Source organism: Protopterus annectens, chromosome 13.part0 (genome assembly GCF_019279795.1).
Source record: "Protopterus annectens isolate FY-2018-M chromosome 13.part0, PAN1.0, whole genome shotgun sequence".
Lineage (NCBI taxonomy): Eukaryota > Metazoa > Chordata > Ceratodontiformes > Protopteridae > Protopterus > Protopterus annectens.
Window position 1 is genome coordinate 912,404,800 of NC_056747.1, and position 72,089 is coordinate 912,476,888.

The window sequence follows — 72,089 nt, forward strand, 5'->3', positions numbered from 1 at the left end:
GACCAAGAGCAACGTTATTAGGAGTGGCCCACAGTACCAAAAATAAATATGCAAGTACTCTCAGAACTTAAATATGTCACATAAATATCAGCCACAATGAAAGGTTTAAATATATTTAAGAATAAATAATAAAAGAATAAGACAATACTCTATATAATGACAGTAACATTAGAGTTCAAAATCACAGAAAGTATTTAATTTAACATTGCAGGACAGTCTCAAATAAATAAAGAAAAACATGTAAATTACGCTTTGCTATATTCCTGACTGTATCTAAGAGAATTATTATACCCTAGTACACTTACTTAATTAGAGCAGCAAGGCAGATGTGTGAGTGGATCTTGATGTTTTCAGGTCAAATACAGAATACAGAATGCTCAGTCTCTCTCAGAGACTTCTTAAATTAATATTTCAAATATTACTGCTGGGATAGCTTGCAGAATGACATAATTTCTTGCCATCTGACTATCCCAGATAAACCCCCCCACTGCTGAAAGCTAGCAGTATTTAAAATGTACCTATGAAAATACATACACAAGGGCTTCTCCTCAGATCTTTGCAGATCCTGGAAGTCATAAAACAATAAAACACTTCTAAGAGAATACAAAAAACTTCTCAGCACAGACATTGTGTCTGTTGCTGCAATAAAACTGAAAGATAACATCTTTTTTATGGTCTAGTCATAAAGTAATATAATTTCAGCAATTTTTCTGAAGTTTTGCAAGTTAACCTTCTGTATTCCAGTTTCCTTGTTAAAATAAATACATTTAAACAGTTACAACAGTGCAGATATATTTCTATTCTATTTCAGTATGGCATGATGTGGTTACATTTTAAGCACTTTGTAAAAACATTTTCAACACACACTTTTCTACAAGCAGTTTGATATACACCTGAAGTGCAGTTCGAATACATTTGTAAAACAAGTATCTTACATGAAGCATGTTGACATTCACAAATGACACATACCCATTTACAAAATTCAAGACAGCTGTGCTGGTAGTATCTCTTTTTGTCACCCTTCTATATAAATCATGTTGATATTCACAAAGGACATATAATTGTTTACATAATTCCCAATAGCAGTGCTGGCAGTACCTCCTTTCATGACACTTCCATGGTGTGAAACATCTCTACCAGCACAAAGGTCAATAGCTTACAGCACCAGTTAAAAAAAACAAAAATACTGCATCCTCCCAAAGTATGAAACATCTGTACCAGCAGGAAACATCAGTGGCATACAGTACCAGTTAAACCCCCAGGAATAACGCACACTCTCAAAGTATGAAACATCTGTACCAGCAGCAAAGGTTAATAGCTTACAGCACCAGTTAAAAAACCCAGGAATACTGTATTCTCCCAATGCATGAAACATCTGTATTAGCAGCAAAGGTCAGTGGCATACAGCACCAGTTAAAACCAAAGGAATCCTGCATCATCCAAAAGTATGAAACATCTGTACCTGCAGCAAAGGTCAGTGGCATGCAGCACCAGTTAAAAACCCAGGAAGACTGTATCCTCCCAATGTATGAAACATTGTACCTTTTGCTACTGGTACAGATGTTTCATACTTTTGGAGGCTGCAAGATTCCTTGGGGTTTTAACTGGTGTTGTATGCCATTGACGTTTGCTGCTGATACAAAGGGTACAGGACATTTTGATCCCACCAATTTGCCCCCGGATGATTCGGCCCTGACCTATTCGACCCAGGATGGTTGGATGCAAATAAAACAGGACAAAAAATGTAAAAAGAAGTTTATAACACAATTTAAACAATAAACAGAAATATACTACATAAAAACAATAAACAAAATCTACGGACTGCAAAAACAATACTCATAACATCTGAATTATCAGGGTTGCTATAGTTCGTAGTTTCTGTTCAACGTTCTCCTGCAGTAAAGACAGATCCACTACATAAAGGGGCAATGAATGGAAAGTACGGACTATAAATATAATAATCATGACATCCGGATTACAAGGGTTCAAATAGTTCGTAGTTTCCATTCAACGTTCTCCTGCAGTAAACACAGATATATTACATAAAGAAACAATGAACAGAAACTACGGACTATAAAATAATAATCATAGCATCAGGATTAATTAAGTTGAACAAACTACTAGAGATTAACAGCTGAAAGTCATCCCGTTTTACAGACCACAAGATAGGCCTTTTAGATTCACCACTACCAGATAAAACAATGGTTTAGGGAAGATGTAGTCTAGTGTCACTATTAGAAAAAAAGTTTTAATATGACTGACAGGACGGATACATCTCGCAGACTACATTGGTTGTAAGGTACAAGCATAAACACTGAAAAATTATAAAAAAGAAATGAAGACAGCATAAAATTAAAAAGTCATCTCATTAATCTGAGAACATAAAAATTCAGATATAATAAAAGTAATAAGACAAAAAATAAAACATTAAAGCATAAAAGTAATGAGTTTAAGAAAAATATTTATAGCATAAAATGTAAAGAAAGAGAGAAACCTTTACATCATTTATTAAGCAAAAAGCTTAAACAAGCAATGACTCAGAGATAAATACATATAAAATCCATCAGAAATAGTAACAGACATACCATGTAACTCCATGAAGCAAAGAAATCATCAAAAATGATAAATTGTGTAATTCCACGAGCGAGAAAAAATAAACGAGAAAAAGAATCACATGTATAAAACCAATTAGAAACAAACGAAGATATTATTCTGCTCCCACCTAGTGGATGGCAGTAAGAAAACATCAGTAAAAAAAAAGGAAATGGAAAAAAGAAGTAAAGCTCGAGCAGAGGTTCAGTTGAAGATGTCAGAAATTACCTCAAAAAGAAATTGAAAAAATAAGTTATAATGGATATCTATACTGCTTTGCGAAATACAACCATGACCAGTCAATAAAATTTTAGAGATGTGGCAAAAGAACATCCTATAACTGTAAATCTAGATGTCATACAAGTGTCTCTACAAATGAGGTAATCAGTATGTTACATGAACACAGTCATGAAAGTGACATGTCAGAAATAGAGGTTGAGAAGATAAAAACAACCATTAAACAAAGGGCTGAAGATCCAATGGAAATTCCAGCAATGATCATAAACACGGCAATAGAAGGGACTTCAGAAGCAGTGAAAAGTAAACTGCCAAATGCTGACACAATGAAAAAAATAATAAAAAGAAAAGTGAAAAAAATAATAAACTTCCAGCACACCCAATAGATTTATGCTCCTTAATGATTCCAGAGAAATATAAAATATATGGAAACAATGAAAACTTTCTTCTCTATGACTCAGGAGAAGGAGATCAAAAAGGAATTTTAATATTTGGAATAGAAACAACAATAACATGGAGCCATCTAATAATAAACTATTCGTAGATGGAACATTCAAAATAGCACTGAAACTATTTTCACAAGTATACGTAATAATGAGTGAATTAACCAGATTCATCATACCAATAGCTTACTGCCTATTAACAGACAAGCCAAAAGAAACCTATGAAAGAATGTTTCAAGGACTAAAGGACATTTGGCCAAACCTCTTACCAAATTCAATATCAACAGACTACGAAATAGCTGTATTAAATGTTATAAAAACAGCATATCCAACAACAGAAATCCACAGATGCCTTTTCCACCTGGTAAAAAACATGAAAAAGATGATATCACAATGAGGACTTCTAGGGCAGTACAATACAGACAGTGAATTTGCACGACAAGCAAAAATGATTCCAGCACTCACCTTCATACCACTGGATGAATTAGAGAATGCCATAGAAGATTTAGCAGACAGCATACCAGTAGCACTGCAACCAGTTCTAAACTGATTTGAAGATGACTATATTGGACAACCAAATCACAGAGGAATAAGAAAAAAATCCAATATTTCCACCTAAAATATGGTCGGTGTATAACAGAACCTTAAATGGAGAATGTCGAACAAACAACTATGTAGAAGCTATTCATAGAAAAATGCAAACAGAATTCAAAGTAGCTCATCCAACAATTTAGCAATTTGTAGATGGCATTCGAAAAATCCAATGTGGAAGAGATCAAGATTACGAGGTATTTATCAGCAGAGCAGAACCACCAAAAAAAGGAAAAAATATCAAACAAATGATCAGAGACTTTTAACATTAGCAAGAGATTGTGCTAATAGAACAAATTTAGAATACCTAGGGGGAGTAGCACACAATTTCTTAATGGGTTAAAAGAAAGATGTAGAAAGCATATTAACATGAGTAAAACATTGATTTCATTTCATTTTAAACAATTTATTAATAATAGATAATAGATTGATTAACATAACAACATAGTATAAACTTAAAAAAAGTGTTTAATTTAAGAGAAACAATATGTTAAAACATAATACTAATTATAATATGTTAAAACATAACACTAGTTATTAAATGTTAAAAGTTTATGTGTTATATTCATACTAAGCAATGTAATGATTAAATAAAATAAAAATAAAATAAAAATATATTTACATTTAAAAAGTAACAGTGCATTTACTGAAAAATTGATTAAATAATAACATAATAAAAAATAATTTATTACAATAAACTTGGGGTCAAATAGTGTAGGGTCAAACTGTCCACTAAAAAATCCCATAGACAATAATTATAAATTTCAACATGAAAATGTATATAAATGCATTGGGGTTGAACCATCCAGGGGCAAACAGTCAGAGGTCGAACCATCCAGGGTCGAAATGTCCTGCTTCTGCAACAAAGGTCAATGGCATATAGCATCAGTTAAAACCCCAGAAATCCTGCATCCTTCCTAAGTATTTAGCATCTCTACTAGCAGCAAAAGTGAAAGGCATACAGCACCAGTTAAAAACCCAGGAATATTGCACACTCACAAAGTGTGAAGCATCTGTACCAGCAGCAAAGGTCAATGGCTTACAGTATATGTTAAAAAACCCAGGAATCCTGCATCCTCATAAAGTATGAAACATCTGTACCAGCAGCAAAGGTTGATGGCATACAGCACCAGTTAAAACCCCAGGAATCCTGCATCTTCCCAAAGTACGAAACATCTGTACCAGCAGCAAATGCTGATGGCATACAGCACCAGTTAAACCCCCAAGAATCCTGCATCCTCCCTGTGACATAGAGAAATACTGCCAGCCCAGCTATCTGGAATTTTGTAAATAATCATATGTCATTTGTGAATATCAACATAATCCATATGCTTGTCTTACAAATGTATTAGAACTATAGGTTATGTGTATATTAAACTACAGGTGCAGAAATGTGAGTTGAAGAGGGTTTGTACAGTAATGAGCTTCAAGGACGTGTCCACAGTGTACCCTACTGGAAAAGAACAGAAATGTATATAAATTATATACCATGCAAATGTATATATTTTAACAGTAGAAACTAGAACATAGAGGTTTAACTTGCAAAACTTCAAGAAAATAAGTTGATATTAAATTGTTTTCTGATTGGCCTATTAAAGTTATCTTTCAGTTTCAGTCAACAGTATATCTACACTATGGGAATGTCTGTGTTGTTTTGTAAGTGTTTTATTCTTTTATGACTTTCAGGATCTGCAAACATCTATGAGATATGTATTTTTCACATAGAGATGTCAAAATGCTACACTGGGGGTTTAGCTTGGGAACTGAAGTCAGGCGACAAAAAGTGATGTCATCCAAGCTAACCCAGCAGTAATATTTGATATTAATTAAAGAACTCTCTGAGAGAGAGAGAGTGTGCATTTTGTATTTTGTCTTTGACCTAGCAAGAACATCCACTCATCACCACCTTCTGCACTTTCCTTGCTATAAGTAAGTTTTTAGAACATAGTAACTCTTTTAGATTCAGATAGGAATATAGTAAAGCATAGCTTAGATGTTTTATTTATTTATTTGAGACTGTCCTGCAATGCTGTTTTAAATATTTCCTGTGATTTTGAACTCTGATGTAACTGATTACTTACTATTTTGTTCATTTGCTATTTATTATTAAATATATTTAAACCCATCTTTGTGGCTGATATCTGTGAGACATATTTAAGCTCTTAGAGTACTTGCATATCTATTTGGTGACACTATACAGGCCACTCCTAAATAGCCTTGCTCTTGGTCAGACTACCATGTGGATTATTAGTAACATTACACAGTAGGATTGGACACCCTTTGTTAAGGGCCTTAGAATAGCTGATAAAGAGTTGGCTGGTGGCAGCTGGAACTACCTTATAGTCTGGGCAGAAGGCAGAAGGGGACATAGCTAGTAAACCTGTACTAGCCTTTCCAAGGTGTGTGTGTGTGTGTGTGTGTGTGTGTGTGTGTGTGTGTGTGTGTGTGTGTGTGCGTGTGTGTGTTTGCATGTAAATCAAATCTCAAAGTGTGCGTATGTCAGCTACTACTTGGACAGAGACATGAATCACTGGTTAGACAGAGAGGGTGCTGGAGGTTTTGGCTTTGAAACTCAGCTGATATCTCAACCCTATGGTTGTGCCAGTGGGGAATCCTATTGGGGATCTGCAGAAAACGGGAGAAACCAGCCTTAGACTGACTGTGATTTCTGTGTGCTCTTAAGGGAAATTGTACTTTACTGTGTGTGTACTTGTCATCTTCCCAGTGTGTACGTTACCCACTTTTCCCAGTGGTGAAGATTGAGGCTCCTTGATTACTGGGCCATTGCAGAGGCATCTCACTCCCAAAGTATGAAACATCTGTAGCAGTAGCAAAGGTCAATGACATATAGCACCTGTTAAAATCCCAGGAATTCTGCATCCTCCCAAAGTATGAAACATCTGTACCAGCAGCAAAGGTCAATGGCTTAGAGCATCAGTTAAAAACCCATGAATAATGCTGATATATTCACAGTTTTTTCTTCAACTACTGATAGACAGAAAAAATTGTGCTGAAACATATTTTGGCAAACCCTCACAATCCCTGACCTTATACATACCTACTGCAAGGTCTCACAACAATGGAGAAAAGGGAAAACTCCAACATTATTAAAAAGTGTTTTGGCAAAATGTTTGATCTGTCAGCAATTGAAGAAATGGCTGTCAGTAGACTTAAGAACTTCCAAAAACAGCAGGCAGATAATGCTTTTTCCATGGTACATATCGGTAATATGTTGGTGGCAAGTAAAGTGAGGTGCAGCTCACAGAATATGGCATTTGCAAGTAACAGTCTTTGATAGCTGTCAGGCAGAACACGAACCATGGAAAATCAGCTCCTCTACATCAAGCAGTAAAATGCAAGAACCAGTGCCTGGCAAACAGAGCATTGCACAGAGTGCACTGCTCGGATGGAGGCAATTGAACAGTTGGTTAGGAGAGCGCAGGGTGCACAGTGGTGATACAGTACAGGTGAAATACACACCTATAGTGATAGTCACAGCAACAGTTAGGAGGAGGGGTAGTGTGCCAGAGCTTCCTGACAGTTTAGAATACTATAAACATTCTTTTTGTCAGCTCATGTCACAAAAGAGAGTGTTCTGTGTCATATCATGGCATAGAGGAGTGTTCTCTGTGTCATCTCATGGCACAATCTTTTGTGCCATGAGCTGACACAAGATGTCATGGCACTGCACCCATAATTGTCTCTTCAGAGAAGGGGCCAGACCATGGAGGATGGCCTCCCAAACTCCATCAATGAGGCACTGCCCCTATGTATTGGCCTGTAGCTGTTGTGTGACCTGCAGGTGGAACTTAGTTCCTTGAGTCATCTCTCCACAGTATTTGCTCATTGAGCAGGGTGGCCACAAACTGCTGCTCCACAGATGAAAATTTGGGATGAACAGAATAAGCAACTGATGGTAGCGCTGGAAACAGATCCTGAACCTGTGGGGCCTACCCATGGATGCAAAAGGTCATTGAATTGAAATGAATCAACAAGGGCATTGCATCATGAAAACTGTACTGTTGCTCTCCAAAGGTGGTAAGTATATCCCTCACTGTAACAAATGCATGTACCATCACCTCTAGCTAGAATACTTAATATGCAGTATACTTTAGATGGAGGCCCAGCTTTTTCACCCTGCACCTGAATATATGTCCCAAGTGGCATAGACACACACATACACAAGTGCTGGGAAATGTTGTTTTGACTGCATTATATGCTACTTTTTTGAAGTCCAGCAAGGTGATAGGGCTGACAAGGCTATTGCTAACCCACCTCCAGCTACAACAAGATGTTCAGTAAATGTGATATCATGCATTACCTATGCCTTACCTGAATACATTTAACTTGTTGATAATGATGGCATGTGGTATGTATCAAATGCCTTGACAAGGTCTTTTTATGTTGTACACTGTTGGTGGTCAAATCTTGTAAGATACTTTATAGTGTAATTGTTCAGATTTGTTATGACCTGTTGTTCCATGGTCTTAGAGATTGGGCTTGTCAGGCTGATGAATCTGTAATTCCTAGGGTCCATGGTGGGATCACTCTTGTGGAGTGGCTTCACAAATGCTGTGCACTAAACCTTGGGGGCAAAGCCATTGTCACTGAAAACTGTAGTTTGATTAGCAGACCCCCAACCCAGATGGATGTTTGGGGAGAATAAAGTGTAATGGTCGATGATCATCTATTTCATCCTGGGGCCAGTGAATTGTGGGGGCTACCACTGCATGGCTGTCTCCAGCTGGGGGGTGTGGATGATAGAAACCTGCAGGGATGTAAAATGTATAACAGTGCAAATGCTGTGAAATACATGCTTACATACAACATAATGAATGAGTCACACAACACTGCAAGAGTGACATTGGAGATACGGTAAGTTAACCCCATTACTTATACCCATAAATGGTGGCTTTCATCTCTGAAGCCTTGGACTTGTACAAGATAGTGTCACTTAACACATTAATGCAGGGCATTAGACAAAAGCAGCAATAATCAACTGAATGTGAGAAAAAGTTCTGACCCAGAATACGAGGGTGAAAGAAAATACAATTTGGGGTGCCTAAAGCACACATTTTGTGATGGGCTGTGCATGCAAATGGAATGCGTTTTTTAATACTAATCGGTCAGAAATGGAACAGATAAAAATGGTATCCGATGCTAATGAAGCAGAGATTGCTTTGAACTGCCTTCTCCCTGCAAATCATTAGTAATGCATGCAGCACAAGCACACACACACACACACACACACACACACACACACACACACACACACACACACACACACACACACACACACACACACACACACACACACACACACACACACACACACACACACACACACACACACGCATACACACACACACGCACTGGCTGGTTAGTCTAGAGTGTCAACCCCTGTTAAACAAAAGTTATTCTCTTCCTTAAGCTGCAAAAGAAGCTTAGTAAATATTATTAGAAATATATAAATAAAATCAAAACTGTTAAATATCCATGTATATTTTATTTTACTTTCTGAAATAAAATACAGTAATAAGCACAGTTAGCACTTTTGTTTCCCTAATCATGCAGAATTCATACTTTGGAGAACTCTGCATGATTAAGTAGACAAAAATGCTTATTGTGGTCATTTTTTTCATTTTTTTTTTTGAAAAATAAAATAAAGAAATTTTTAGCATTTTTTATTTTTATGTATTTCATCCACCTGCTGCTCTTCCTGGTTAGGCATCATTAATTTTGCTATTAAAAATATCTGTGCTCACCACTGCACAGGTGTCTCCATCTGTCTCTCTTGTATCCACATTTTTCATACTGTAGCCAGTCCTCCCGGGTGATATGACTAATCTCTGGACACAAACCTGTGGCTAGTCTGCTAGTGAGAAGCATCTTAAATTAAGGAGGCTGTCTTTTCTCCTTGTAAAATCCAGTTTCCTCTCATCTTCACTTCTTCCCTTTTATAACCACCCCTGCTGACAATTTAACCTAGTCAATCATTGTTATATAAATAAAGACAATGGTTTGCCCAATTCCTAGTAGTAGTACATCCAGCCAGTGACTCTGGCAGCTATTCAATGTGCCAATTTCAGGCACCTTAACCAATTTAAGATACTATTTTTCAACTGGAAATTTATTTTTCTACACAGTTAATTATATATGATAGCTACTTATCTATATACATATTGAAATCTAGGTTAGAATGCATTGCATTTACTTCAAAAGGGGATGAAAAGCTCACTGCAAAATTTCCTTTCATGCAATATGGAATATTGTGCTGCCTTTATTCAGAAAGTAGCAGCATAACAATATTAATCATAACAGTTTGTACAGGACTTGTTTGCCTACTACAAAACTCTCCCTCTCTAACTTCAAGGATAACATTATGCCACTTATTGGAACAAAACCTTTGTAGTTAATGATTGGGACATACATGTTCACAGTTAGTACAGGGCACTACAGCCTTCACATGTTAATGAGCTACTTCCTGTGTCCAAGGTGCAGGGTTTGATTCTTTTCACCTCTTTTTTCAACCAGATGGTGCTTCTGGTTAAGGGGCAGCTGTGTTTATTATGCTTATCTCATCAACAAATAGGTTAATTAAAAGCACTTTGGAGACTTTATCAAGACTGCATTATGACCCGTTTGGTATGTAAATTACTTCAGTATCTAATGTACTTCAGAACATTTCTTGCTCTTGTTAGTTGCCAGAATCATGATTAAAATCATAACTGTGCATAACATAATTCAAGGAGTGAACTTCACAGCCTCCACACTACAAAGTTTCTTCTTGGTTTATTTAAAATCAGCATTATCCTTCACTTGCTAATCATTGGGTTCCTTCTGTTATTTATTTATGTATTTGTTTGCTTACTTGTTTACTTAATTACTCACTTATTTATTTGCATTTGTTTCATATAAACGCCTGACTAGGTCATAATGACCCTTTTTCATTGAAGGCCCATGAAATTACGACCCAACACACCAAATAAACTGAGAACAAAATGACATTTTAGAATAATACAGTCTGTGTAAAAAAAAGTAGAAGTGGACAGACAAAATATGAAGGCATGAAGGAATGCCTAGCAATACAATATATGTACTACAGTGCAGGATAGTGGCAAAGTTGTTGTCCATGGCACCAACATGACGGGATAAGTGTTTAATTGCCTATGTGGATATAGAGCAAAATACAAGTTAGTATTAGTAAAATAGGTATTATAAACTATATGAGGATAAACAGATGGTGTGAGAAGTTGTATACACAGATGAACAGATATCCAGGACCTGGGTGTACACGGGTATGGTAGATTACTGTACATTTTCACATTTTCCACAATTATATTGATAACATTCCAGTTATTCTTTCAGATGCCTGATGTTCTACTACCTACAGAGTATAATTGTCTTACTAATTTACTTTATCAATTATACCATCAGGTTTTTAATTCTATGTACTTCATTTTTAAGTTTGTTTTTTTTTTGCATTTTATGCAGAAAACAAGCATTGTTTATGGGCTAATATGTTTATACTTACAATTTTACCTCCTAGTCTATCTTTCTCACATCTAACTACAGCATGTCTGCTTTAAGCTTGCGTTTATTAGTTTATTAGTTATTATGCATTCCATCCTTCAATGTTCACTTCATTTGTCATTGTAAAGGCACTAATTTCTGTTTACATAGCATCCTAGATTACCCTTATTTGGACAACTTTTATTCTTTATACTTCCAATGTTTATTAGAGTTATGCCTAAGTCTGATGAGGTGATTTGGTTACAGATTATAGTACTAGTACATTTACTGTTTCACAGTTTAGAACCAGCCTTTATTAAGGATGGACTTTTAATTTAGTGTGTTAAATTTTTAACTTGAACAGTTTGAAAACAACTAACATTATGGTGTTACATTTATTTAAATGATAGCACTACATAGTTTGGCAATGCAGCACTATAATCTTTCTAATTTGTTTTTAAGTTTGTTTGTTTAATGGCTTGTATCACAATGGGCTTTTAAAATTTTGCTCTGTTGAGCTTGACAAGGCCCCAGTTTCCTTTCTTGTTCCTGTTCTGTTCATTGCATTGCCCATTACAATATCTCATGACATGATAGAGGTGATAAAGTTTAGGACCATCATGCACAGCCCTGTCTGATTTTTATATTCAGCCCTGAATCACCATTCATCTAAAGCTACGAATTGTCTTTAGAATATACGTTTCCATCTTTAAACGAGAACATATAATCAAGCCTTACTGCAGACTTTGTGCTCTACAATTTGCTGCTGTTTGGACCTCTAGCTTATTATGTCCTACTTCCAGTGCAAGTCAACAGCTGACATAGACAATGTTTTACTTGTAAATGTTAAGCAATGATCTCAATTATTCTGTTTTAATGTAGAAGGCATTATCTATCAATATTAACTAACAATGAAGTATTCCACTGAGGTATGAAGCTTATGTTAAGTGCTTTACCAAGAATATGAAGGACATTGACTTACAGTGTCCCTGTATGGTAGTTTGTCTCAGCATGCTGCTTCTTGATGTTGCTTGCATTAAAGGCTACATGTATGTAAGGAATTTTAGTTGTCACCATTTCATGACTATAATTAATATTTGCAGTTGTAATTATACAAAAGGATATTCAGAGCACCCATCTAGGTATTAAATTCCACTTCAAAGACCCATTATTACTTAAACATAAAGGCTGAACTAATAATAAACATAATCTTTATTATTTTGCATGTGTAAATATAAACAGTGTGTTTCAATAGGATGTCCACTGTTTTTCCACAAATAAACACAAAATACCATGATTCACAAAATACTTAATTTTAATAAAATAATATTAAAAACAAACAAAACTTATAGCAGATATGCAGTCTGTGGATATATCATTCATATTTAAAAATAAATACAAAAACATACTTGTAGCATACATATTTGATGTGATTAGACAGATGGCTGTTTCCTATCATCAGTATTTAACATTTACAGCTTGACCATGACCTAATGGGTCCACACATGTGCAAAGTCCTGGCGAGGGACCAGAAGCAATAAGTATTCAGCTACTCTTAAAAAATCACCAGTATATTGAATCAGGTGTTTAAATCTTTCTATGCAGTTTTTGTTCATGTATGCAGTATTGCATTTAGAATCAGCAGAATGTTCAAGTTTTCAATAGTAACACATCATAAAAAAACACTGTTCTAGACACTAAAAGATTAGTAACTTGTCCAGCAAGTTACCCATAGTTTTAACCACACTGCTTTAGTTTCTAAGTATTCCCACATGACTCAAAGTTCTGTAGTCTTACCATGTTTGAATACTGCACTGGTTTCTAAATACTCCCACATGACTCAGAGTTCTGTAGTCTTACCATGTTTGAATACTGCATTGGTTTCAAAGTACTCCCACATGACTCAGAGTTCTGTAGTCTTACCATGTTTAAACACTGCATTTGTTTCTAAGTACTCCCACATGACTCAGAGTTCTGTAGTCTTACCATGTTTGAATACTGCATTGGTTTCTATGTACTCCCACGTGACTCAAAGTTCTGTAATCTTACCATGTTTGAATACTGCATTGGTTTCTAAGTACTCCCACATGACTCCGAGTTCTGTAGTCTTACCATGTTTGAATACTGCATTGGTTTCTAAGTACTCCTACATGACTCAAAAGTTCTGTAATCTTACCATGTTTGAATACTGCATTGGATTCTAATAACTCCCACATCACTCAGAGTTCTGTAGTCTTACCATGTTTGAATACTGCATTGGTTTTTAAGTACTCCCACGTGACTCAAAGTTATGTATTCTTACCATGTTTGAATACTGGATTGGTTTCTAAGTACTCCCACGTGACTCAGAGTTCTGTAGTCTTACCATGTTTAAATACTGCATTTCTTTGTAAGTACTCCCACATGACTCAGAGTTCTGTAATCTTACTATGTTTGAATACTGCATTGGTTTCTAAGTACTCCCACATGACTCAGAGTTCTGTAGTCTTACCATGTTTGAATACTGCATTGGTTTCTAAGTACTCCCACGTGACTCAAAGTTCTGTAATCTTACCATGTTTAAATACTGCATTGGTTTCTAAGTACTCCTACATGACTCAGAGTTCTGTAGTCTTACCATGTTTGAATACTGCATTGGTTTCTAAGTACTCCCATGTGACTCAGAGTTCTGTAATCTTACCATGTTTAAATACTGCATTGGTTTCTAAGTACTCCCAACTGACTCAGAGTTCTGTAGTCTTACCATGTTTGAATACTGCATTGGTTTCTAAGTACTCCCATGTGACTCAGAGTTCTGTAATCTTACCATGTTTAAATACTGCATTGGTTTCTAAGTACTCCCACATGACTAAGAGTTCTGTAGTCTTACCATGTTTGAATACTGCATTGGTTTCTAAGTACTCCCACGTGACTCAAAGTTCTGTAATCTTACCATGTTTAAATACTGCATTGGTTTCTAAGTACTCCCACATGACTCAGAGTTCTGTAGTCTTACCATGTTTAAATACTGCATTTGTTTGTAAGTACTCCCACATGACTCAGAGTTCTGTAATCTTACTATGTTTGAATACTGCATTGGTTTCTAAGTACTCCCACATGACTCAGAGTTCTGTAGTCTTACCATGTTTGAATACTGCATTGGTTTCTAAGTACTCCCACATGACTCAGAGTTCTGTAGTCTTACCATGTTTGAATACTGCATTGGTTTCTAAGTACTCCCACGTGACTCAAAGTTCTGTAATCTTACCATGTTTAAATACTGCATTGGTTTCTAAGTACTCCCACATGACTCAGAGTTCTGTAGTCTTACCATGTTTGAATACTGCATTGGTTTCTAAGTACTCCCATGTGACTCAGAGTTCTGTAATCTTACCATGTTTAAATACTGCATTGGTTTCTAAGTATTCCCATGTGACTCAGAGTTCTGTAATCTTACCATGCTTAAGTCTTATATTTGCTAAGAGAGAGGCAACACAGTACACTGTTTCATTTACTGTCCTACAAGATCTTCTTGTCGTGCGCCCTTATGATATGAGACAGAGAGTACGGTATGATCACTACAGCTGTAAGAGGTACGGCAGCACTCTTGCAGAAGGACAAGAAGTAAAACAGCAGTTCGATCTTAGCTGGTGGTTTGAAGAAGTCGAATAAATGTAGAACTATTATGGAAAACACAATGCAACTGAGTTTGAAGCTGAGCCTTTGTCCTTGTTTTCCTTTACAATTATCAGCATAAAGTTGAGAATTAAGGGCTAACCCCAGACCAAAAAAGGTACCCAGGTTCCTTAACAAGCCAGCAAAGGGTGTTGTATCAATATGAATCCACTCAGCATTGGCACACCACCTCTTAGCTTTCTCCACAGACCAGAGAAGGTCCACTCCAAAGGCTTTCAGGAGAAGATAAAATCCAAGAGCGAAGACAAACAGGAAGGCAGTGGTATTGAGGTAGTGCTTCAGGTTTACCTTATAGATCAACTGGATGTGATTGAATGCTTCAGCTACTGCTATACCTGTAAATAAAAAAAATAATAAAATGCAATGATTAGAAGTCATAGATGAATAAACAAAATGCATGTGCACTTTACTTCTCCTGGTTATTGATTCTCTTATTCTATTATGTTCATCAAAATTCTTTATTATTTGTCTCTCTTTTTGTATTATTAATTTTACCAGAAATTATAATTCTTTTCCTTATCATCTATTGTGTATGTTAATACCCTCCTTGACTGCTTTCTGTAGATGTGCCAATCTCTTCAAGACCTATTACATTAGGAAGTAACAGTAATCCTATGGTGTTCTCAACTTTTACTTATCATGGCACAGTTAGCAATGTGGATTTCTGCTAGGCACACCTCTGTTGTGTGGTAAGTCATAACAATATTTTTATGCTCACCATTTAAAGTAATACATAAAGTATAATGTTACTACAGCACTATATTACAATACTGTATCAATAAAAACATTCAAGCAAAGTGACAAACTGATCCTGCTTTGAAATTAACATTTATTTTAAAAGGTAATGCCTGCAAAAGTTTTTTTTTCCTTCATAGAATGTCAGTCCCATTACTTTCCCATTTTAATGACAGACTTGTAAAGACATCCATGGATAGAATAGAACTAAGGAACTCTTCCATTTTCATCAATATGCTATTTATGTCAATACTTATCTTTCTAAATAACAAAACTGTAGTTTTCATGAGTGGCAGATATAGCTTGATGAAAAAATATAAAGGAGTAATTAATCTTATTTTTATATCAATTCCAGAAGTTCTCTAATAACTTCGGGGAGGTCTTAAAACTGATGCCAAATACCTCTTCTCCATTCTACAAAATTCATACAATTTTCTGGATATAAGATCTAATATCTCCACATCTATTTTTGCCAAATCTCATAGCTGAGATTTTTTTCATTTGTTCATTATTTTATATACTCTATAGTAATGTACTCAGGGTATACTTTAAATAGCCCTTATTATTTTGCAATATTTGTCATAATTGACTTTTCTTTATAATATGCATGCATTCTCTTTGATATGTTAAGTTGTTGTGTCTTTCGGCTTTTCCCAGTTAGGGGACGCCACAGCGGAACTCTGGTCCACTAATGATTGGCAGTAGATTTTTACGTGCCGAGTTGCCAGCCCTGACACACAACCTTCAACAAAGGTACGCCCATTCATGCATGTCTCCACACAGAAGACGCTTTCGCTGAGAATCGAACAGGACAACGTCTTACTGTGAGGTGACAACACTACCGCAGCACCACCACCGCAGTTCTCTTTGATATGTTGACTTGGAAATCCATTCAGCTTTAACTTCAAATTTGATTTATTACAGCATTTTTTTTTAATCTAAGTACTTAACATATCTCTTTGATATGTTAAGTACTTAGATAAAAATGCTGTAATAAATCAAACTTGAAGTTAAAGCTGAATGGATTCCAAGTCAGATCTGTACTACAGTCTTAACCTGCCAATCAGTGATACTTCTGGAATTAATTGTGCAGTTTCCATGGGAATCACATAATTTTAATGGCCCTGGGTCTCATTTCTCAGTTTCTCAGTTTCTAGTTTTGGCTACTTTTCCAAACTTCAGTTTTCTAAATCTTATTGTCTTTTCCACCATTGTGTATCTTCTTACGGCCTTCTTTCCTGACTAGTTTGACCAGTGCATTACAGGAATTCATTGTCTTGAAACCAAATTCCCTTTTTATCATAATCATTGCACTCTGCAGCAACAGAATTTGGAACTTACATAAAGTCATGTCAGGGCTGTACAGAGGATCAAGGTCAAAGTGTTATATATTTTCCTTTTGTGATGCTTCACTGGCCCACCACATTTATTGTTGTGGCTTCTGCTGTGTGATTCACAAACATATACACATACACACACACACACACACACACACACACACACACACACACACACACACACACACACACACACACACACACACACACACATGCACATGCACACAAACAGATACACACACACATGCACACAAACAGATACACACACAGGTAAACAGCTAGAAATGATACACAGGGCTGTGAGCAGCACAAAACCTAATGGCACACTTCTGACCATGTGGTGCACCACATCATTTAAGAAACATTGACTTATGCAGCTATAAGATTTTTTTTCATGACAGATATTTGCTTAACTGTATTTTACTATCAAATCGCACTCCCATTGTGGTACAGTATAAGAAAACATTCCCATAGGTGTGTAACTGTCATGTGATATGGCTGTATATAAAAATGGTGGTGCAAGTGGTTAGGTGAGCTACATCAATCAACAGTACAGTGATTTCACAAAGTATTTTTGTAACTTTCTAGAGAGTGACACACGTAGTATAGCACTGTAGGACTTGAGTGCTTTTACTGTTTTTGTTTTTATTACTGAGTAATCAGGCAGTTCCAGGATCTGAGGTTCATTCCCAAATTCTGGTAAACTGGTTCATGGGTGGAAAGGATCAATGGAGCAGCTCACTTATCCAATTAACAAATGATAAACAAATACTAATGCTAAACACAAACACTTGTTTTGGGGGCCTTCCCGGGAGCACTGCCTGGTTAAGAGAGCAGAGTTTTACAGTTTTGTTTGGTAATTTAAAGGACTCTAATGCAAGAAAAGAAACTCATTGGCAACTCATAGCCTTCATTCTGGGAGTTAAAGTGAGAGATAGTTTAGAGATTATGTTATAATTTACACATTTTTGAGTCTGTTTGTCTCAAAGAAGGACAACTTGCTTCAAGGTTATGCAACATCAGAGGATGCTATAATAATCAAGATGTGCAAGGAAAAAATCCTGTGTATGACAGCGAGGGTGCCCCCACCATGACACCTGACAGTGAGGGTGCCCCCCACCATGACACAGGACAGTGAGGGTGTCCCCCCACTATGACACCTGACAGTGAGGGTGCCCCCCACCATGACACAGGACAGTGAGGGTGTCCCCCCACCATGACACCTGACAGTGAGGGTGCCCCCCACCATGACACAGGACAGTGAGGGTGTCCCCCCACCATGACACCTGACAGTGAGGGTGCCCCCCACCATGACATAGGACAGTGAGGGTGTCCCCCCCACCATGACACCTGACAGTGAAGGTGCCCCACACCATGACAGCTGACAATGAGGGTGTCCCCCACCATGACAGTTGACAGTGAGGGTGTCCCCCCACCATGACACAGGACAGTGAGGGTGTCCCCCCACCATGACACCTGACAGTGAAGGTGCCCCACACCATGACAGCTGACAGTGAGGGTGTCCCCCCACCATGACACCTGACAGTGAGGGTGTCCCCCACCATGACACAGGACAGTGAGGGTGTCCCCCCACCATGACACCTGACAGTGAGGGTGCCCCCCACCATGACAGCTGACAGTGAGGGTGTCCCCCACCATGACAGCTGACAGTGAGAGTGTCCCCCCACTATGACAGCTGACAGTGAGGGTGTCCCCCCACCATGACAGCTGACAGTAAGGGTGTCCCCCCACCATGACAGCTGGCAGTGAGGGTGTCCCACCACCATGACAGCTGACAGTGTGGGTGTCCCCCCACCATGACACCTGACAGTGAGGGTGCCCCCCACCATGACAGCTGACAGTGAGGGTGTCCCCCCACCATGACAGCTGACAGTGAGGGTGCCCCCACCATGACACCTGACAGTGAGGGTGCCCCCCACCATGACAGCAGTCAGTGAGGGTGTCTCCCCACCATGACACCTGACAGTGAGGGTGCCCCCCACCATGACACCTGACAGTGAGGGTGCCCCCCACCATCACAGCTGACAGTGAGGGTGCACCCCGCCATGACAGCCATGGCTTCTTTTTTAAGCTGTTCATATCCCACTTTTGACAAAACTGTCAATAGGTGTGGACTTATAACTTAATATCATATTGGATTATGTACAGCATAGGGCTCCTCAGACTATACAAGGAAATGATGTGTGATTAGTTCTTTTAGAAAAGGGACAAAGATGAGAGTTAAGCCAATAAATGTGTAACTTAATCAATTAATTAAACAAATTTAATGATTTTCCACAGGGCTACCGAACTGTAGGTCAGGTCACACCAAAAGCCAAGTTTTGTTTCTAAAGCTGTTTCAATTGTTATGACTAGAATGTAATAACAGATTATTGACAAATTAGAAAGCCATTTTCAACCAGGAGGGGAAAAATATTAATAATGAAGATATTATTCTGCATTGCTGCCTAGCACATCATAATCTAACATAGCTGTTTGCGTGTAAGCGAACTAGACATTCTGTTTTATTGGGAGTATTTTTCAGTTTAAAATTAATTGTGAAACTCAAAAGAACCTGAATGCTTGATTTCACATGACTTGCTTTCTCTTATTGTTCACAATGTCTTAATGTAACTGTGTTTCATTTGGATGGAGCATCAAAGAAGGTGTTGAACAAGGTTTTCAGATGTCAGATTACCTACTTATACTAAGCACCTTATTCCTGGGTAATGTTTAATTTCTGCCACTACTCAAGTGTTAAGCACAGTAAGAAAAGAATCGATGCAGTGACTTACCTGAAATGACTCCTGCAATGACCTGGTGAGGGAAATGAGCTGCAAGAAAGATTCTGGACAAACAAACACAGACTTGAACTCCCCAGAATCCCATCCACAGCAGGCTATGAGCACACCTAGAAGGAAAACAGTTTATTTAATAATTGATACATAAAATGGCAAACCACATCATATATAAATAACTAAAAAAGTAAAAGTCAGTAACTGTGAGTATAACTTGACCTATATTGGTAATCTAAATAAAATTAAATGGTACAGTTAAACTGTGAACATTTATTAAAACTTTGTGCATACATTATAAATACTAATGAAATTAACTAAAAATGGTAATAAGTGCTGTTTCATCTAAACACTTCATCAGGCCAAACCAGGATTTCAGTCTCAACAGAAGTGTATATCCCACGCTGCATGGCATTATAAATACAGCTGTTTAATTAGTATCTTAAAGATCTAGAAATCAGTATGGCATTAAAGGTCATATTATATCACACCAGGATGGCACTCTGCATCTAAAATGAGCTGTCGGGGATACATCTTTTTTCTCTAAACTTGTGCACTGTTCACCTCCTCTGATTGACATTTCCACATTTTTAATAACTTGAAATATGTATTTCATACATCCATTATGTTCAGTCGAATGCTTATACAGTGAATTATGCAATAGTTTTTACTGGTAGTATAATGTTGCTCATATATATGCTCTTTTAACTTCCTTATGATTTAACCTCTGTGAAAGTCATTTCCTTTCTTATACTGAGCAAGGCAAACCATTCCTTCAGTGTAGTAGTCAGCACACAATTTATACTGATCTCGATGACCAGTAGTTGGGGGCTAAAAATGTCCGATCTGTTTATATATTGTACGTATCCCACAAATGTTATTAATGAATGAATGAATGAATGAATGAATGAATTAATTAATTAATTAATTTATTTATCTATCCATCCTATAGACTGGTCATTGGACTCCTTCAGCCATAATCAGGGCACACTGGTAGAGTATAAACACAAATAATCATTTGAATTTATACAGACTTTTACACAAAGCATCACAACGATAATAGCGTGAGACTTTTAAACACAAAGTAGTACAGTGAAATTCTAAAGATAAAACCACATAACATATCCAAGGTAATACAAAGCGATTAAATATATAAACAAAACATGATGACATGAGAGATAATGTTATGCCTAATATTACTTAGTCATCATTTTGCTTATGATGTCTAACAGGGCCATAGTATAGTTTTGTTAGGATTAGATGTATAATGATGACTTTGGTACAATATTGTCAAACACCTTCCCTTTCTGATGCAAACAGACTTCACTGTTTAGAATGACCATTCCAAAATAGTTTTTGAGATTTGTATTTATTTTCTTTCATGTTTATGCTCCCCAACCCGCATGCCTGCCAAACATTAAGCCTTTTAGATTTTTATTTTCACTATAAGTAAGGCATAGGACCTCACAACTCAACTGAACTACTCTGACTTTCCATAAAGAAGAATGTGATAGAGATTAAGAGAAGAAGATGAAAAGGAATGCACACACACACACACACACACACACACACACACACACACACACACACACACACACACACACACACAAACAAGTACACACACTCACACACACACACACACACACACACACACACACACACACACACACACACACACACACACACACACACACACACAGAAATACACAGACACACACAAACTCATGTGCACACACACAAACAAAAGTGCACATGCACACACACACACAAACAAAAGTGCACATACACACATACACACACACACACACACACTTGCTTCAGTGTTTAACTATACTGATTGTAGCCTAATATTGACTCAAGAGACCCAGGTTCGAGTAGTGGCTCAGGCATCTGAGATGCTGGCATGCAGGGATAGGTGTTCCCATTCCAGGGTATTGGAACATTCATCTCAGCACTCCTTGAGGGGAGACATGGTCCATGAAGAGGGCATTAGCCCTTGGATGATTTCAAGATGAACGTAGTGGAGGAGAGAAGGAGAGGGGGATGACAGGGTAGGTCATAATACAAAAAATGAAACCCTATACCTCACAGATGCAGCTGCTGCTGAGAGCCCACTAGGATGCCCTTAAGTTCTACATTGGCTCCAACCCAAAATCTTCTTCTTCTTCTTCTTCTTCTTCTTTCGGCTGCTCCCATTAGGGGTCGCCACAACAGATCAACTGTTTCCATTTCTTCCTGTCCTCTGCATCTTGCTGTGTCACACCCACACCAACCACCTGCATGTCCTCTCTCATCACATCCATATACCTTATCTTAGGCCTTCCTCTTTTCCTGTTACCTGTCAATTAAAGTCTCCAAACCTTCCAACTTGGGCTGACCCTCTGATATACTTATTCCTAATCCTTCCCATCCTCGTCATACCCAGTGCAAATCTTAACATCTTCAACTCTGCCACATCAAGCTCTGACTCCTGCCTTTTTGTCAATGCCACCGCCTCCAATCCATATAACATAGCTGGTCTCACTACCCTCTTGTAGACCTTCCCTTTCACTCTTACTGGTAATTGTCTATCAAAAATCACTCCTGGCACTCTTCTCCACCCAATCCATCCTGCCTGTACTCTCTTCTTCACCTCTCTTCCACACTCACCATTACTCTGAACTGTTGATCCCAAGTATTTAAACTCATCCACCTTCTCCATCTCTACTCCCTGCATCCTGACCATTCCTCTATCCTCCCTCTCATTCACACACACATATTCTGTCTTAGTCCTGCTGACCCTCATTCCTCTTCTCTCTAGAGCATATCTCCACCTCTCCAGGGTCTCCTCCACCTGTTCCCTACTCTCACTACATATCACAATGTCATCTGCAAACATCATAGTCCACAGGAACTCCTGTCTGATCTCGTCTGTCAACCTGTCCATCACCATTGCAAATAAGAAAGGTCTCAGAGCTGATCCTTGATGTAATCCCACGTCCACCTTAAACGCATTTGTCACTCCCACTGCGGACCTCACCGCTGTCACACTACCCTCGTACATATCCTGTACCACTCTTACATACTTCTCTGACACTCCTGACTTCTTCATACAATACCACAACTCCTCTCTCGGCACCCTGCCATATGCTTTCTCTAAATTTACAAAGACACAATGCAACTCCTTCTAACCTTCCCTGTGCTTCTCCATCAACACACTCAGAGCACACATCGCATCTGCAGTGCTCTTTCCTGGCATGAAACCATACTGCTGATCACTAATCATCACCTCCATTCTTAACCTAGCTTCCACTACTCTTTCCCATAACTTCATGCTGTGACTGATCAATTTAATCCCTCTGTAGTTACTACAGCTCTGCACATCACCCTTATTCTTAAAAATCAGTATGAAAACACTTTTTCTCCATTCCTCAGGCATCCTCTCACTTTCCAAGATTTCATTAAACAATCTAGTTAAAAACCCCACTGCCATTTCACCTAAACACTTCCATGCTTCCACAGGTATGTCATCTGGACCAACAGCCTTTCCGTTCTTCATCCTCTTCATAGCTATCCTTACTTCCTCCTTGCTAATCCACTGCACTTCATGATTCACTATCCAGACATCATCTAACCTTCTCTCCTTCTCATTCTCTTCATTCATCAGCCCCTCAAAGTACTCTTTCCATCTGCTCAACATACTCCCTCGCTTGTGAGTACGTTTCCCTCATTATCCTTTATCACCCTTACCTGCTGCACATCTTTACTAGCTCGGTCCCTCTGTCTAGCCAATCGCTACAGGTCCTTTTCTCCCTCCTTAGTGTTCAACCTTTTATACAACTCTTCATATGCCTTATCCTTAGCCTTTGCCACCTCTCTCTTTGCCACGCACCTCATCTCCTTATACTCTTGTCTACTTTCTTCATCTCTTTGACAATCCCACTTCTTCTTCGCCAACCTCTTTCTCTGTATACTCTCCTGTACTTCTTCATTCCACCACCAGGTCTCCTTGTCCTCCTTCCTCTTTCCAGATGTCACACCAAGCACCTTTCTAGCCATCTCTCTTACTAGCTCTGCTGTAGTTACCCAGCTATTTGGTAGCTCTTCACTGCTACCCAGTGCCTGTCTTAACTCTTCCCTGAACATCACCTCACAATTACCCTTTTTCAATTTCCACCATTTGATCCTTGGTGCTGCCCTCACACTCATCCTCCTGTTCTTGATCACCAATGTCATCCTACAAACCACCATCCTATGCTGCCTAACTACACTTTCCCCTGTGACCACTTTACAGTCTCCAATCTCCTTCAGACTGGCCCTTCTACATAAGATATAATCCACCCGTGTGCGTCTTCCTCCACTCTTGTATGTCACCCTATGCTCCTCCCTCTTGTTAAAATACGTATTCATCACAGCCATGTCCATCCTTTTCACAAAATCCACTACCATCTGACCTTCTGCATTCCTTTGCTTAACACCATACCTACCCCATCACTTCCTCATCCCCTCTGTTCCCTTCACCAACATGCCCATTGAAATCTGCTCCAATCACCAGTCTCTCACCCTTGGGTACAGTCATCACCACTTCATCCAACTCACTCCAAAATGTTTCTTTCTCATCCATCACACATCCAACTTGTGGAGCATATGCACTAACAACATTCATCATTACACCATCAATTTCCAGCTTCATAAACCCAAAATAAAAAAAAATCAGTGTTAATCCTGGGGATGAAAGGTAGAAAGATGATAGGCCCTGATGAATGGGAGCTCTGGGGTAGAAGACTAGAAAGTATGAAGCAAGGGAAAAAAAAACATTGACTCCATTTCATTACTTCTTCTATGTATAATAGAAAAAATGGTTACAGTGATTTTAGCTCCCAGTGTTACATTATGCCAGTAATATATTGATATGTGAGTGTCCTCTGTCAAGAGCATATGATACTAAAGTCTTAAACCCTGTTTGTTACCACCTCCGACCCAGGTAATTAACAAGGAAATGATGGCTTCCATATGAGTATGTTGGAACTATTGTTAACAGCATGAAATTTGTACCTAAACTACTATGCTGCAGCCAGGTGATATACAAAGAACTGCTTGTTACACAAATCTGTCAGTCCTGTCATATATCTGCCAGTGGTTTCTGGATAGATAAGTGTGTAGACAGTCTGATTTTCTTTGTCTGGAGCTCAGCCATGTATGAATATGGCTGTCACAGTGTTCATTGTCCATAACATTATTAATGTTATAGACTGGCTACTGAAGACTTATGGAACAGTATCAATGATTTTGGCAGGCCTCTAGAAATTTCCGAGTTATACTAAAGAACAATGTAGTGACTCAAAATCTTGCACAAAAACAATTTAATTTATTAATTTTCTGATGTCTGTTTCATACTATTTAGGATCATGGGGAAACCAAAACCTAGTAAATGGCTTAAAGCAGAAACATTACTGGATGGGAAGGCAGTCCCTCACAGGATGCACTCATCTTTGAAGATCACCTATCAGTACATATTTGAGACATTGGATAAAGGTGGAGACCCTAGCACAACCCCAAGTAGGGAGGGCATGCAGATTCTGCAAGAAGGCATCCTGGCCAGGAGCCAAACCAGGATATAAGACAGTCTGATTCAGCACCACTAACAGCTCCAGCACTGTGCTGTCTAATACAGACAACATACGAAGCATATTTCTCTACTCATTTTCTAACTACTGTAGAGCCAGACATGCTGCTGGAAGTAAACAGTAGAGAAGTCATAGTTTAATGAGTTTCATCAACAGGAACTAGGAAGGAAAAAACAGAATGCTGAGATAAAAATAACACCAGATAATTATCTTTTAGACCATTTAATTTAAAAATTGTCCCTAGATAATAGAACAACAACAGATGATTGCTAGCTAATAATCTTCTTTCTCTTATTTCCTCTAAAGCTGTTTTTCATCTGTTGCTCATAATCTATAACTTTATTTTTGATTATGATGAATTTACATGTCCACAACCCTCATACAAAAACATATGTCATCATAGTGACACTGATTCGTATTAACCTCATCTTCACTTTCGTGTCCCCTTATCCTTGTACCTTTCAGTCTCTGATGGTCTATTTTTTTTTTATTTCTCCTTTCTTTGATCTCAGCCCCTTTGTAATCCTCTGTGCCTGATACAGGCCAAACATCTCATTAAGAACTGTCAGGGGTTAACAAAAAGTTAATAAACTTCAAAGTTCTTACCATTTCTTGAGCTGTTGCTGCTGTTTCTGAAACAGGAGGGTTAGAATTGCAGTGACCATCACATAGTAAACACCCGCTGAGCCCATTGCATGTCCAGAGGGACTTCCTGTCAAAGAATGGATACGTCTTAGTATAACATAGTTGCCCTGAGGCAAAACTGATGTTTCTGCATTTTAATTTTATTACTGAACTATGTAGCAAGATAATCTGAAAACTAACATTTGAATATGAATTTCTTTGACTATCATTTGCAACATAAAACCATTAAAGGAGTCATTTTTGAAATACAATGATTCGGAATACTCAGGTCTTCCAACAGCCATGTTGGTTTTGAAAGCAGCATGAGGTCAATTTACTAGTAGTAAGTACAATATACTAGTAGCTAACAACAGATAACTGTAAACATGGCATTCTTTGATGAAATCAAATAGGAAATAATAAATAAACAAATAAACAAATAAATAAAACTAATGCATTGTTAAATAATTTATTTTGATGATCACCATCTCTAATGTTTTGATCCACAAAAATCCTCTAAAGAAATTGTGAAACAATGATGAATAATCCTGAAGTATAACATCTGACATTGGAATGTCATTGTCCTATCTAAATAAGCAGAGATGCATCTTTTTATCTCTGCAGTATTGTAATTTGTACTGTTATAGCTAATTACATTTCTACTGCAATCATTTAGTTCCTTAAGTATGGTTTTATTAATTTATAGTCACTACTGCTGTAATCAAACAATACTGTTAGAGACAAAAATCAAATTGCTAAAATGTCACTTTCGTAATTTTTAAATAGCTATGAACTAAACAGTTTGCTATATTTTGCTTTTCTTCTAATTCACTTATGAGTTACTTAAAAGGAGTTGCGATACTGGGCCTAAAAATAAATTGTGCGAAAGTTGGCATCAAACTACCAATTAGACAACATAATCCTTTGTAAGAATTGGCTTTAAGTCTGAAAATATATACTTCTTGATGTCTGTTTTGTTTAGAAGGTACTAATGAATAAATACCTAAGGTCAGCCATGTCACGTAATCATTCAGTATTACCTTGTCATGCTAACATTTTAGTTGTACTATTATGAAACTTCTGAAAGTCCTTACTAAGGAATCAGTGCCTTTCAGCCCTAAGGAATGCCCTGTATGACAGAGACTGAAGCAGAATGTAGTGCTATAACAGAATACATCATCTGCTGTATGTGATATATGGTTATGATTGCTTACACATTTGTTATTACAGCACTCCTGTCAGCTCTACCTAAAATGTATAAGTGTTTTGACAATAGCAAGTGCAAAAATTAAGTAAATACAATAAATATTTTGGTTTGCTTTAAAACTGTTGGTGAGTGAAAAATTAGCAGTTTAATTTTCACATCCAGCATTACTGCTCCGTTTAAAATGCATTGTTTACTCTTATGAGCAACTGTGAAACACTAATAAATAAGAAGCAAGCAAACTGAGTACTATCAAGCTAGAAAAAAGCTATTTTGATTAATTTAATTAGGTGTAGCTGGCAAAAATGCCATGTTAATGAAAAGCTATGTTAAAATCCAAGTCTATCAGCTGTTCATTTTGTGAATAATCTTGATTCTAATTATTTTACTTCTGCACGCTATGTGGTTACTTGGAATAAAAAGGATTCCAATTAGTTTAGGAAGCATATAACTCCCATTGTTAAAGAAGAAACAAAACAGACACACCAACATACAGCCCTTGGATTCACTTTCCTATGGATTTGGTTCCCTATTGAGTCATAACAAGACATAAAAAAATACCAAAAATGCAGAAGAACGAATCTCAAACATCAGTCTTCTCCTTTAAACTTCATTTTACAGTGGTTTGGGGCCTCCTGCACCCCCACACTCCCAAAAGTTATGTGTACTCACTCTGAGATTGCCATATCTTGGAGAAAAAGGGAATATTCCGTGAAATGGCATCTTGGACTTATGTGTATGTAAGTCAGATCTTTCGGACATTCAGTCTCTGTACCACTGGATTCCATGTGCACTACACAAGTAAATGAACTAGAGTCTTACATTAGCTGTATGTTGCAGATTTCTATTTGCAATACATCTGCATGATTTAGGTATAGATTAGTGTTGTAGCACATAAAAAAACTGTGCTCTATTTGCACTTTTTAAATTTATTTATTTTCCATTAACTTTATTGAAGATGATTATAGACTGTTGTGTCAGATTGTGTGATCATTGAATTAACTGATGCATGAGTATTTTGTTACTTGCAGTAAAGTGTCAAATGTTGCTTTCTTACCTGGCCCAGTTTCACATGTAACTGGAAATTGTTCAACCACTGGGACAGAAGAGTTGCTGTAGAAAGTAGTTTCATAAACCCACCAGTATGGCCTTTGTCCAAAGAGAATCCTGTAAGAAACAGAACAGAATATATAAGGATTTAATAGAAGAATGGAATTTCAAACAACAGCTTAAGTGTCTATCTTAGGTCCTGCCCTGCCGTGTGTTTTCTGTGTGAAAACACTACAAGTAAGTTATGCCTACAGATATCACAGCTATAAGGGCATGTGATGGGATCTTTCAGCTGTGTCAGAACTAGGAATTCTATAGAAAAAGATTTAGATCTCAGGTCTCATAGAATAAAAAAAAAAAAAAACAGAACAATCATAGACAAGAAAGCCTTATACAGGGGATGATGATAATTATCCATGATGGGTAAACAAGGGGAACATGTATTAGTATTAGTGACTTTCTCCTAATATAACATTGAGGTGCAGATCAGAACAAATCCTTAGATCATCATTTACAGTTATAATGTGATACCTAATTGTATTTGTGTGCAGGTTCCTGGTACAACATTTACAGGGTCAGAATGTGCTCCTGACAAAGAGAATAAATCAAACTGGGGTATAAAATGACTGTCACAGTGAGAAAAAGGAGGCATGACTGATTGTAACAGTTCAGTTACTTATGTCCTCTGATATGTGCTCATTAGATAAAACTAGATAAGAGTAACAGGGTTCAGAACAGAGGATAGTGTCAAGGGACACAGTCCCTTAAGGACAGTAGCAGTCTGTAAAATACTGAAAGGCACAGGCACAAACCTAAGGCATCCTTTAGCCCTTAGGGATTGAAATATGTAAAATTCAGTTAATAATAGCAAGGCTTGTAAGGGCTATTAAGCTGTTAGCCTAGTAATCTCCTATGAACCCTATGGACTGAGAATTAATGCTTTACTGAGGGGATCCATTGGAACTGAAGAACATCATTCTCAAGTGCAGCACCAAATTATTCCCCCTTATTTAGATCACAGGTAGGGTGTGTGATATGATAGCAGGTCAGCACTGTCAATAGGCTAGGCTAGAACTAATACTTTAGTATAAATAAATAAGATAAGTAAAGTCACAGTGGGACAGGTGCTGAGACATTATCTGCTTCTGTGTTTTCTCGTACCACAAGAATACTTTTCTTGTGTTATAAATGTTGTCTCCCCCACGATATTGCACGAGCTCTGTTACAAAGCTCTATACTTACAAGTTTACTGAGACTTTTGTCATTATTTCATGTAAGTATATTTATCATGAAGAACTTTGCTGTGTATTAAATTTAATCAGTTTAATACATGGCTGCTCTGTGAAATAGTAAGACCCCTTACTAAATTGGTCACTGTCTGCTTCTGCTTGACCAGAAGACTATACTGCATGTGCCAAATATTTAGTCTCAGGAAATGACAGAAAACCTGTTTTACTTGCATGTATTTGTCAATTGCTTTGTTCTGGCTATAAAGTAATTGCTCTCAGTTATAAATTGACCTAAAAATTGACCTGAGGGTAGGAGGCCCACTACCCTGCCACCAATACCCACACACCCCCTCTTGCTCTAATATTATACTTCCTACATATGTATTTCACTTGTAACTTTTTTCCAAAGCCCTCCCCAGATCACCTTACTACTTCTATTCATATACTTCTGTTTCTGGTTTTCTAATTCCTTAACTATTTTTATTTTTTAGCCCCATTCCCAACTTTCTCCCTCCCATACTGCTTTGTACTATATCCATTTATAATCACACCCTCCCTAATAGTAGCTATATATTCCATGTTGTACCCTTTTCTTTTCTCAATTAAATCCCACTTTTTTCTTATTTTGACTACATCATTATACTCTTTTTCTTATTTTACTACATCGTATACTCTAACTTTTAATACCCCTCTATTTCTTGCATTCCTTTAGCTCCACCTCCTGCAAACTCCCACCAATTCAAACTACACTCCAGTCTACTACACATCTCCTCCTACACCTCACCCATATTACTCTAACCACACACCCCTTTTCTACACTACTATCCCACAATATTTTCACTTATGTTCTACCCCTGTAACTGCTTCACTTCCAAAAGCCACAATTCCCCCTCTACTTCCATTTAAGCTATCTCACTCTATACAAATCATGCTGTTTTACTCATGCCTATCATTTATATTCCTTCTTCTCCTTTCTCCCCTGACAACTCCTCCAGCAGCACTACTACAAAAGCATACCTGAATTGTTACCTCATCAACACTCAATCCCTCCACCATAAGCTTTTCCTCAAATAACCCCATCACTGATCTCTATACTGATCTTCTTCTTCTATTCCCACCTTAAAGTCCTTAGTACTAACCACTACAACCTAAAACTAATACAAATACCCAAATTAGTAAAAACTCCTAAAACAACTTGACGGGCTTTCACGGCATTAAACTTGTGAGGGAGCATTCAGCCCAACCCAGGTCTCTTTCCTACTACACAGACATAAAAACTAAAACTTATCACTCTTAATATCAGGAGCAGGTGCAATAAACTGATGCACTTCCATGCCTGGTTAATACACTCTAACCCAGACATCCTTGTTATTACAGAAACTTGGCAAAAAACAGAAATAAAAGATACTGAAATTCTTCCCACTGGTTACAGCATTATGAGAGTAGACAGAGCACAGAAAAAAGTGGTGGAATAGCCATAATTTTCCCTAACAACTTGAAAGTTTCCCAGTACTCAAATACTATACCAAAATTATGTACAGCCAAAATCCTTGCAGCATTTCTAAAACTTAACTAATCTAAAAACATCTGCATAGTTGTTTCATAAATCCTTCCAGAGCAAAACATTCCCATTCTGGAAAATATTCAAGCCCGGATATCTGAAACAATACTGAATGAAACCATTATCCTAGGGGATGTTAACACTGACTGGCAGACACTAATCTCACACAACCCAGCAAACCTTATAAACCTCTGTGGCGTTACTCAGCTTATAAGTACTCCGACCAGATATAACAAAAATAACATCCAACACTCCACCCTGGATTGGATACTAGTCTTAAACCCTTCTAACTTTACATCCTCATGCACATTCCCCAACTCAAAAATCCAAAATGTATGGAAAACAGGCAGCACACCCTTACTACCAGAAACACTTAGTAGTTAAAGGACAGCTTGTCAGAGCTGCAAGGGTGGTGTCAATGGAAGATGATTTTAACTCAGAATGCCATAATTTAAGAGAAATGTTTCTTAGACGAGCATACCCTGTATCACTATTAGATGATTTGATAAGGGAGATAAAGACCAAAACAAAATAGTGGCTTTTATAAACCTATTCTGACTAGAAATCCAACAAACAGCAGTCCTAGTGAAAGTATAGTATATGTTCCTAGTATAGTGCCTGATACTTTGACCAACATCAATGTTATGAACCAACCCAATTTTATTGCAGGTTTGATTACGATTTTCAGTTCAGATTCCATATATATAAAATAAATTGTTATTAAAAATTGGAAACTGATCATGGAAGATAGGGACATCATAGAAAAGGTAGGAAATAGCCCTAAATTTATTTTTAGAAGGGGCAAGAACCCGAAATGTTTACTTGAAGAGAACAAGACACCTAAGTTTAAACATTCAAGCATGCATCATTGAGTAAGTTGCACATATGGTAAATATATGGAACTGGGACAAACAGTTGAAGTTAATGGTTTGAAATTCAGCAGTAATGGGAAGTTTAATTGCAACTCTAAAATTGTTGTTTATTTAGCTAAGTGCCAACTATGTGCCTCTTTTTACATAGGCAAAACTGAGTGTAAATTTAAGGATGGCATCTACGAGCACTTGTAAAGTATTAATAGAGGCAAAACTGAGAATGCACTAGCTAAGCATGTGCTTTTGAATCAAAACCATTCCTTTAAATTCCATGTTATTGACCAGGTGACCATTGACCCAAGAGGGGGACCTAATGCATTAATATTAGAACATTTAGAATTGTTATGTCAGGTACGTTTAAATTCATATAATTATCCAGGCTTGGACTCTGTCAACAAAGCTCATGACACTGGCAAACTAGTATCTGCAGTATTTTTAGATTTGTCAAAAGCATTTGACATGGTTTCTCACCCCAAACTCCTTAAAGAACTTTCCAGCATTGGTCTATCCTCCTCTTCACTTCAGTGGTTTTCTAGCTACCTAGCTGACAGGCAGCAAGAAGTGAAGTAGTAGGGTTGTATCTCCCCATATCACACCACCCCCACAGGTGTACCTCAAGGATCCATCCTTGGCCCATTACTACTTAATATCTTCATCAGTAACTTACATGCATCCTCCTGTAAAGGCACTCTAATCCAATTTGCAGATGACTCCACTGTCATCTGCTTATCAGTCAGATTAACTCACCTATAATACATAACACAACAAGCTTTGTCTTCCGTAGAAACATGACTCTCCAATGCTGAACTTCTATTGACCCCCCCCCCAAAAAAGCTCCTTCTCTTCTCCCACAAACCTCATAGCTCCAACAAAACAAACTTCTAGATCTTTACAGCCAACAGTACTGAAATTGAATTGGTTCAGCATGCTGAACTACTAGGTGTCACAACTGACAATAATCTCAAGTTTGACCTATACATACAAAACAGTATCGAAAACCAACCAAAATCTAGGCATGCTATACAGGAATAAAAACTTCCTCACAGCAGCTACAAAAATTACCCTGACCAAAACTTACCTCACTGTTATATGGGGCTCCAATTCTAACTAACTTACAGACCTCCCTAAGAAAAAAAACTAGAAAGCTGCTATAACAAAATTGCCAAATTTTACATAAACACAACCCCTCTAACTCATCACTCTAAACCCTGCATTCCCTAAGATAGCTTGAACTCCTCCCTCCACCTCAAATACGTACAACTTACTACGATATACAAAATCATCCACAACCCACTAGCTTGTCCTGCTCTTAGCCCATTAATCATGTATAGATCCCAAATAGACATCTCGGATCTGAAGACAAGTATCTCCCCACAGCTTATAAACCTAACAAAACCCCAGGCCTAAGACTTTACTCCTGCTCTATGCAAAACTATGGAACTCTCTCCCTTTAACTATCAAAACTGCTACTAACGTGCACTCCTTCAAACTTTCTATAAAAGAATAGTTCAACAAAGCTTGGATTTGCTCCTGTATGAGCCCTGGCTGAGGTACTCTTATACCTTTTTCTACCTCTACTCTAGCCCCACTACTAATTTACCTTACCCTTTCTTCCTCAACACATACTCCACTGAGGTTAAACTCATACCTTTTCCACATCTATTCGTACTATCCCTTCTATCACACCCTACCCTTCTCTACTCACACTATCCTACACCTTCACCAATATAATCTGTTGCCATATTTCACAACCTCTAGAATATTAATAATCATTATGATAATCATCTATTATATAAATTATATTGCATCTTCCTATTATCAGGCTTTCCATATAACGTATGCTTGAACACTATGACTTTATTATGTCTGTTGAGTTTTTATTCTGACAAACTAATGTATTGTTTTTTACATTTTGTGTTTGAATGTTATGACTTTATTATGTCTAAGTTATCTGACAAACGAATGTGTTGTTTTTATATTTGTGCTTGAATGTTATGACTTTATTATGTCTGTTAACTTCTCATTCTGACAAACTAATGTGTTGTTTTCATATTTGTGCTTGAATGTTATGACTTTATTATGTCGCTCTAGTTTTTCGTTCTGTTAACCATATGCATCTGGAGCTTTTCTCCCCGGGCCTCCACTGAAAATGGGTACCTCGTGACCTAGTCAAACTTTCCTGATAAATAAATGCCAAATAAATAAGACAGACCAGGTGCAGAAAAAAATGGACACCGGGACTGGTGCAAGGGTTGTATTTATCTCCAAAGCTAGAATCAAAATATTCTACTACTGGAATAACAATGATATATCATGGCGTTAACATAGCACAAAACTGTGGCTTAGAGTATCACAAAGTCATCAATTAACTGTATGACGCAGACCTTCCTGTACTTCGGTCTAACTGAAGTAGGTAAAATCTGTATTCTCACATTTAACTCATTCATACTAAAGGTTTATTGCAATGAATTCTCATCAAAAACAAAGCATAACTTTCTAGGTGGTATATTCTATGCAGATATTCTAGCAACCATTAACTGTAAGTATAATAACAGATGAAATTAAATGAGAACATATTATTTCCCAGCTTTAAAATGTTAATGAGCAGTCACATTCCTGCAGGTAATTTACATGCTGATTTGGATAAAATGTATTTAGAATGTACAAGTAACATGACACAGTCATTAAAATAGTATGAAATGCTACATTTTTAATAACAAGAAATTCTGCCACTAGCAAGTATCGCCATTTAAGTGCAATAGAGGCTATAACAATCCTGGCTTTATTCATAGTCACAAAGAACAACCTTTTTTTATAAATACCTCCACTTTACTAAGTGTCTCTTCAGTTCCGGACCTTCTTGTCTTTCCTGCATTATTTTAACAATGTTGGTGATGTTCAGCATATTGGAAAGTAATGTCGGTGCTAGCTTTCAAACTACCAGGGTTAAAACAGTTAATACCCTAGCCATTTTAGACAGCTTGATCTAACAAAATACTACAAGTAAAGTATCTTATAGTCTAGATGTAAAAACACCCAGTTATTTCACTTTAACTTTCAAATAGTTTCAGGGATAAATGTTTTTATTTTTGTAAGTAGTTAAATAGTTTAGTCTTGCTGATGTCAAAGTGCTTTTACTGTCTTTTGCTGAATTTTGCATTTTAAAGTTATTCATATAATGAATTTTATAACAGAACACCTGCAACTTATTTTTCTGACATCATTATATAGCAGCAGGTATTTTGAGCATTCTCCATTTAATTCCTACTCAAGTATATTTGTGAATTTTTGCTTTAAATAGCAGCTGATATATTCAAACCTTTGACATGTTTTCTATGCTTTCCCTGATAAGTGAATGTCACCTCCTGGGTTCATGTCTATAAATGATAATTCCTATGCAGTGTACTTGCTTGCTCTCTGTATACAAAAGAATAGTTTGATCAAGCTTGCTTTCTTATTTTTGCCTATTAAGGAGAAGCAATAGGCTGTTTTAAAACAGAATACATAGACAAACTGATAAAGATATGAACTCACCATTTAAAGACAAGGTTCAGCCAGTCACCGATCACGGCCACCCAGATGAGTCTGATGCCCACTGACTCGCAGAGATGGAACCAGATCGGGAAAAAGACAAAAAAGGTGTTTCGTAAATCTGCAGCGAATGAGATGAACAGAAACAGATTTTGGGAATCCTTGTAGTTGGTCTGAAGGTACTGAACCATCTGGATCCCAGAACCATGGATCAGGTCCATTCCGGATTCCATTTCCTCAGCCTGTATTACCTTAGAATTTGCCCGCTATGGGTCTCTGAGTGCTACCTGTACTGACTCCCTGCTGGACTGACAGTTGCATTATATAGTTACAGATAAACAAGTCAGACAAACAAAGGGACTATGATCTTTGGTCCCTCAGCAAAGTTCTACCAAAAAAAAGTTATTTGTCCTGAATGTGACATCACTGTTTTGACGCACACAGTTTTTCAGTGTTAGTGAAAAACATCCTTTCTCCACATGTCATTTCTATGATAAGTTAGTGTTTTCATCTTGATTTTATAAAAATAAGAGGTTTAGTTCAGTTAGGAAAATTAATGCAGATTTCCTGATCATATGACATTGTTATTTAGAACCATTTTAATCTGAGGTTGCAGGAAAATTAACATTATCTTCAAATGCTGTTGCATGATTCATCGCAAAATTAAAGTTAAAAGAAATCATCAGTGCTTAGACATATTACTTTTGTTTTAATATTTTAATTTTTTTAATTTTTGGAATCTCACCACATTTGTCTGCCATAGCCATGGTCCTGGGCCCATCTGCCTTCATTTGCTTCACCTTCCTCAATAGCTGTCCAACTTGTCTCTTTGAACAGCGTCTTTAAGTGGGGAAATCCATTGTGTAAACAGTCAGGGGGTAGTGTGGGCATATTAATTTTAAGATGACAGTTAAACATAATTTGGTTTCTTTCAAGTAATGTTTCTCTACATTGCTGTAATGTAGTTTGGCCAGGAAATGGGTACATTAAAACAGAACCACCTGCTTGTATGCATTAACATATGAACACAAATAAAGCTAAATGTGAACTAGATGGGACAGAGTACTGACTTTTGATACTTTGTCATTTGGTGTGTGAATATGTTTCATATAGCTGTGCACATTGTGTTAATATATGACATGATGGCACAAGCTATGCTGATATGTGTAACATGTTGGTACTGAGTGCAATAACATTGTGTTGTTTAATTGTTACTGTGCATGTCATGTGGTGATGTTGTGTCTTTGGAGGAGATTATGCATGGCTAGGACTGAGTTCCAATGAATCCCACTAAATGGGAAAAGAATTACACGGAGAAACCTTATCTGCCTTGTTAATGTACTTTTCATATTAGCTGTGTTGGTGCTTACAAACTTTTTGTTGGGTGTTGTCTGCCCAAAACAAAAGCATTTGCCTGTTTATGCACACAGCACTTTTACATGCATATGCTCTTGCATAAAGTACCTTCTATTATTGGTTATATGTTCTTCCAACCCTGCTTAGCTGTGCAGCTATCCAGTGGTTTGTGTTGGACCTGCTGCCATGTTGTCTGTTTGTGCATTCATTCACATTTCATGCATTCCCAAGGCCCATTGTTTGTTCAGGCATTACCTAAGCCCTGTTAAGATTTTCCATTGATTTGTGTGAATATGTAGCCACCCTGTAATGTAAACCTTGGCTCCAGATGATTGTCACTGTTGAAGACACACCCTGACCCCATGTGAAAAAATGGGAAAAGGGGTTATAGACGGATGGTTGTAATCCTAAGGAATGGTTTCCACAGTGCAACCTTTTTCCTCATTTTTCTTTAACGTTTCTAATTTTTTGAAAGAATGCTTATTCCTTTGCTCCTTTACAATACCATTAAGCTTCAGATTCTGACTCTATTTATAAGTAGTTAGACAGAAAGAGAAACAGCTGCACAGAAGATCTAGAGGGATAGAGAAACTTTGCATATGAAATGATTCAAGGAACTATTTTTGGAAACACAATCCATATAAAGCACAAAAATAATATACAAGATGTACTGTGTAACAAACCTACAGAACAAGAGTCTGAAATAATACATTCAAAATTCAGTGCAACACTTAAACCAGAATAAATGCACATATTATCACTTCATGCAGTGCATGATACCTGTGTTGATATTTGCCGATCTGTAAGAAGCATCAGACACAGCATACAGTTTTCTTTTATCAGATGTGCTTTTAGCCTACATAAAACAGTTGCAGGTTAATCACTAGCAGGTAAAAAAAAATCACAGATGAGAGGGCTTACACAAGAGAAGATGACGTTGCAAAAGAGCATTCCATATTTAAGTATTTCCAGCATTATAAAACAAAATGACATAAGGGGAGCAAAGAGTAAAGTGTGTGTCCCACTTTCATAGATAGCCTTTGAATGTATGCAGTTTCATCCTATTCACTAGCAGGATTCACTCGAGTGGAGTCATAAAAACATCCAGAAGAGCCATGGATCATATCATAATGTAACTATAAATTGGTGACTTTCAGGCTGTGGCTAATTTGGGAGCCTGTACATTCTGTACTATGTTATCAATGTTGCTAAAACATAAATATGCAAAATGGAAAAATAAAATAAAATGATTGAATTGCGAATTTTAGCTGTTTCAGTGAAAAGTGATATGATCAAAAATGATTATTGCATCAGAGAGTTTCTGCTTAATTCTGAACTGCAGCACTGAAATGTCTGCAATGGGGAAACTATAGTTATTGCAGAAGAGATGTTCATTTTTTTACCTTAATACTTCCATATTTAATATTCTCAAGCATGAGTAGAGCTCATATACTGTTATTTTTCTTCCTATCAGATAATATAGGTGTATTTTTTGCAGAGATATAAATCATCATGCTGTTGAACTCTGTTTTCCTGCACATTTCTAATATTTTTTTTATCTGAGTTATTTTGAAACTTAATGTCTGCAAGATGACCTCAAGGTTCAAGAAAAACTGCTTGGATTCTGCGTATTTTATAAACAGAATTAAAAAACATAGATGAAAAGCATTCCTTGAGTTGTTTGTCCCAAACAGCAGAATGTGATCTTGACAGTTATCAGTAAAGTTTACTTCACATTTATTTATTTATTCTGTTCCCAGGGCATACCGAGTTCTTGAGTGACATGACCTGTTAGCACTGGAAAACATTTTCTTCTATGACAGTGACATGCGGCATTGCAAAAACAAGTTAATCATCAGAAAATACACAGTCCAACAAGTGATTTAGTAACCTAGAAGAGAGAAGATGGATTTTATGAAGGTCTTTTACTCAGTGCAGTCCTTGAAGAGCATTTTTAGCTCAGAACAATTCTGTGTATCACTACAGTTGCATGTTACTGTCATAAAGAAGACAGGTAGGATTCAGTGAACACTTGACGGGACATTCTGAGAACCTTGCAGTAACACTGAAACATATATGTAGCACATGAAATACTGAAGAACATGTCTGAGGGTGTAGTATACTTCATTTTGACAATCAAATATATTTTGAAATTGGAATACACATAAAAAAAACAAAGCTGCAAAATATAATTGATTGCCAAAATGAAGTAAAGTATACCCTCAGGCAATTATATTTTGCAATTTGAATAGCCATCAGAAAAGTAAAACTGCTGTTCAGCCTCAGATAAATTTCAGCAGAATGTTTCAAAAATGCTGCTGTTCAATTATATAATGTGATAAACTGTATTTGCATTTTTTGGCAAGCACTGGGGAGCAAAGGGGTGATTATAATAAGCAGCAGAGAGAGAGAGAGAGTGTGTCTGTGTGTGTGTGTGTGTGTGTGTGTGTGTGTGTGTGTGTGTGTGTGTGTGTGTCTGTGTGTGTGTGTGTGTGTGTGTGTGTGTGTGTGTGTGTGTGTGTGTGTGTGTGTGTGTGTGTGTCTCTGTGATGGGGGTTCATCTCCCCCTAAAGAACTTTCCCTTTGTAAAACAGAAATGTTGAATACATTTCATTTGTAATTTTCTGATTGCAATTTTGTGCATTCTGCAAAAACTTTATTTATTATTTATTTATTTATTTTTTTAATTAGGAGATTCCATGCTTTCGCAGATATTTCTTACCAGCAACTGTGCCATGTTTTTCATAGGCTCACAAAGGATACACATTTAGTCCAACCTCAACATTTTAAATAAAAGGTTAGGAAACATTTTTTTTTTTATTTTTTAGAGAGAATATTATAGTGTTCTGCAAGTGAACAAATTATTAGAAGCTTAGCCTTCTGTTGGATGAGGTGTCATACACCTTGTTTGGAGCCTGATAAGTTGAAAAGGACGAGTGTGCCAATCTATTAAAATGCAAGTGTCTATAAACATGGAACAGGACCAAGTGCCAGTTGGAATAGAATCACTAAAAAAGTGAATTAAAAAAATATCACCTCATGCCACTTAGATATGGGTGGAGTGAGTAGCCATCTGCAGTGGTGAACAAGGGACGAAATGTATGGAGCAAGCACAGTCATCAGGGGCACACCAAGTGCAAAGTTCACACAAAATGTACAAATGTCTTTATTTAACAGCATACAAATCCTCACAGCATGTCAGAAATGAAAACAACACCCTGTTCTGAACAAATGTCCACCAAAGAAGTGTGGCAGAACTCTGGAAGTGGGAAGTAGCACAAAGGAAAATTGAAGGTTGTACACTGAAGCAGCTAGTAGAAAGCACAGATACACAGTAATCCAAGGGCACAAGCACCCATGGATGCTGGATACTTCAGACTGCTTTCATTTTCAGCACTTCAGTGGAGATTTTTTTCACGAGGTTATGGATACTTACAGGATATCCTTGTATAGCCCTACATGGCAAAGGTATGATGGAGCACCATAGCAGGAACACAGTTGCCCTTTATATGAGAGCCACAATTCACTCCAGGTGACAACAACTGCACACTCCCAATGCTGGGAAGAGCTCTCACCCCATGAGGAACAAATGGGCCAATAGGCTGTGGGGAACTGATGGTCAGCAGGCGGTGGGGTGCTAAAAAAAACTTGAAACACATTGTGCCCATAATTATTTATTTTTACCATAATCAGACTTCAAGGTGTACACAGCCAACAGTAGGCCTGCAATTGCTGCATATGGGGCTGCCTGTGAATGGCTGCCATGATCACATTAAACAGTCATTAGTCTGGCTTTGTAGGATGACTGTGCATTCTTCAAACAAATTTGGAATAGTTTTCTGTGATCATTGTTTGTCACAATTGATCATTTGAGGTATAGGTTCATAGGTGTGTACAAGGCTAATGAGCTCAAGGGCCTTTTTAAGCCGAGCCATGTATCCAAAATTTCTGATAAGTTCCGGTACCTTTGATGAGTGTAAGAAGGAGCTCAGGAGATAAAACATTTACAAGTAGGGGCCTGGGAGGTGAACCATTTGCAGGCTGCCTGTGTCCAGTAGAGACATAGTTGCCAAACCAGGGATGTGTTTCCTGTCCCCACTCCAATTGTTCAAGTTACACTTGAATTGTGTTAAGGAGGAACTCTCCTTCATATGGATGGGAGCCTGTTCCAGAGAAGTGGTAGTCTCTGGGATACATACCTTTTACTCCATCAGGTTTCATAGTTTCATAGTTTCATAGTATAGTACTAGGCTATCTGCCCTGGGGCATTTGTAAGTCTAGCCATAGTGATGTGGCTTTTGCCACCCCATGAAATGGTACAAAAATGTACAGAATAAGTTTAGAATACTGTGTCTCTGTCTAGTAGTGATACAATGAAAGTCCCCTTATATAATAGAATTAGTTTACTGTGCCCCTGTCTAGCAGTGGCACAGATGTGACCCCTGGGGTAAACTTACGATCTCCCATCCACTCATCAAGATTTCTCTTGAAGAGAGTCAGTGAGAGGCTCTGCCTAATACGAACTGGGATCTTGTTCCAAAGCATGGGAAGCCTCTGGGTTATGAATCTATCCCTCCAGCATGTCCTATTCATACTTGTGCCGAGGTTTAAGTCTTTAGCTCTCATGGTCCTGATGGATTTGGATTTTTTGAGGTGGAGCATGTCCATCAGATCCTGATTTGACATGGCCTTGTACGTCAGGCAGAGATCACCTCTGAGCAGGTGGTATGCTACTGAATAGAGCTGAAGTTTCTTTAGTCTGGCAGAATAAGACATATGTTGGAGACCCTTGATCCTCTTGGTGAGGTACTTTTGTGGTCTCTCCAGCTGTTGCAAATGCCGGGTGAGGTACATACCAAATGGGGCATTGTACTCAATCATGGGTCTGATGAGGGAGGAATATAAGGGTACAATGACATCCTTGGATCTGGATGTGAATCCCTTCATGATGAGGTGTGCAAGGTAGAATGTTTTTCTAACCACTTTGGCAACGTGGGTGTCAAATTAGAGGTCGCTGTCGACTTGGGTCCCTAGGTCTCTGATTACTTTTTCCGTACTCAGTGGGTTGCTGTCTATGTGATAATTTCTGGGTACTTTGTTTTTCCCAAAGGGGATGACTATACATTTTTTGGCATTTAATTTAAGGCCGTGACTCCGGCACCAGTTGTCCGTTTCTGTGAGGCCTTTTTGTAGGATGTGTGTGTCTGCTGGTGTATCGACTATGGTGCCTAGTTTTCAGTCATCTGTGAACTTTGTCAGCCACAGCCCTCCCATGTTTGCTTTAACATCTGAGAAGTAAATGCCGAACAAGAGGGGTCCCAGGACAGATCCCTGTGGGACACCACTTGTGACTGACTTTGAGTCTGACATTGCTCCAGCGATTTTAACTTTATGGGTTCTGTCCTTTAGCCAGTTTGCAACCCATCTAGTGACATAAGGGTTTACTTTTAAGCTGTTGAGCTTATCTATGATGCCTGAGTGGGGTATTGTGTCGAAGGCCTTAGCCAAGTCCAGGTATGCTGTATGGACTGCTTTGCCCTCATCAATGGCTCTAGTGACTGTTTCGAAAAAGTCAACCAGGTTTAAAAGGCAGGATCTGCCCTTTACAAAGCCGAACCGGGTGGGGTCAAGTGTCTGTAGGTCCCCTATGTCTCTGTTTATGAGTTCCATAAGGATTCTTTCCATAGCTTTGCAGACCAGGCTGGTTAAGCTTATGGGGCGGTAGTTTCCAGGGTCTGTAGAGGCACCCCCCTTATGGAGTGGGACCACTGTTGCTGTACGCCAGTGTTCAGGTACATATCCCGAAGTAAGGCTAAGGTTAAATAGCATTTTTATGTGTGGGTTCACGTAACACGCAACCCGGGATACTGTCAGGTCCCATTGATGCTGTGTTTTTTGCTTTGTTTGGGGCGGTTCTCACTTGGACATCTGAGATGACAGGGAGATTACATTCAGCTGGGATAAGTATTTCTTCTTTTGGGGGTGAAGGAGGGGAGAAATTTGCACTGAACCTGTCAGCCAGAATGTTGGCAATATCTGTGGGTTCACTGTATTTTTTGTTGTTTTGAACCAACTCTGAGCATATCTGAGGGTTTCCGCCTAGGTTTCTAACATAGCTGAAGAAGGCTTTGTGGTTATCTTTAGTGTCCTTAGCGATTTTTCTCTCAAAGTTGGCCTTGGATGTTTTTATGAGAGAACGTAGTTTTCTGCTAATGTTGATCAGAGATGTCTTCCCTTCATGGGATTTTGCTCTGACGTGCAGTAGCTTCCTTCTTTTGTTATACAGTTTGTTTATGGCTGAGGTCCACCAGACAGGACGCTTACCTTTGGTGGAGAGGGACTTGGATTTGTTTGGGATTGCATGATCCATGCATTCTTGGAGATGTCCATAGAAAGCATTTGTGAAGGATTCGGCATTGTGGGATGTAGTATCCACTGGCACAGTGGGCTTAAAGGATACCATCTCAGTCTTAAGAAGAGTGAGGTCTGCTTTTGAGAAGTTTTTCACTGTGGTCTTTTGTGCTCGGGTGGAGGTGGGATATGTATATAGGTTCATAGGTTCATAGGTTTATACTAGGCTATCTGCCCTAAGGCATTTATAAGCCTAGCCCAGAGTTTTTGTGGCTTACGCCACCCCTTATGTTAAAAAATACTGTGCCCATTAGTTTGTTGTGCCTCTGTCCAGCAGTGATACAGAGATGATTCCCGGGGTAAACCTATGATCTCCCATCCACCGGTCAAGATTTCTCTTGAACAGAGCCAGCGAGGCGCTCTGCCTCACATGGACCGGGATTTTATTCCACAACATAGGGAGTCTCTGGGTGACAAATCTATCCCTCCAGCATGTCCTATTTATATCCGTGCTAAGGGTTAAGTCGCTTGCTCTAGTGGATCTGGTAGATTTGGATTTTTTGAGGTGGAGCATGTCCATTAATTCCGAGTTGGACATGGCCTTGTATGTCAGGCACAGGTCACCTCTGAGCAGACAGTATGCGACTGAATAGAGCTGGAGTTTCTTCAGTCTGGCAGCATATGACAGATTTTGGAGTCCCTTTATCCTTTTGGTGAGGAACTTTTGGGGTTTCTCCAATTGCTGCAGGTGTCGGGTGAGATACATCCCGAATGGGGCATTGTACTCGATCATTGGTCTGATAAGTGAAGAGTACAGGGGAACAATGACCTCACTTGATCTGGATGTGACTCCCTTCACGATCAGGTGGGCAATGTAGAAGGTTTTTCTAACCACTTTAGCAATGTGAGTGTCAAAAGAAAGGCCACTGTCAACCTGGGTCCCCAGGTCCCTGATAACCTCTTCTGTGCTTAGTGGGTTGGCACCTATATGGTAGCTTGGGGTTACCTTGTTTTTCCCGAAGGGTATGACTATACATTTTTTGGCATTTAACTTCAGGCCATGGCTCTGGCACCAGCTATCAGTTTCCGTGAGACCCCTCTGAAGGATATCTGTGTCCGATGTACTTTCCACTATGGCTCCCAGTTTGCAGTCATCTGCAAACTTTGTCAGCCATAGTCCTCCTATGTTAGCCTGTACTTCTGAGAAGTAGATGCCGAACAACAGGGGGCCAAGGACTGAGCCCTGTGGGACACCACATGTGACTGGCTTGGAGTCTGACATGGCACCAGCTACTCTAACCCTGTGGGTTCTGTCCTTTAGCCAGTTTGCAACCCATCTTGTGACATATGGGTTTACATTTAAGCTGGTAAGTTTCTCTATAATACCCGAGTGGGGTATTGTGTCAAAAGCTTTTGCAAGGTCAAGGTAGGCTGTATGGACTGCTTTTCCCTCATCAATGGCCTTGGTGACTGTTTCGAAGAAGTCGACCAAGTTCAAAAGGCATGATCTGCCCTTGACAAAGCCAAACTGGGTCGGGTCCAATGTCTGCAAGTCCCCTATGTCTTTGTTTATGAGTTCCATTATGATCCTCTCCATAGCTTTGCAGACCAGGCTTGTTAAGCTTATGGGGCGGTAATTACCAGGGTGATAAGTTTGTGGTCAGATCTCACTAGTGAGGGGTATACTTCTGGTGTGGAGCATTTTGTCCCAATGTTTGTGATGATCAGGTCTAGTATATTATCTCCCCTAGTGGGAGAGGTGACCAGTTGTTCCAGTGCATTTGAATTTATGAATTCCAGGAACCTTTGGGCTAGGGTATTAGGGCTAGAATAATGTACCCAATCTATGTTTGGGTAGTTGAAGTCTCCCAGTATGATGGTATTTTGTGATACATTCATATCCTCCAATGTCTTCAGGAAGGCTGAGTGGGGTTCTTAAGATTGGGAGGGTGGTCTGTAACATGCTACCAGTTGTATAACAGTTTTGCCTATGGTTAGTTGCACCTGTATGGTCTCTGATGCTTCATGTGTTGCTACTAACCTGAAGGTGTGGGTGTCCTTGATGAATATGGACATTCCCCCTCCCTTTGTGGTTCGGCCTGGGTTTTGGGGCCGAAAAGCATCATACGAGGTATAGCCTGGTAGTGCTGGGGTGCTCTCAGGAGCCTTGAACCAGGTTTCAGTTACTGCACAGACGTCGATGTTCTCCATGCTGAGGAGTGCATCAAGTGCCTGCATCTTGAGATTTAGACTTCTGGCATTGAGCAGCATTACCCTTAGTTTTTTTCCATTTTTGTTTTCTAAGGAGGTGGGTTTGTCTTTTGAGCCTTACCTAAAAAGGCACTATGGGGGTGGCAAGAGCCTTAGCCAATATCCGGAAGCCCAGTGGTGACAGGTGTAAGCCATCCCTTGCGAAGCAGCGTAGCTTGTCCAACATGTCATCCCAGGCAGACAGACATTGGATCCCCTTAGAATGACACCAGTACTTGAGCCAATTGTTAAAGCTGATCATCTTGTCTTTGTATTGTGGTATCATTCTTGGTGAGGGCAAGATGCTGCTCAGGGTCAGGGTCATACCAGCCTGGGCTACATAATCGGAGAGCTCCTCTATGTCTCTTTTCATGTAGTCCAGGGAGGTACGTCTCAGGTCATTCACACCAGCATGGACAATGACAGAGTCATATTTGTACTTGCTTTGGAGTGACCTGAGTGCGTGTGTTATGTGGCGGATCCTAGCTCCCGATAGACAGCTCACAGTCACCTTCTCCTTGTTCAGCCTGGTCAGTGGGACATCAGTGTGTCTGACTACAGAGTCACCTATTACTAGTGGATCAGGCAAGGTGTTTGGCCTTAAGGGCTGTGATTGGTTGACACACTGATTTATTGAAGTATGTGTTGCATATGTTTTGTTTTGAGGTGGTGGATTTTTGGATGTCTGCTTTGGGAGCCTCTGTTGTTTTGGTAAGTTTTTTATTAGAGCCTCCAAGTATGTCTTTGTGTTTTTATGTGTTTGGTTTGCAGTTGTGGTAGGTCTATGTGGGACTGGGATTGTTGTGTGTGTGGTTGCCATCTCCTCTTGTCTGGTCATGCCAGCCCTGAGTTGAGAGAGTTCAGCCTTCAGTTTGGCTATATAGTTGCATCTCTCACATGTATTTGTGTTTGTTGGGAGGAGGAGAGGGTTGTCTGTGTACATGAGACAATTGTAGCATTGTCTCAAGATACCCAGATTGACCAGCTGAATTGGAGACAACACCAGTAATCTACCACTAGACATGCTAGAACAGTATAAGGGAGTGCTGTTCCTTTAAGTGAAGTGGATATTCACAGGGGTGGTAAGTAGATGTAGTGCTTTACTTAGTACGAGAATATTTACTTAGTAGAGAAGTATTGAGAACAAGTGCTAGGCTTATAATATAGTGAGTAGTCTGGTTATACCAAGAGTAGAGCTTCCTTAAGGGAAAATTTGAAGAGCAGACTTGGCGGAGCCAGAAAAAGTTTAACCTTGTTTAACCAGCGCTGCGCTATGCGCACAACCACGCAAAGCCGTGCAAACACGGATTTTAAACAGTGAACTACAAAAGAGCTAGAAATGGTCCAAAACAACCAATTACTACAGCTTCTTGTGCTGAGGTCACTTCCTACAGGGACAGATAGGCTGCTCAAGGCTCCCCACGCCCACTGCTGAGCAAAGAAACTTCTTTCTATCCAAGTAAGGTAATGGACAACACAGGAACTACACCACAGCCCAGAATACAGCAATGCCTGTAAACTGGTCTAAACTAGTCGAGGAGAGGCGGGAAAACAAGGATTATTTTTTTGTTTTTTTGGTAGAAACACACAGAAAATGCAGAAACAGTGATAAATTAGATACACAGGCTAGCACACTTTAGTGGGCAGCCTCCACAGTTAAATTAAACAAACAAACAAACAAACAAACTTTTGATCAAATTCGACTAAAATGTAACTTTAAGTGCAGATTTTAAAATAATGCAGCAAACAGTTAAAAAACAGTTCAAGCTAGTTCAGGGTAAGCTACAGAAGCTATTCCAAGTGAAAAAAAAAGCAAAGATACTTAAATCCAGAAAGTAGTCGCTTTTCTGAGTTCCCTGCTGCTAGGACCACTCTGCAGAACCACGAGGAGCTTGTCTGAGCAGTATAGCCAGAAAAAAAAACGCCTAGAGGTGGATTTTAAACAGTGAACTACAAAAGAGCTAGAAATGGTCCAAAACAACCAATTACTACAGCTTCTTGTGCTGAGGTCACTTCCTACAGGGACAGATAGGCTGCTCAAGGCTCCCCACTCCCACTGGTGAGCAAAGAAACTTCCTTCTATCCAAGTAAGGTAATGGACAACACAGGAACTACACCACAGCCCAGAATACAGCAATGCCTGTAAACTGGTCTAAACTAGTCGAGGAGAGGCGGGAAAACAAGGATTATTTTTTTGTTTTTTTTGTTTTTTTGGTAGAAACACACAGAAAATGCGAAACAGTGATAAATTAGATACACAGACTAGCACACTTTAGTGGGCAGCCTCCACAGTTAAATTAGACAAACAAACAAACTTTCGATCAAATTCAACTAAAATGTAACTTTAAGTGCAGATTTTAAAATAATGCAGCAAACAGTTAAAAAACAGTTCAAGCTAGTTCAGGGTAAGCTACAGAAGCTATTCCAAGTGAAAAAAAAGCAAAGATACTTAAATTCAGAAAGTAGTCGCTTTCCTGAGTTCCCTGCTGCTAGGACCACTCTGCAGAACCACGAGGAGCTTGTCTGAGCAGTATAGCCAGAAAAAAATGCCCAGAGGCGGATTTTAAACAGTGAACTACAAAAGAGCTAGAAATGGTCCAAAACAACCAATTACTACAGCTTCTTGTGCTGAGGTCACTTCCTACAGGGACAGATAGGCTGCTCAAGGCTCCCCACTCCCACTGGTGAGCAAAGAAACTTCCTTCTATCCAAGTAAGGTAATGGACAACACAGGAACTACACCACAGCCCAGAATACAGCAATGCCTGTAAACTGGTCTAAACTAGTCGAGGAGAGGTGGGAAAACAAGGATTTTTTTTTTTTTTGTTTTTTTGGTAGAAACACACAGAAAATGCAGAAACAGTGATAAGTTAGATACACAGGCTAGCACACTTTAGTGGGCAGCCTCCACAGTTAAATTAAACAAACAAACAAACAAACTTTCGATCAAATTCGACTAAAATGTAACTTTATGTGCAGATTTTAAAATAATGCAGCAAACAGTTAAAAAACAGTTCAAGCTAGTTCAGGGTAAGCTACAGAAGCTATTCCAAGGTCCTGTTTATATCACTGGTAAGGTTTAATGTATTAGAATGGATAATTTTGGTACTTTTAGTTTTGCAGATATGCAGGAGGTCCACCAAGTTGGTGTCTGACAATACCTCATATGGTAAGCATAAATGTCCCCTCAACAGCCTGTAGGAGACAGAATGCAGGGATAGAGCTTTGATGCAGTCTGCCTAGGATATGTTACTTATGCCCTGCAGTCTTTTAGTGAGGAATGTCTGTGGACATTCCAAGTGATGGATGTACCTGGTTAAGGACATACCAAATGTATTCTGTGATAGGTCTGATGAATGCTGAATAGAGCAGAAAAATGGCCTACTTGGACCTAGATGCCATACCTTTGTTTATAAGTTGTACAACATAGAATGATTTCCACACTGCTGTAGACACATGATGGTCAAAGGCTAGATTACTGTGTATGTGTGTCCTCAAGTCCTTGACTAATGGGTCACCTCTTAGGGGTGTGTTGTCAATATGATAAATACCAGGGGTGGATGACATATTGAAGGGTGTGATTATACATGTCTTGGCATTTAGTTTTAGTCCATGGTCCTAACACAAGTGTCGGCCCTTTCTGGAGAACATTAGTGTAAATGGGGGATTCTATGACTCTTCCTAATTTGCAATCATCTGCAAATTTAGTCAGCCAGAGGCCCTTAAAATTGGCCTTGATTTCAGAGAAGTAAATCCTAAAAAGGAGCGGACCCAGGACCAATCCCTGAGGGACTCCACTTGTGACTGGCCTCTTCATAGTGGTGGACTCCCCAATTCTAACTTTCTGGGTTTTGTCTGTGAGTCAGCTGGCTATCCACTGGGTGACATAAGTGTTTATACCTAATGTCCTCAGTTTGTCAACAATGCCCAGGTGGGGTATTGTGTCAAATGCCTTGGCCAGGTCAAGGTAGGCATTGTGAAATGTTTTGCCCTCATCCATTGCATTGATGTCCTTGTCAAAGAAATCCACCAGTTTGAGTAGGCATGACTTGCCCTTAGTGAAATAAACTTGGGTTGTGTCCTATGTTTGAAGGTTTCCTATGTCATTATTGATCATTTCCATGATAATTCTTCCCATGGCTTTGCATATGAGACTAGTGAGACTTATGAGACTGTAGTTTTCAGGTTCTGTAGATGGCTAGCTTTGTACAGAAAGATGACTACTGTTCTTCTCCATTCATGAGGCAGAAAAACTGTTTAGCGGCTATAGTTAAATAGCAGTTTCAGAGATCCTGACGGGTCATGTTTCATTCCATTTATACAGCATCCAGGGATATCGTCTGGTCCCATTGATGCAGTGTTCTTGGCCTTCGAGAGAGCTTTGAGGACCTGTTCTCTAATGATAGTAGGGGGAGTTATATTTGATGGTATTTCTTGGGGGGTTGAGGGAGAGTAAGGTTAGAGCTGAATTTGTCAGCCAGTAGGTTTGCTATATCTTCTGCCTCATTATATGTGGATCCATTAACAATGAGCTCTGTACACATTTGTGTATTGCCTTTGAGGTTACGGATATAAGTAAAGAATGCCTTGTGGTTGTCTTTGGCCTGGAAGTTCAAATTAAAATCAAATTTGGCTTTATTATTTGTCCCCTGAGTTGTTTGTTTCATTTCATGAGAATGCTTTTATCCTGCTGGGTGCTATGCCTCCTTATTTTTGTCATGGTTTACTTCTTTCTGTAATACAGCCTATTGATGTTGTGATTCCACCAGTGTGGATTGTTTTTTTGGGCTAGTTCTGTACTTTTTTCTTGTGAGTACATCTGCCTCTATGCAGCTACTAATATGCTTGTGTAGGGTTTCTGTGAACAGTTCTGCATAGGGAGCAGTGTTCTCAGGGTTTATGGGGGCTTGACATTTTGCCAGGTTGTCACTTAATATTAGGAAGTTATCCTTAGAATTGTTCCTGAACATTCCAGGGTTTGCTGGGGTTCCAGGTTTTATTTTTACTTCAAAGAAGACAGTTTAATGGACTGAACTTACCAGAGAAGACATTACATTAGGGGGTGTGTAGCACTCTCACATATTAGTGAGGGCCAGATCTAGTACGTTTGAGGCCCTGGAAAGTATATTGACTATCTGGTCCAGGAAGTTTGTGTTTACAAAATCCAGGAGTCTCTGTGCCTGGACGTTTGGTGTCAGATATAGGTTCATTGTACATAGGATGATACTAGGCTATTGGCCCAGAGGGCCTTATAAGCCTAGCCAAGAATTTCACCCATGTTCCCACAAAGTCAGCACTCGTTTTCTCTGTCCAGCAGGGGTACAGGTGGGATCCCTGGGGTTTATTTTCTGTTTCCCATCCAGTTCATAGGTTCATAGGTTCATACTAGGCTATCTGCCCTAGGGCATTTATAAGCCTAGCCAGAGTATGTTTGGCTTTCGCCACCCATTTTAAATTAATTTTGCTATGCCCTTTTTCGAGGTTAGTATACTGTGCCTCTGTCTAACAGTGACACAGAAGTGATACCCGGGGTAAACCTACGATCTCCCATCCACTCATCAAGATTCCTCTTGAAGAGAGTCAATGAGGGACTCTGCCTAACCTGGACTGGGATTTTATTCCAGAGTGAAGGGAGCCTCTGGGTTATGAATCTGTCCCTCCAGCATGTCCTATTTATTTCAGTGCTGAGGTTCAAGTCTCTCGAGTGCGTAGCTCGATGGGATTTGGATTTTCTGAGGTGCAGCATGTCCATTAATTCCGGGTTGGACATGGCTTTATACGTCAGGCACAGATCGCCTCTGAGCAAGCGGTATGCCACTGAGTAGAGCTGGAGTTTCTTTAACAGGGCAACATATGGCATCTGTTTGAGCCCATTGATCCTCTTGTTGAGGTACTTTTGGGGTCTTTCCAGTTGCTGCAGGTGTCTGGTAAGGTACATCCCAAAAGGGGCATTGTACTCAGTTATGGGCCTGATGAGGGATGAGTAAAGAGGCATGATGACCTCCCCTGATCTAGATGTGAATCCCTTCATGATTAGGTGGGCTATATAAAATGTTTTTCTAACCACTTTGGCCACGTGGTTGTCAAATGAGAGATTGCTATAAACTTGGGTCCCCGGGTCCCTAATTACTTCTTCTGTACTTAATGGATTACCACCTATTTGGTAATTTGTGGGCATTTTGTTTTTGCCAAAGGGGATGCCTATACACTTTTTGGTGTTTAGCTTGAGGCCATGGCTCTGGCACCAGTTGTCTGTTTCTATGAGGCCCTTTTGGAGGATGCTTGTGTCAGCTGGAGAGTCAGTTATGGCGCCCAGTTTGCAATCATCTGCAAACTTGGACAGCCACAGTCCTTCCGTGTTGGCCTGTACCTCCGAGAAATATATACCGAACAAGAGAGGTCCCAGGACTGAGCCTTGTGGGACACCACTTGTAACTGGTTTGGAGTCTGACATGGCTCCAGCAATTCTAAGCATGTGGGTTCTGTCCTTGAGCCAGTTTGCAACCCATCTAGTGACATAGGGGTTTATATTTAAGCTGGTGAGCTTATCTATAATGCCCGAGTGGGGTATTGCTTTTGCAAGGTCCAGGTAGGCTGTGTGGACCACCTTCCCCTCGTCAATGGCCTTGGTGACTGTTTCAAAGAAATCGACCAGGTTTAAGAGGCAGGATCTGCCCTTAACAAAGCTGAACTGGGTAGGATCCAGTGTCTGTAGGTCCCCAATATCTTTATTTATGAGGTCCATGATGATCCTTTCCATAGCTTTGCAGACCAAGCTAGTCAGGCTTATGGGGCGATAGTTTCCAGGATCCGTTGAGGCACCGCCTTTGTGGAGAGGGACCACTGTTGCTCTACGCCACTCTTTGGGTACATATCCTGTAGTAAGGCTGAGATTGAACAGTAGTTTTATGTTTGGGTTTAGTTCTTCTTGGAGTTCATGTAGGACGCAGCCTGGGACACCGTCTGGTCCCACTGATGCTGTGTTTTTTGCTTTGGAGAGGGCAGCTCTTACCTGAGCATCTGAGATGTCAGGGGGGCAGAACTCTGCTGGGATAGATATTTGCCCTTTTGGTGGGAGGGAGAAGTTTGCTGAACCTGTCAGCTAGGATGTTGGCAATGTCTGTGGGTTTGGTGTATTTTTTGTCATTTTGGACTAATTCTGAGCATATCTGGGAATTCCCACCCAGGTTCCTAACATAACTAAAGAAAGCCTTGTGATTATCCTTAGTGTCCTGTGCAATTTTTCTCTTGAAGCTGGCCTTAGATGATTTTATGAGTGCCCGTAGTTTTTTGCTAATACTGATCAGAGATGCCTTCCCTTTTTGGGATTTTGCTCTGTCATGTAGTAGCGTCCTCCTTCTATTGTATAGTTTGTTTATGGCTGGGGTCCACCAGACAGGACGTCTGCCTTTGGAGGATTGGGTCTTGGTTTAATTTGGGATTGCATGATCCATGCATTCCTGAAGGTGTTCATAGAATGCGTTTATAAAGGATTCTGTGGTCTGGGCCATATTTTCCACTGGCCCGGGGGCTTTGAAGGATTCCACCTCGGTTTTGAGGAGTGTGAAATTTGCTTTAGAGAAGTTTTTCACTGTGGTTTTCTGGGCAGGGGGGTGGGGTCGGGATGTGAATATCCAGTGAGATTAGTTTATGGCCTGATCTTACCAGTGAGGGATACACTTCTGTTCTGGAGTATAGAGTCCCCATGTTGGTGATGATCAGGTCCAGTATGTTTTCCCCTCTTGTGGGAGTGGTAACAAGTTGTTCCATAGCATTTGAGTTTATAAATTCTAGGAACCTTTGGGCTAGGGTGTTAGAGCTAGAGTAATGCTCCCAGTCTATGTTTGGTTGTCCAGGTTCCTCTTAAAGAGGGCTAGTGAGATACTCTACTTGACATGGAGAGGAGGAAAATAAGCACTGCTACAACTGCTAAAGCTGCCAATGGAAACAAAACAAACTGCGAGGAAAACCTTCAGCAGACTACCACGGTACCATGATCCAACTGTTAAAACCACAAATTTATGAAGTAAAACTGTAAAATGCAGGAACGAAAATCGGCCCGATAAGCACTTTTGGCTAGTATAGCCTTCTTTAGATCATGTGTGAGTCCTGCTAAAGATTCTATATAAAACCCAGACACTCAATCACAAATGTAGGGTAGACCACATATGCAAATGTAGAGTCATAGTATTGATTGGAAACATAGTGGCCAACTGCAGTCTTAGAAATTAGTCGACAACCAGTAACAAAGCATGCAGTGATCCGGTCAATTTCTCAAATTTCTCTCCGATTCTTTATATCACCTTCTCTTGGGCTAGGTTGAATACATTCCAGGACTTTAAATTTAAACATGTGTTGGGTTATGAACAATGTGCGTAGCAAGTGCATTGTTTAAATCAGTATTCCTTATATCTCTCATATGACGTTGAATCCGATCCTTAAGGTGCTGATCAGTTTTTCCTACATAGAAAGCTCTGCATGAGCAGTAAGATGCCATATAGACAAGATGCTGAGTGGTACAATTTGTGAATGCATGAAAATCATAGGTACTATTAGAAATAGGGTGAATAAAGGTATTGCTGCTGTCAATGTGAGTACAAGCTTTGCAACGATGGCATCTGAAGGTGCCTTTTCTTACCGAGGGTGTCTGGTGACTGAAGTCATGTTTATTGCATAGGAGACTTTTCATATTTTGTTTGTTCTTATATGAGAACCTGGGTCTGTCTCCCACAATATTTTTAATCCTCTCATCAGCAGTCAGTATAGGCCAATATTTTCTAATGGTGTCACACACTTGTTTATTATTAGTACTATACATCAAAAGACAATTAAGTTGTGAGTTTCTGTTCTTATGTTGATGCCATGGATTGGAATCACATAACGCCTTCTCTTTCTCCCACAGGGCTAATATTAGGTTAGAATAACTATTAGCACAGGGAGCACCCATGGCAACACCCCATATCTGTAGGTAAAGCTCCTGCACATACACAAAGATGTTATTTTCTAGCACCAGCTCCAACAGGGAACATATGGGGTCTGTAGAGATGCCTAGATGTCTGAGGAACCGATGGATAGCTTCAATACCAAACTGATTTGGAATAACCATAAATAAACTATTGATGTCCATCGTTACCAGTAGTAAGTCTCTCATGCCATTCAAATCCTTAACCTTGTTTCTTAGATCAGTTAGAAAACTACCTGTGTTTTTGAACCCCAAGGTGGCTTGTGGTAAGGCTTTTTTCAACTCATTTTCAATGTACATCAAGAGAAGTTCCGTTATCCACCCTCTTCATGCACTATAGGCTGTAGCGGGGGATCTATAGCATCCTTGTGGATCTTGAGGAGTCCACTGATGTCTGGTATAGTAGGGTGGGTTACTTCAAAAAACTCATATAGATCTTTGATTAGCGGTCTTTCCATAAGTAACTCATATAGGTGACTGTTGAAGTTATTAATCATCCTGTCAACTTCTTTTCTGTCTAATTTCTGATAGGTCTGCATATCACACTGTGACGCCTGTGCCCTGGCCCAGGAATCAAGGACCCTCAGTTCTCACCACTAACACCAGTGAGGGGTGTCTCATATAAGAGGAAAGGATGACAAATGCACACAGTAAAGTGCAATTTCCCTTAAGAGCACACAGAGATCACAGTCAGTCTGGGGCTGGTTGCTCCCTTTCTCTCCAGGTCCCCAATAAGAGTCCCCACTGGCACAGCTATAGGGTCCAGATCTCAACCTAGTGGGCAAGCTAAAACCTCAAGCACCCTCTCTGTCCAACCAGTGCTTCGTGCTCCTGCCAAAGTAGCTGACACACATACACACACACACACACACACACACACACACACACACACACACACACACACACACACACACACACACACACACACACACACACACACACACACACACACTTTGAGAAGAGTTTATACAACTACACAGACACTTTGAGAAGAGTTTATACAACCACACAGACACTCCTGGGAAAGGCTGGTACAGGTTCTCCAGCTGTGCCCCTTTTTCCCAGACTATATGGTAGGACCAGCTGCCACCACCCACTAATATTTATCAGCTACTCAAAGGCCCTTAAAAGGGTGTCCAATTATTACTGTGCAATATAATTATTATCCAACTGGTAGTATAGCCCAGGGCTAAAGCTATTAGAGTGGCTTTGTACAATTTACCAAAGGTATGCAAGTACTCTAAAGAACCTAGATTATCTCTACAAAAACAGGCTCAGTTGAAAGGGTTTAAAATATTTAATAACAAATAGTCAAAACACAAGACAATACTTTTTACTACACAGTGCTAGTCAAGAGTTCAGAGATCACAGAGAAATAATTCAGTAGTACAGTTCTGACATCACAGAAAAACACTTAGTCTAATTTTTCTAGTTTCTAGCTATTTCTAAGAGAAAACACAAATCTAAGATAAACTTACATATAGAGCAAGGGCAGTGCTGAGTTGGATGGTCAAGACAAAAATGCTTAATGCTCTCTGATTCTCTCTGTTTTTAAAACTGCATTCCTGGTTCACATTACATCATTCTTCACACTTTCCTGGTTTGCCAGGCTAATAGAAACTAAATTTTTTAGTAAGCTCACACCTAGTCAGGAAGCAAAGCCATAAAGGATATTTATGCATGCAAATTCTGGCCATTAACTCTGGCCTTAGAACAATAGCAAGAATTCCTTCACCTAGACAGGCCTGAGCCAACTTTAAAGATCAAATACAGTCATAAAATGCTTGACTTAGCTTCCTTACAGCAGAGTGCACTGTTGTTACATTTTTTTTCAGTTCCACATGTAACACTTCTTTTACCATTTAAGACAACAAGCCTGTGGTTTGCATTCATATTTTCAGATGACAGAATTATCTCCAAAATCCTATCTGACTAGGCTGACAGCCTTCATATTTCTTTACCCAATCTTCACTTATCTCCTCCTCCTGGAGAACTCAAGCTAGTTTTTCAAGTGACCCTTGAGAAATGCTGCTTGAAGGGGTTAGGTCTATTTGAGTATACGTTACCACATTCCCTGCTAATCCCACTGTGGTGCTGCATGGACATATCATATGTTTGCAACCCCAGGCTCCATCTTAGCAACTTGGCATTTGGTTGGCTGGCTCTGTTTAACCATGTTAGGGTGTTGTGATGTGTCATAACAGTGAATTTCCATCCATACAGATAAGGCTGAAGTTTCTGCAGTGCCCACACTATGGCTAGACATTCCTTTTCTACAGCTGCATAGCATTCCTCCCTGGGTTGGAGCCTATGACTGAGATAAACCACTGGGTGCTCTTCTCCCTCTGAAGAAATCTGGCTAAGTAGAGCCCCCACCCCATGGTTCGAAGCATCCACCTGCACAACAAATTATTTGCTGTAATCTGGACTGGATAACACAGGGGGTCCTTTCAAAGCTTCTTTAAGCTTCTGGAATGCCTGCTCACATGCTGGGATCCACACTACCTTATCTGGCCTGTTTTTCCTTGTCAGGTCTGTGACGGGAGCAGCTATGGTAATATAACTGGAGATGAACTTTCAGTAGTACCCTGCTGTCCTTAAAAATGCCCTCACCTGCATTTTAGTAACAGGTGCAGGCCATGCCTGAATGGCTTCCACTTTGGCGGGTTCTGGCCTTATCTTACCACTCCCCACTCTATGTCCTAGGTAGGAGACCTCTGCCATACCCACCTGACATTTGCTCAGCTTAATTGTCAACCCTACCCTCTGTAGTCTGCCCAGCACCTCCCAGACATGATGAAGGTGCTCTGGCCAGGAATGGCTGTAGATGACAATATCATCTAGGTAAGCAAGGGCAAACCCTCCTGCCCCTGCCAGGATATGATCTACCAGCCTTTGGAAAGTTGATGGGGCATTCTTCATCCCAAAGGGCATCTTGGTGAACTCATACAAGCCAAAAGAAGTCACAAAGGCTGGCTTCTCTCTTGCACTGGGAGTCAAGGGCACCTGCCAGTAACCCTTGGTCAGATCAATGGTTTTAAGATACTTAGCCCCACCCAACTGCTCTAGCGCCTCATCTGTCCTAGGCATGGGGTAAGCATCTGACTCTGTGTGACTATTTAATTTCCTGTAGTCCACACAGAACCTGGTGCTGCCATCCTTCTTTGGCACCAGCACCACTGGGGAGGCCCAGGGAATGTTGGACTCTTGAATCACCCCTAGTTCCAATATCTCCTGTACCTCCTCAATCAGAGTCTGTTTGACTCTCTCAGTCAAGCTATAAGGGGCCTGCCTAATAGGCTTTTGGGGTCCTGTGTCCACCTGGTGCTGCCCCAGGTGGGTGTACCCTGGTTTCCCAGTAAACATGTCCCCAATTCCTGCATCACTGCTCAGATTTCTTAAACATGGGGAGGAGATAGCTGCTGGGACATTGCTACCCCTTCCACTGAGGTGTCAGCCTGAGCCTCACTGAGGAGATCAGTCCCCAGATCTCCCTCAGACTCCTCCTGCAATCCACTGCAAATGCTCAGCACAAGGGCCTCCCTATCATGGTAAGGTTTCATCATGTTAGGATGGTACAATTTGTGCCCCTGCCATCTGCCTAGCAGTTCCACCATGTAGTTAACATCACTGACTTTTCTTACCACCTTGTATGGCCCCTCCCAAGCTGCTTGTAGCTTGTTGTGTCTGACAGGAATGAGAACCATTACCTGCTGCCCCACAGCATATTCTCTATCTCGAGCATTCCTGTCATAAAACACCTTTTTCTGTTGTTGGGCTTCTGCCAGGTTCTCCTGGGCCAAGCCCAAAAGTTCCCTGAGCCTTGTCCTGAGGTTTAGGATGTATGCCACAATAGACTCCTTGTGAGACTCGTACTCACCTTCCCACTCATCTCACATTAAATCTAGAGGTCCCCTCACCCTATGCCCATACAGCAACTCATAGGGTGAAAAACCTGTGGATTCCAGGGGAACTTCTCTGTAAGCAAACAACAGATGGGGCAAATATTTGCCTCACTCCCTCTTAAACTGATCTTCAAATGCCTGTAGCATGGACTTGATTGTAGAGTTTAACCTCTCAACAAGACCATTAGTCTGAGGATGGTAGAGAGTGGTCTTCATGTGCTTCTCCCCACAGGACTTCCACAGACAAGCCAGCAGGTCTGACATTACATTGGCACCTCTGTCAGTCAGTATTTCTTTTGGGAAACCTAACCTGCTGAAAATCTAACAAAGCATTTTCTACTTTCTCTGCCTCAATGGAGGACAAAGCCACCACCTCAGGGTATCGTGTAGCATAATCCACTACCACTAGGATATACTTTTTCCCTGTGGAACTTGGGGTACTCAGAGGACCCACAATATCCATAGCTACCCTCTGAAATGGCTCCTCAATCACAGGCAAAAGCATCAAAGGAGCTCTCACCTTGTCTCCTGCCTTGCCTACCTTTTGGCACTGCTCACAGGTCCTGCAGTACCCTGTTACATCTCTGGAAATTCCAGGCCAATAGAAGTTCTGCATAATATGCCTCTTTGTATGTTTTATGCCCATATGACCTGCAAAGGGAATACTATGGGCTATGGCTAGAAGCACCAGACAGTAGATTCTAGGCACTACCAACTGCTATACTCTCTCACCTTCTAGCCCTCCCTCAGGGGTCCACTCTCTGTACAGTAACCCTTTGTCCCAGCATACAGATTCCCCCTTTCCTTGAGAATCAGGTACCTCCTTAGCTACCCGCCTCAGGCCTTGCAATGTAGGGTCTGAGAGCTGAGCCTGTCTCAACTCTCTCCTTGTAACCCTTCCCAGCTCTACTTCCACAGGAAGTCTGACATCCTCGGACAGTGGTGCTTCACTTTGAGCCTGGGTACTCCTACTCACCTCTACCTTTACAGTTCCTCTGTCCAAGGAACCATCAGTACCCCCAAGCCGCTGTGGCTCACCTTCAGTCTCACTGCTACAGGGTAGCTCCCTCCCTAAAGTAACCACCTCACCAGTCCTGGCTGCAAGTATGCAGTCTTTGTGGGTCTACCCCACGCTACCAGACCCACATGCTTGGCTCCTAGCCTGACTGTGTGCAACTACATAAGCACATGGTACTGCCTCATCCAAATCCTTCCCTATCAGGACATCTTCAGGATGGTAGTTTGGTACTCCTGTTGTCTCAAGGCAACCTACTATTGGCATTTTGTCTTTCCCACTTACTGGTTCCCTCAACTTTTGTTCCCCACCTTGCCTCTGTGGGCACCTGTATGCCACATGTCCCCATTGGTTGCATTCAAAACATTTAACCCTAGCTCCTGGATGTGTACCTGGACTAGTGGCTTCCCCTGCTACTGGCGGATTCTGTTGTGGCAGTCTGTGCTGCCCACCATGGGTTCCTTTAGACCCATGACCAGTACTGGGGATCCCTTTCCTGTGCTGGGCTGCTCTGCTTGCCAGGTATAGGTCTCCCTTCTTCCCCAACTCATCTGAAGTAGCACATTTATCAGCTAACCAGATCCTCATGTCCTCAGAAAAAATGCTAAGGGCTTGTTCCCTCACCAAAATGTCTGCCAGCCCTTCAAAAGTGGTGACCTGACATCCACTCACCCACCTATGAAAATAAGTGCCCAGTTCAGCAACATATTCACACACACTTTCAACTGCCTTGCGTCTATAATCACAAAACTTTTTCCTATACATTTCAGGTGTTAGCTTAAACAATTCTAACAAGTGATTTTTAACAGCAGTATAATCAAAACATGCAATGTCAGACATTTTTGACAAAACAGTTACAGCTTTACCATGGAGTAAGGGGGTCAGGAACCATACCCAGAGCCTTTGGTCAACACCATACTGTTTGCATACCCTCTCAAACATATGAATGAAACTATCAAAATTATCCCCCTCTTTAAACTGTGGAAGGAATTTACTGACCTGTTGTGCTTCTGGGGTCCAGTTAGTCCCTTCCCCATTACTTCCATGACTCTGGCAAAGAGTCAGCATCTCCTTCTCATGCTGCCTCTGCCTCTCCTTTTCCTCAGCTTCCATGCATAGCAGTTTCTCATTCTCCTCAGCCTGCAAACATCACAGTCTCTCATTGTCCTCACTCTCTAGACACCTCAGTCTCTCAGTTGCTTCTATTTCCACATTCCTGGCCTCCAACTCAAGTCTCTTTAGCTCCAGATGGATTTTTTAAGTCCTCTGCAGAAAGGTTGAGCTGCCCATTCTCCAAGGGTATTATATCTCTACTGCCAGTCTAATTGTCCTCCTGATTGCTGTTTTCTGATGCAGCTGTAACTAAGGTTGCAATCAGGTCTGCCTTAGTCTGGTTTCCATGCACCAGTCCCTTAGCCTGGCACATCTCTGCCAGCTGGCTCCTTGTCAGCTTTCCATACTCCTCTGCTGACATGCTGCCTGCTCACCCTGACTAACTAAGTTAACTAAAGAAATAAAACAATTGTGATCTGAACTCTGAGTATTCACTGTGTGGCTGATTTAGAGTACAAAACACCTTCAGAGTTCACTGTACACCAGCTACAGGAATTTACTCTACCCACACCACTACAAGCCGATTAGTATTTGCCAACCAATTAATATATGGTGTGGCTATCCCACCACTGTCAAACAATTAATATGTGATGCCCGTGCCCTGGCCCAGCAATCAAGGAGCCTCAATCCTCACCACTAACACCAGTGAGGGGCGTCTCATATAGGAGGAAAGGATAACAAATACACACAGTAAAATGCAATTTCCCTTAAGAGCACACAGAGATCACAGTCAGTTCAGGGCTGGTCACTCCCTTGCTCTCCAGGTCCCCAATAAGACTCCCCACTGGCACAGCTATAGGGTCCAGATCTCAACCTAGTGGGCAGGATAAAACCACCAGCACCCTCACTGTTCAACCAGTGCTTTATGTCCCTGCCCAAGTAGCTGACACACACACACACACACACACACACACACACACACACACACACACACACACACACACACACACACACACACACACACACACAAACACACACATTGAGAAGAGTTTATACAACCAAACAGACACTCCTGAGAAAGTCTAACACAGGTTCTCCAGCTGTACCCTTTTTCCCAGACTATATGGTAATACCAGCTGCCACCACCCACTAATATTTATCAGCTACTCAAAGGCCCTTAAAAGGGTGTCCAATTATTACTGTGCAATATTATTATCCAATTGGTAGTATAGCCCAGGGCTAAAGCTATTACAGTGGCTTTGTACAATTTACCAAAGGCATGCAAGTATTCTTAAGAGCTTAAATTATCTCTACAAAAACAGCCACAGTTGAAAGGGTTTAAAAATATTTAATAACAAATAGTCAAAACACAAGACAATACTTTTTACTACACAGTGCTAGTCAAGAGTTCAGAGATCACAGAGAAATACTTAAAATAATTCAGTAGTACAGTTCTGACATCACAGAAAAACACTTAGTCTAATATTTCTAGTTTCTAGCTATTTCTAAGAGAAAACACAAATCTAAGATAAACTTACATATAGAGAAAAGGCAGTCCTGAGTTGGATGGTCAAGACAAAAATGCTTAATGCTCTCTGATTCTCTCTGTTTTTAAAACACATTCCTGGTTCACATTACATCATTCTTCACACTTCCATGGGTTCCCAGGCTAACAGAAACTTCCTTTTTTAGTAAGTTCACACCTGGTCAGGAAGCAAAGCCATAAAGGACATTTATGCATGCAAATTCTGGCCATTAACTCTGGCCTTAAAACAGTACCAAGAATTCCTTCACCTAGACAGGCCGGAGCCAACTTTAAAGATAAAATACAGTCATAAAATGCTTGGCTTAGCTTCCTTACAGCAGAGTGCACTGTTGTTACATTTTTTTTCAGTTCCACATGTAACACTATTTTTACCATTTAAGACAAAAATTCTATCTGGCTAAGCTGCCAGCCTTCACATTTCTTCACCAAATCTTCATACACACATCATCAGATTCATCTTCCTTGTATACCATTCAGAGTTTTTTACCACAATACCTCCTTCTTTGTTTGCTTGTTTAATAACCAGATCTTCTCTTTCTCTCAGCTCCTTGAGGGCATCCCGCTCCTGTTGTGTCATGTTATGGAAGCCTTTTGGCCGGTTACCATTTTTTCTTGACTTGGCTACCTCAGTTTCACAAAGATGTATAAATAAGTCTATAGTAGGGTGATTTACAGGTGTGAAAATACTCTGCTTTTTATAACAAGTGGTGGATTGATCATTCCCTGATCCAAAGACTGACATGAGGGTGATATTTCTTCCAAATAGCCTTAGATCTGTGACAAATTCATTCAAACCAGATGATAGTGCTGGTATAAAACTCAGATCCTTGGTAAGCAAGGATATATGTTCAGGACATAGTGTTAACTGATAGAGATTGAAAACTAAGTCTACATAATTTTTTTCCATTTCCTTTTTTGGCTCTGCATTCTGGGGTTCTGGTAGAACTGTTGTTTGGCAAAAACTGGTAAAGACCAGTTAATGGATATGTGGATCACTCCTTCTTTTGGTCTAGTACCTGCTTGTAACGAAGTGTTAGAATTCAACGAAGTCTGAGAGACATGGCTCGGCCAGCTTCATGTGAATCTACACCAGTAGCCTCAATGGCTAATCTATCAGTTCTCACCTCTGCACTATCAGGAGATTTATCATCATCAACAAGTGCATTCACCACACTGTCTGTATTATCCATAGCCACGCTGAGTTTCCTTTGTATTCAAGGTTTCTCTCTTTCAATAGGTCACCTATCATCTTTGGACCACTCACAAATGTGGCTTGTCTTAAAATCTTAAAAGTCATGACTCAATTTCTTTGCTTTCTGTTCTTTAAGCTTATTGTCATATATATTGAGGTTAAATTGTAACATCTCTAGTTTTTGTAGACAGGAGTCATCTAGGTGCATACTTTCCAGCTCTATTTGTTTTTGTTTGATACTACATGGAGAGGAGGTCTATTCCACACATGGGTGAGTCGTTGGGACACAAATCTATCTTCTTCTGCCAACAAGTTCTGTTACTATCACAGACCTGGTTGAGACCTTGCATGTGGGTTGCGCGAGTTTGACTTACGGATATGCAACAACTCCATCAAGGCTGAGTCTGAGACGACCTTGTATACCAGACACAGGTCACCTCTGAGCAGTCTGTACGAGACTATCGTATAGCATATCTGTATAGGATAGATTTTTGAGTCTCTGGATTTTACTGGTTAGGAACCTCTGTGGTCTCTCCAACTGTTGCATGTGCTTGGCAAGGTACATGCTGAAGGGGGGATTGTACTCGATAATGGGTCTGATAAGGGAGGAGTACAGGGATGTAATGACATCCTTGTTCCTGGATGAAATGCCCTTGCTTATGAGATGGGCCATGTAGAAAGCCTTCCATACAACGGAGGTAACATGGTAGTCAAAAGTCAGGTTGCTATCAACCTGGGTGCCCAAGTCCCTCACAACTGATTGTGTGGTTAGTACATTGTTATTAATGTGATAATTAGTGGGGAGACCATTTTCCCCAAAGGGAATAATGAAGCATTTCTTGGCATTCCATTTGAGGACATGCTTCTGGCATCAGTCATTAGTTTGTAAGGCCCTCTTTGAAGATATTCACATCACTAGGAGAATTTATGACAGTGCCCAGCTTGCAGTCAACTGCAAACTTTGTCAGCCAAAGAATACTGATTTTGGCTTGCACCTCAGAAAAGTATATCCCAAACAGTAGAGGCCTCAAGACCGATCCTTGGGGTACGTTGCTTGTTATGGGTCCACTACTAGAGGTGGCTTCTCCTATTTTGACTGAGTGGGTTCTATCAGTCAGCCAGTTAGCTACCATCTGGTAACATATGGGTGGATGTCTAGCTGGGAGAGTTTATCTATTAAGCCCTAGTGGTAAATAGTGTTGAAGGCTTTGGCTAGGTCAAGGTAGGTGGTGTGCACTGTCTTGTCCTCATCCATGGCTTTGGTGACTGTTTCTAAGAAGGACCAAGTTTAACATGATTGCCCTTTGACAAAACCAAACTGTGTGGGATCAAGTGTTTGGAAGTTGTCAATGTCCTAGTTTATAAGATCCATGATAATGCATTCCATGCCCTTGTAGATCAGGCTAGTTAGGCTGATGGGCCTATAATTGCCTGGGTCAGTGGACGCTCCACCTTTGTGCAGAGGGATGACAGTGGCTATCCTCCATTCTGCTGATATGAAGCTGGTGCACAGGCTTTGGTTGTATAGGGTGCTTAGTGGTGCTTAGAGCTCTGAGAGCTCTTGCCTGAGTTCATGTAGGACACAGCCAGGGATATTGTTGGGTCCCATGGAGGCTGTATTTTTTGCCTTTGAGAGGGCATTGATAACCTGCTCCCTGGTGATGAGGGGAGGGGGCAGGTGCTGGGGATGCCCTGATTTACTGATGGGGGACACAGGAGTGAAGTTTTCACTGAATTTATCTACCAGCAGGTTGGCTGTATCTATGGCATTTGTGTATGTGGTATTCTTAACCACCAGTTCAGACCAGATTTGGGAGTTACCTTTAATATTGCGGACATATGAGAAAAAGGCTTTGTGATTGTCCTTAGTAGATGTGGCTAATTTGGACTCAAAGTTAGCCTTAGAGGATATCACCAGTGACTGTATTTGCTTATTCAGACAAAGGAGAGATTGCTTCCAACTTGGTACCTGCTCCTTCTTGGTCCTGGACAGCAATTTTTTTCCTTTTATTATAGAGTATGTTTATTGCTGCTGTCCACCAGACGGGTTTACTTTTCCTTGAGGAAGATCATTTGGTCCTGTCAGGTATTGCTGAGTCCATGCAGCTATATAGGTGCTCACAGCATTAGTGCTTGATGCAACTGAAGGGATGGTGGCTGTGAAGCTGCTTATACCTGCTCATAGGAGGTTGTAGTCAGGTTTGGAAAAGTTTTTTTGTACAACCCTGGCAAAGGGGGGGGGGGGTCAGGGGAGATGGCGACTTCGAAAGTGATTGCTTTATGGTCAGATCTTACCAAGGAGGATGACACTGTAGAGGTGTTACAGTGGCTACTCATGTTGGTTAGTACCAGGTCCAGGATATTGTCACCTCTTATAGGGGTGTCGACCAGCTGATCCAATGCATTGGCAATGACGAAATCAAGGAATCTCTGGGTATTCATCTTTGAGCTAGAATAGGTCTTCCACTCTATGGATGGGTAGTTACATTCGTCCAGGATCAGGGTAGAGGGTTGAATCTTGATGGATTCAAGTAGGTACAGATAGGTGGAGTGGGCCTCCTGAGTCATGGTTGGGGTCTGTAGCTAGCTAAGATTTGAATAGGTGTTTTGTCAATAGTTAACTGCACCTGGAGTGTCTCCTGTGTGTCATACTGTTTTTCCAGCCTGCTGGTGTGTATGTCTTTGATAAATATTGAAACTCCACCTCCTTTTGTTTTGCAGCCCTCTGTTTGGGGTCTGAAAGTATGGTAGGACAAGCAGCCTAGTAAGGCTGGGATGCTCCCTGCAGCTTTGAACCAGGTTTCAGTGACTGCACAAATGTCAACATCTTCTAGGGTGAGGAATGCTTGCAGTGAGTGCAGTTTCATGTTAAGACTCCTAGCATTTAGCAGCATGGCCTTTAAATTTCATTTAGAAGAATTTTTCACATTGGTAATTTTGTCCTCATGACTTTGCCTAAAAAAGGCACTATGGGGGAGACAAAAGCCTTTGCCAGAAGCCTGAGGCCCAGGGGAGACAGATGAAGGCCATCTCTGGCAAAGCATCGTGATTTGTCAGTCATGTCCTCCCAGGCTGCCAGGTACTGGACCACCTTGGAATGACACCAGAAACTAAGCCAATTGTTAAAGTCAATCATTTTCTGTTTGTACTAAGGCATCATTCTGGTTGATGGTAGGATGCTGCTGAAGGCTAGGGACATACCTGCCTGGTATACATATTCAGTAAGTTCAATCATGTCTCTCTCTTCATATAATCCAGAGAGGTATGTCTCAAGTCATTCACGCCAACATGGACTATGAGACAGAGCCACGACAGTACCTGTTGTTGAGAGACTTGAGTGCGTGTGTGATGTGGTGGATTCTAGTACCCGACAAGTAACTTACCGTGACTTTCCTCTTGTCTAGCCTGGTGAGGGGCACATCTGTGTGTCTCACAATAGTGTCCTATGACCAGTATGTTGGGCTTCCAGCTGGGCCTTGGAGGCTGTGAGACACAGGCATGTGTACTATTTGTGGTGCTTGGTGCGGTGGGTTGTGATGTGCGTGTCTGCTTTTGCCTCAGAGGTCTCTTGTTTAGGTATGTTTTTGTTGAGAACCTCCACATATGTAGGAATGTACTTTAAGGTGTGGGTGGTATTAGAGGTGTAGTGCTTGTGGTGTTTGTGTGGAGAACCTTATCAGTGCCAGATGTACTGGCTTGTGATTGAGACAGCAAGGATTCTAGGTTCTTAATGTAATTGCATCTCTCACATAATGTGTTCCTAGGTGGTAGAAGAACAGGGTTGTCCGTGTACATGAGGCAGTTGCTACACTGTCTCAGGATGCACATATCAACAAGACTAGCAGCAGAAAACACAGGAAATTGTATGTCCATGGTTGTCAGAATCTATGGAAGAGAGATAAAGGATTTTAGAGTGAGTACTCTCAGAAGAGAGTACCTATAGGTGTGAATAGGACTGGATAAAATCACAGTGGTTGCAAGGGAGGTCATCAGTTACACAGGAGTGCTGGTAAGGGAAAAATGCAACTGAGATACCTTGCAATGGGTTAGAACAGTGCAACGGCAGTGTGCAAAGAGCAAACAAGTGCAACACCCTGCAAACACAGGATATAAATACCAGAAAAGATGGAAGAATCTATAAGCTCGAATTACTACCAAGTTCTGCTAACCCCTGCTCTCTCAACCAATCACTCGTGCTAGAGAAGGTCAGGCAACCCTGTTATTCTCACTAACAGTGAAGACAAGATACTACCAGTAGAAGATGGCTTCCAGAAACAGAGGAAACTCAACAAGCAAAACAACCAGGCCTGGACAACAGCAGGCCTCCATCCAGACTATGCTATCTGACTAGAACACAGAAACCTCACAAAAAATGCACAGAAAAGTACAGATAGAGCACTCGCAAACAGAAAATACAACTCTCAGTATGAAAAAGCAGTTTACAGTTAAGTAATTCAATAAAAATGCAATTACAGTACTGAAACACTATCTAGCAATGAAAATACAGTTAAAACAGTATAAACAGTACAAAAATGCAGTGAAACAGTAAAAAAAGCTTTACAACAGTGCAAAATGTAGTAGATTAGCTATATAGCACAACTATAAGTGTTAAGAAGTGAAATTCAATTAAATAAATGTAAGAAAAAACGTATTCTGCTCTTGGAGCCTCAGAGAATTTCTGCTTTGTCACAGTGATGAATCATCAGTCCGCAGCCTGGTAAAAGCAAACACAGCCCCCTGCAAACACAGGGTTTAAATACCAGAAAATATGGAAGAATCTAGAAGCTAGAATTACTACCCAGTCCTGCTAGCCCCTGCGCTTTCAACCAATGACTCATGCTAGAGAAGGTCAGGCAACCATGTTACTCTCACTAACAGTGAAGACAGTGAAGTGGCTGTAACTGATAGGTATGGACATTGGTATATTATAATGACAGCGGTTTGAATAATCTTAAATCAGGAATGTGAATCCAAAAGAACATTAGCATTTATGAGTGTTCTAAAAAATGTGTGTGTGGAGGCTTATGGTTTGAAAACTGACCAGGTCCTAAGATACACGTAATCTGCCACTGAGATGAGGCCATTTCATATAAGGGGAACTTCCTGTTAAAGACTGCATCCATGTTAGAATAACAACATACTTTTGAGAAAAAAATTTCTATTTTTTCTTACTGAACTTCTTGCAACATATCCTGAAAATTGTTGTTTTATTCTGAATCATTTTGATTGGCATTCATCAAATGCAGTCACTAAATAATGCATTTTTAAATAAGTTGAGTTGGAATATACATCTCTATCAGCAAGCTGCTGTTTTCTACTGCAGTAAATGATCAGATTGGAAACCATTAGCTAACTCACAACAGATAACTGAAAACATGGCACTTTTGCTGAAAGCAGCACTGAAATAAAGTGAATGATGAAAAGTAATGCATTGCTAAATTATCTACTCTTGGTTATCACTAACTGTTTTGTGTTGGTCCACCAAGTTCTCTATAGCAGTTAATGAAACAGTGCTGAATAATCCTGAAGTATGTGAACAATCAGCTATAGAACAATAAAAAAACAAAATTAAAAAAGTGTGCATATATATATATATATATATATATATATATATATGTGTGTGTGTGTGTGTGTGTGTGTGTGTGTGTGTGTGTGTGTGTATGTATATGTATATATATATATATCAAATGTTATATGAATTATTGCTGCACACTGGTGTTTTTTGTTGGTGATACAATTTTCTGAATTATGTAATGGTTGAAGTTCATGTAATGGTTGAAGTTCATTATATCGACCGTTACATAATTCAAGGTGTGGGGTTTTCTGTTGGTGTTGGGGACAACCCCCCATGTGAAAGTTGTTCTTTTGTTTTACTTTTGAAAATAGCAAATGAAACCTATTGGTGTACTTTTGCAATTACTTTTTTCAGCGATTTTAGTGTCACTTAATGGTAATTGCCAATGAGTTTGTTCAGTGTTTTGTGTTTTGATCAAACTCTCCGGTGATTATTCATTATAAACTCATATATATGTATATATATATATATATATATATATATATATATATATATATATATATATATGTATATACAAACACACACACACACACACATATACATGGTTTCACTTTACAATCCCAAAATACTGAAATATTGAAACTCAGTATCTTGAGACTGTTAAGCCGAACACTAAAAAACCCAAGACTCCAAAAGCACGAAATTCAACATAGCAACTGCCCACATACACACTCCACACACAAACAAGCACACATACACCTTCCTCCGTACACTACAAACCAACAAAACACACACAAACACCACAAAACAAACACACACATGGACCCTACATTTAAGCAGGGGGGAATGCCCCCCTGCACCCCCATGTGGGGGGTTGTACCCCCCACACTCCCTCTACTGATATATATATATATATATATATATATATATATATATATATATATACTAACTCTGAGGTCGCACTAAAAACACAAACACACAGAAATCACCACTACACATTCTACACTCCCCCTTCACAAACACACATCACATACGTACAAATACCACCACTATCAACACTTACACACTAACAATCTTACCTACCTACCTACCCTAACCCACACCTCAAAACTCTAAACACACTCACACACACTAAAATCCCTACCCAAAACCCCTAGTAAAAGATCACTTACCTGAATCTCCAGCTACATCCACATACCACACTGCACATCATGAACACAGGGAATCCCATGTCATGTACATGCCTCCACAACCCTGGATTTAACATTTCTGCATTCAAGATTCTGCACTTTTGTGTAAGTGAAGTTTTGGCACTTCAGTCTCGAGCTACTGAAATTCGATATTTCAGTAGTTCGAGATTCTGAAGTGAAACCACATAAACGTACATATATATATATATATATGTGTGTGTGTGTGTGTGTGTGTGTGTGTGTGTGTGTGTGTGTGTGTGTGTGTGTGTGTGTGTTTGTCTGTTTAAAATGATTGACAGACTGCTCTGCACCCCCATAGGTTCATAGGTAGGTACAAGCCTATCTTCCTAAAGGCATTTATACGCCTAGCCAGAATGTGTTGGCTTTTGCCACCCCCTTAGATTAGTTCCCTGTGCCTCTGTCCAGCAGAGCCACTGAAGTGATCCCTGGGGTAAACTTTCTGTTTCCCATCCACTCGTCAAGGTTTCTCTTGAAGAGTGTTAGCGAGGAGCTCTGCCTAATGTAGATTGGAATTTTGTTCCAAAGTATGGGAAGTCTCTGGGACAAGAATCTATCCCTCCAGCACGTTCTATTTATTGTTGTGGTGAGGTTTAGATCCCTAGAGCATGTGGCTCGAGGGGATATGGTTTTCTTTAGGTGGAGCATGTCCATCAATTCTGGGTTGGACATGGCCTTGTATGTCAAGCAAAGATCACCTCTGAGTAGGCGGTATGCAACCGAGTACAACTGGATTTTCTTCAGTCGAGCTGCATAGGGCATCTGTTTGAGGTCAGTGATCCTCTTGGTGAGGTACTTCTGTGGTCTTTCCAGCTGTTGCAGGTGTCTTGTAAGGTACATCCCAAATGGGGCATTGTACTCTATGATGGGTCTGATGAGTGATGAGTAGAGGGGCATAAATGGCCTCTTTTGATCTGGATGTGAACACTTTTGTGATTAGGTGGGCCACATAGAAGGATTTTCTAACCACTTTGGCAATGGGATTATCAAAGGAGAGATTACTATCTACTTGGGTCCCCAGATCCCTTATTACTTCTTCCGTATTTAGGGGACTACCACCTATGTGGTACTTTGCGGGCACTTTGTTTTTTTCCAAAGGGGATGACTATGCACTTTTTGGCATTTAGCTTGAGGCCATGATTTTGACACCAGGTATCCATCTCAGTGAGACCCTTTTGGATGTGGGGAGTCTGCTCCCCCATACTCCCTGCTAATTAAACATACTTCAGAATTGTACAATATCAGGAAAATTGCTATTCCCCAACCAAGAGAATTGTGTGATCTTTAACACCTGCCCACCATCTGCTTAGTCCATTAAATTATAATGACTAAGCAGCGGTCAACTAAAAATGTACTTGATAAAATTTAGTGACCCTTTCTATCTCTTTAATACAGTATATTGCACAGCTACAACTAATCAAATTTCTGTGTCACTGTCATTAAGTTCCTTAAGCATACATAGTTTCCTCACTTGCATTTATTATAAAGTACAAAACAGTTCCTCTCTGTATCAAAGAATATCCACAGATGCAAAAATTAAGTTACATTACTAATTTGTCACTTGTATGCTTTTTTTCTTCTATAGAGCTCTTGCGAAATAAGAACCAAAAGCAAGTAAAATGTCAAACTGAAAAGTCAAACAGATAATACATCAGAAACATGCTGCTAGATCAGAGTCTTGACTGAGTAATACATTAAACCTCCTAAAATTAAGGCCTTGGGAATTATGCTAATGATCCTTTAAGAGCATGTAATGGTTATAAGTAAATGGCTTCTGAATGCCCACTGTGATGATGTGAGGTAGTGCCAGCTATGCCAGAGAGAATAGGGCAGTGTATGTGTAACATATGCCAGCATAGCTAGCTGGAGTTTTGTAAAGAATTTTATGTCATTTGTATATCAAACTGATTTGTACAGATGCTTGTGTTAAAAATGTATTTGCAAAGCTACTTGCATTAAAAATGTATCAACAGTGGGTCCTGCTGGACAGAAAAGAAATATACATGTATGCCAGGCTGTATTGTAACTGCTGAAATGTATATATTTTAACAGAGAGTGGTGGAAGAAAGGGGTTAGCTCACCTAAACTTAAGAAAAATAGTCTAAAATTAAATGACTTTGTTTAGGCCATAATATTTTTTTC

At 39.9% G+C, this 72,089-nt stretch overlaps 1 protein-coding gene across 1 annotated transcript; it reads right to left on the minus strand.

The window, feature by feature from the left end:
- Positions 1-12,672: 12,672 nt before the first annotated feature.
- Positions 12,673-35,891, minus strand: LOC122787771 (glucose-6-phosphatase catalytic subunit 1-like). Its single transcript, XM_044054670.1, has 5 exons — positions 35,598-35,891; positions 28,409-28,518; positions 26,130-26,235; positions 19,918-20,033; positions 12,673-15,385 (listed from the first exon to the last, which is right to left on the minus strand). The coding sequence occupies exons 1-5, from the start codon at positions 35,825-35,827 to the stop codon at positions 14,874-14,876; spliced, it is 1,074 nt and encodes a 357-aa protein (XP_043910605.1). The 5' UTR covers positions 35,828-35,891; the 3' UTR covers positions 12,673-14,873.
- Between the last annotated feature and the right edge of the window lie 36,198 nt (positions 35,892-72,089).

Bases quoted from the DNA above. Each gene is read 5' to 3' on its own strand.
- LOC122787771 (XM_044054670.1), bottom strand. From the start codon at position 35,827: ATGGAATCCGGAATGGACCTGATCCATGGTTCTGGGATCCAGATGGTT. The intron at 20,034-26,129 runs GTAAGAACTTTG...TTTTCCTTCTAG, and splicing joins CAGCAACAGCTCAAGAAATG to GTGTGCTCATAGCCTGCTGT. The intron at 15,386-19,917 runs GTAAGTCACTGC...TTTTATTTACAG, and splicing joins CATTGCAGGAGTCATTTCAG to GTATAGCAGTAGCTGAAGCA.